The sequence below is a fragment of the Leguminivora glycinivorella genome, chromosome Z (assembly GCF_023078275.1).
Source record: "Leguminivora glycinivorella isolate SPB_JAAS2020 chromosome Z, LegGlyc_1.1, whole genome shotgun sequence".
NCBI classification, from domain to species: Eukaryota; Metazoa; Arthropoda; class Insecta; order Lepidoptera; family Tortricidae; genus Leguminivora; species Leguminivora glycinivorella.
The window spans coordinates 44,227,521-44,299,609 of NC_062998.1; the positions used below are offsets into that span (position 1 = coordinate 44,227,521).

At 36.6% G+C, this 72,089-nt stretch overlaps 1 protein-coding gene across 1 annotated transcript; it reads left to right on the forward strand.

Annotated features, from left to right (window-relative positions):
- The first annotated feature begins 5,237 nt into the window (after positions 1 to 5,237).
- On the forward strand, positions 5,238 to 29,891 carry LOC125241446 (glycerol kinase). Its single transcript, XM_048149941.1, has 8 exons — positions 5,238 to 5,751; positions 5,928 to 6,101; positions 8,607 to 8,754; positions 10,402 to 10,553; positions 16,666 to 16,914; positions 17,002 to 17,171; positions 18,967 to 19,102; positions 29,206 to 29,891. The coding sequence occupies exons 1-8, from the start codon at positions 5,509 to 5,511 to the stop codon at positions 29,476 to 29,478; spliced, it is 1,545 nt and encodes a 514-aa protein (XP_048005898.1). The 5' UTR covers positions 5,238 to 5,508; the 3' UTR covers positions 29,479 to 29,891.
- The last annotated feature ends 42,198 nt before the right edge of the window (positions 29,892 to 72,089 follow it).

A 72,089-nucleotide genomic window follows, 5' to 3' on the forward strand; every position in this document is an offset into this window, starting at 1 on the left:
TGTTAAGGCTATAATTGCTATAAATAATAAATTATTCAACAAAGTAGTCGCCTGGCCAGAGGATATTAATGAGGTAAGTTGCTACTAGTTTTTTGAGCATATTTAGAAATCTGCTAATATTAAACTGTTCAATTGATTTGAGAATTGAGGTGACAATAAGAACTATGTATGATTCAATATGTAAATTAAATTGTTTAATAAAGGGGACTTATAAAGCTTATAGTCATACTAACCCGCTGCATGTTGGGATGCAATAAATTAAATTAAACTTTTTAAATAAACAGACAAAGCTTCAAAGTCCCGACAGTAGAACGAGTTTTTATGACAGATGTTTTTTTTTTAAATAGTGATGTCCGCCACACCTGTAGATGTCACTTGTAATCGAGATTTACCGTGGTCCATTACAATTGTAAACTTTTGTGTGTATTTATAAAACACCTGTAATCGTGCACAGTGCATTACAGGTACCTGTAGCCTGTACACTTGTAACCTGTAACTTGTAACTTTATAAAATACGGCCCGTTCGTTGTTGTACATTGTGGTAACGATTTTGGAAACAAACTTATACTAACTGACTTCACTCGCTAGAATGGAATTGGGAGTCCCGACTCTTAAAACGTAGTGATTATATTCTGTTTGCCAAATAGCATTTATATATGTATACTATATTTATATGTATATGTTAGAGGGGTCACGGATGGGATCAGCCACATCTTGAAACGGGCTTCTATTAAAACTTATTTCAAGCCTATGAAGAAGATATCACAATTCCTGAGATCATAAAATGTCAAACTCCTCTACAAAATGCGGGAGTGTATAGGCTAGACTGTGAGTGCGGCCTGTCATATGTGGGGCAGGCGAAACGAAGTATTTCCACACGGGTGAAAGAACACATAGCGGATGTCAAGCACCGTCGGCAAAAGTCTGCAGTCTCTGAACATGTCATGGATAAAATCAATCATGCTATAAAGTTTGATAAGCCTCTGGTTCTTGCTAAGGAGAAGCGGTATATACCCAGAATGTAGCGCGAGGCCATTGAGATCAAGAAATATCCAAACTTTAATAGAGAAGATGGCTTTACTTTACCACCGGCTTGGGATCCAGTAGTACATCTGATAATAGAACAAGCACGACGAAGACTGTGAGGCATTTGTGTTGTATGGTGCCATGCCATTGAGATCAAGAAATATCCAAACTTTAATAGAGAAGATGGCTTTACTTTACCACCGGCTTGGGATCCAGTAGTACATCTGATAATGGAACAAGCACGACGAAGACTGTGAGGCTTTTGTGTTGTATGGTGTTGGACATTTGCAGTTTGTTTTTTGACAATTTTGTGTAGATTAATTGATTAATTTTTTTGTACAAAAGGATTTATTAGCAAAAAAATACAACATTTAAAAAAAAGGTAACTTAAAATAAATATTTACAAATAAACTAACTATTAAACCTCGCTCCTTATCGTTTCTGGTGCAAAAGTACCCATAATACTTATAGCGTTACCCCTTTTGGATGGTTATGGATAACTTTTGCACCAAAAACGATTCAGCGCGGGGGCCCTCTCCTTTTTGCCGTAATCTACGGCCTATGTCGCGCACAAACTCTTTTGCGTCGGCACCCCAGCAGCCCGCCGTCTCCACTGCAAACGGTACGAATATGTACCCGCCCAAAGGAGCATACTTCTGGCGCTTTAGCGCCGCTTGAGCCTCTGCTGCCGCTCCACCCGCACGTACCGTGCGACTGATATGGGAGGCCGCATAGGTACTTACGCACGTGGCGCCCCATATCAAGTAACGACCTCTCTTCCAGGGCACTAACGTTAATCCATCGGGTCGCTTGCCGTCCGTGCGACTTAGGCCTGGGGGCTCAAGCACGGACTGAACGCCCGCCGATCTAAGTGTCCTCTGGATCAGGTCATTGAGAGCATGGTGGAGTGGATGCCTCCCGACGCACCGACGGCAACTCAACGCGTGATGTCCGTCAGCACCCACCATGGAACCGCATATGCATATGTGATACACATCGCAGCCCAGGCGGAGAGCGACGGACACCCGCAGTGAATCGCCGTCGAGGAAAGTGCCGAGTTGGGGGGAGGGTAAGGCTTGCAGCCAGGCACCTGATTCTACCACAGCCAGAAGCCTTGCGCGGTCCACAGCCGAGGCGTTCTCGATCAGGCCGATTAAGGTGGCTTTACACCCAACTTCATCCCACGCGCTTTGGAGTTTGGGGTTAACCGGGACGGACTCACTCAGGTTCATTGCCAACCACTGCCTTATAGCGTCATCCACATAAGGTATAGTTACTCGGTCACCATTTAAAGATAAAATCTTAGCCACCAAGTCAACAACACCATGGGCCGATGCTAAGAAGGCCGGCAGGCATACATGCCAGACACGTCGCACCCCAATGCCCCCATGACGGATTGGTAAACCGGCTTGAGCCCACTGGATATCATTGAGGGACACATTGACCAGCGATTCAATCGTCGACCTAATACTTAAATCAAAGGTCTCAATGTCCCCAGGGAATAACCAGACAGGGGCTGTGCGCAGCATGTAAGTGATCTTCGGGACCGCGAAACATTTTTGCATTAAAACTAGCGCTACGTGTGGACTCAGGCCCTTAAGACGTTCACCGGCAAGGAGAAGAAGGTTCTTGCGAATTTTGAGAGCCTCAGGAACTGCGGAAGGAAAAATCGGAGCTCCAAGTAGACCAAAAGAGTCAGTGTTCAGTTCTTTGAGGCCAGGAAGTAAACCCGAGAAACGAGAAAAAAAAGAAGAAGATTGCGGTCCACAGGGGAAATCCATTGATTAATTGTTTTTTAACATAGTAATGGTAAATTTTTTGAATATTGTATAACTAGCTTTATAGTTGTCATGAAATTTCACGTATATATTTTTTTTAATTTTGTACCATGGGTTTACTACCTAATAAGATTACAGTTTTCGATAGTTCCCTAGCTAACAATATGATTTGAAATATTATTAAATTAAAACGGGATTTCATCATGTAAAACTTACGTCCCTTATTAAGTCCCGTTTTAATTTGATAATATCAGTGAAGATCGTGTTAGTTTAAATTGGTATAAATTAATATCTAATATTCGATGTATTTACCTACTTACAGCCTACTGCTCTAAAATAAGGTCAAAAGCATCGATCGAATACTCACCGGTCTTCACCAAATGGAAATTTTACTATCAATTCCCTTTATGATCATTTTCAGAGAGTCGTTCGTTTGCCACATAGGTAGTTTGGTAATTTGGGAAATGTTCTTCCGATTGCTGCATTGTGGCATGGTCACACTAGGATCACAGTTGACTTTTGAGTTCAGTTCAGACAAAAAAAAATAACGAAATATTTCACCAAAACACAGAGGACTCCATCACAAATAAACATAGACTATGCCTCCCCACAGACGAGTCTTAATTTTCATAATCTTAAAAAAAACTTGTATGCAATCTGACAGTTCAAACTGACACTGACAAGACACTGACAGATTTGAACTGTCAGATTGCATACAAGTTTTTTTTAAGATTATGAATTTTTAAGACTGTCTGTGGGGAGCCTTAGGCCGGCAACAGACAGTCTTAAAAATTCATAATCTTAAAAAAAATTGTATGCAAATTGACAGTTCAAACTGACACTGACAGATCTGTCAGTGTCAGTTTGCATACAATTTTTTTTTAAGATTATGAAAATTAAAGCTAGGAACATACTACGCGGACGTCCGTCGTAAAACGACCGCGACCGCGACCGATCAGTGTGCACGGAACAAAACATCCGGCAAGCCAGATTTCGATCGGACGTCGACGCGCTCAAGGCCACGTCCACGTCCGTCGACCGATAGTTTGCACGGCTACGTGTATTTCCATTGTCCAGATTCCCGTCCGCGGTCGATTTACGACGGACGTCCGCGTAGTGTGTTCCTAGCTTAAGACTCGTCTGTTGCCGGCTATAGACATAGAAAGGCTTTATTTAACATCACATTACAGTACATAATTAAAATCAAACTGACAATGACAGGTGACTCGAATTTTAACTTGACTGATACTGATAATAAATAGCAGTGACGTTTTCTTTTTTTTAATTATTGGCAATATTTTCCGCAACAAATTTCATAATCACAAAAACTTGACTATGGTGCTAAATGCTAACCATAGATATACATAGATAATGAAATGAAATGCATAGACAACAGACTTAAGCTAGGAACATACTACGCGGACGTCCGTCGTAAAACGACCGCGACCGCGACCTATCAGTGTGCACGGAACTAAACATCCAGAGAGCCAGATTTCGATCGGACGTCCGTTCAAGGCCACGTCCGCGTCCGTCGACCGATAGTTTGCACGGTTATGTGTATTTCCATTGTCCAGATTCGAGTCCGCTGTCGATTTACGACGGACGTCCGCGTAGTGTGTTCTAGCTTGACTGTCGACTGACAAGGTGACAACAGACCACGAACGGCACCAACAGCCAAGTCAAGCTAGGAACATACTACGCGGACGTCCGTCGTAAAACGACCGCGACCGCGACCGAACAGTGTGCACGGAACAAAACATCCAGCGAGCCAGATTTCGATCGGACGTCCGTGCGCTCAAGGCCACGACCGCGTCCGTCGACCGATAGTTTGCACGGTTAAGCTAGGAACATACTACGCGGACGTCCGTCGTAAAACGACCGCGACCGCGACCTATCAGTGTGCACGGAACAAAACATCCAGAGAGCCAGATTTCGATCGGACGTCCGTGCGCTCAAGGCCACGTCCGCGTCCGTTGACCGATAGTTTGCACGGTTATGTGTATTTCCATTGTCCAGATTCCCGTCCGCGGTCGATTTACGACGGACGTCCGCGTAGTGTGTTCCTAGCTTGACTGTCGACTGACAAGGTGACAACAGACCACGAACGGCACCAACAGCCAAGTCAAGCTAGGAACATACTACGCGGACGTCCGTCGTAAAACGACCGCGACCGCGACTGAACAGTGTGCACGGAACAAAACATCCAGCGAGCCAGATTTCGATCGGACGTCCGTGCGCTCAAGGCCACGACCGCGTCCGTCGACCGATAGTTTGCACGGTTATGTGTAATTTCCATTGTCCAGATCCCCGTCCGCGGTCGATTCACGACGGACGTCCGCGTAGTGTGTTCCTTGCTTTAGCCAACCAACAGACTGTGGCTGTGGCATTCGAACTATTCGAAGGTTGTTGTTGACATATTTTCTATTTTTTTAAATTTGTCTCCTTCAAGTTATTTTCTTGTGTAACATTTGAATGGATCAAGTGAGCAACAAAGAAGTGCTTTTTGTTATGAGGATAAATGCAGTTCGATAGAAATTATAGTCAGTCAGTGTCTTAACAAAAGGATTTCAATTATAATAATTGTGTTATCTGTTATAATATCTTGTTAGAATTAATTTTGTGATAATCCTCGCGTGCATTAGATAAGAATCATCCGGTATTACTGATCCTTTTGAAACTACTTTGATTGAAAACCGGGGTGAAGATGAGTGAATATGGAAAATTTGGGCCTCTCGTCGGCGCCATTGACGAGGGCACCTCTAGCGCAAGATTTATTATTTTCAAAGCTAATTCTTCGGAAGTCATTGCGTTGCATCAAAAGTCTTTGGATCAGCATTTCCCTCAGGAAGGATGGGTAGAACAAGACCCTATGGCCATTTTGGAAGTTGTGACAACATGCGTAGAAAAAGCTATTGAGAAACTAGAAGCTATGGGCGGAAGAGCTAAGGTATATTAGTACTTCTTTTACAAACGTTTAGTAGGATTATAGTAATCTGTCTTCACTATTTCTTGTAAAGCATAATGAGATGACATCTAAGAATATCTACGTACATTTTATTTTAATATAGTGTTTGTTTATAGATTTATTTATTACTGTATAATATAATTAAATAATTATTCTAGGATATATTAGCAGTGGGTGTGACAAATCAGCGAGAAACTACAATAGTATGGGATCGTAATACAGGAAAACCCCTCTACAATGCTATAGTGTGGCTCGACATGAGAACAACAGCCACTATAGACAAACTCCTGGATACTGTACCTAACAAGACAAGAAATCAAAACTATCTTAAGGTACTGTTATAAAATCTATATGTTTATGTACCCTTCTCTCCTGGCCCCGTAGCCGAAAACGAAACGCCGCGCCAGTAGGCGGGCTCTGTCGCGCCAATATGCAAGAGTGATAGAGATAGATATCTACTAGCGTTTCGTTTCGTGAGCGTTTGTGCCATTCGGCTACGCACCCTGTTTTGGTAAAACAGTCCCATTTCTTTTTTGTCAAGTTCTTAATATATATACCTACTAGCTCTTGCCTGTGGCTTCGCTCGCATAAGAAAGAGACAAAAAGTAGCTTATGTCGCTCTCCGTCTCTTCAAGTATCTCCACTTAAAAAATCTCGACAATTTGTCACTCTGTTTTGCCGTGAAAGACGGTCAAACAAACAGACACACACACTTTCCCATTTATAATACAATGGAAACTGGATAAGTGGAACCTGGGTAAGTGGAAAACCTCTTTAAGTGGACCCAAGTTCTCGGTCCCAGTCCCTCAGGACCAAATTACCTCTATGAGTGGAATTTTGGGACCTCTATAAGCGGAATCCATTTTTCCGTAAATTTCTTATTTTTACCTCTGCAACTGGAAGCAGTCGTCTCCGAGACCTCTATGAGTGGAAAAGCTTGGCGTTACAAATTTTGTTTTTTTAATAAAATGCCACAAGGAGGGTAGTTTATTTCGTTAACATTATGGTTTGTGTTTTAACTATATATTTTGTATCAGATTACATATCGTTCAGTTTAGTTTTAGCTGCGGTGCGGTACCGTGCTGTTAGATAAGCAATGCCTAAGCACACAATCAAGTATTTATCTCTTCGGGATAAATTAAAAAAAATTGGATTTTTTCATTAAAGTACAATCAGTATATTGATTTATTTAACCATACTGGTTTCTCTTGCATAAATAAATATTAGGAGTGATTTTGTATATAAGTTACTTCATAACAAAGGAATGATATTGTTTTTGTGTTACATTATTGTGGGTTATTTACAGTATTGCTTTTTGAAGTCAGGATCACAAACCTATTTTTTGTTAATTTATATCTACATGCATATTCTGGGCGAGCTCACTCCATCGTAGGCCACGTCTTTGCCTTTGGCTAGTCTGTGGTCAAGAGTAAGCCCATTTATAATAATAAAAAAAAAATGAAATAAAAGATACATATTTATTTGACCTCTATAAGCGACATAGTAGCACCGATAACCTGTATAAGCGAGAGCCTCTGTAAGTGAGAAAACGTTTTATTTGAACCTGGTTAAGAGGGCTTTCGTGTTAAAAATAGTGAAATCGCAACCGAGCGCTCGATCATACTGTGTGTGGTATCAAATTAAAGGGCTTTGCGAGTAGTTTATAAATATATATCACATTATAGGAGTTTTTCTACTTGGTCTAACAAAATATGAGAAAATGTCCAAAAGTGGTAATAATTGTACCGGTGAAGGCTCGTTTTCAAAAAACTGGCAAAAATCAATAATAGCAATTTATAATCACTAAGGTATAACAGCAATTTAAGTAAACGTTGCAGATTAATTTAGTGCAAAACTTACTTCGATGTGATGTAGATTTTCAATGAAATTGTCACTTAATTTTAGGTAATTTCTGAAAAAAATTGAATTCGCCTTAGGCTAGTTTACTCTTTTTCAAAAACTTAAAATAAAAATCTAGTCTGAAATGATTGTGGTACAGGATATACGAATTATAAATTTACCCGTTTTAATATTCAAAATTGTCCAAATTTTACAAATAAGATCGACTGATTCAGCTCTATACGTGCGTTTTTCTAAACGTGCATTAGAGAAAAATTCATAATTAATTTAGTGAGTTAGTTTTCAAAAATCCAGTCTTATAAAAATCAACTAAGAAAACAGAGAATAACCCTTAATCTCGCAATATCATGCTTCAGGAATGGCAATTTAAACTTCTAGGAAGCATTGTTAGGAAATGGCATAGCAGCAAAAGTAGAATTGTATGAATGTAAGAACTTGACTAAAAACTGATGGGATGGTCTAAGATCCAAGACAATTCCAAAATTGTATTAATATCTAGCTTTGTATTTGCAAATAGATTTGAAATGAACCTAAAGAGTCATGCAATACAAGTGAACAACTGAATTACTAGCATTTTCTATAGACATTTAAGTGATGTTGCACAGCATAGCTGTACATGTATATACTTTAGACTAAATAGTGCTAAGAATCAAAGGTCTTTAGATAAAAATAATGACTTGTGAAGCATATTGATGTAACTGTGTTCACTTCAAATAATATGACCAAAGTACAAAGTACATTACTTACATTATGCTTATCTTTTCTTAATGACAATTTAAGCAAAATAATACATTCAAATATATAACTTAGGAAATATAAAATAACCATAAAGTGGTAAAATCTTTGTTTTTAGGTAAAAAAACATAAAAAATATAATTTTTATTAGTAGTACATTTTTTCTAAAAATCTTATTATTTCTGCTATTAGGTGCCAATTTTCTTATCATATGTTTAACTAAAACTTATTCATTTTTCTAGCCGCTTTGTGGGTTACCGCTGTCCCCATATTTCAGTGCTGTGAAGCTAAGGTGGCTCATTGACAATGTGGACTCAGTGAAGCAGGCTATGAAGAATGGTACATGCTGCTTTGGTACTGTGGATACTTGGATTATTTGGAATTTGACAGGTAGGATTTTGGCTCATTCAAACAATAGTGGCAAGTGCTTGGCTTGAAAGAGTGAAGGACAAAACAGCGTCGGAAACCTTTTGTCTTTGCAGCATTGCACACTACAAGTCTATTTTCTGGGCAATAAATCAATATGAACAAAGTCATGCACAACAGCTAGTGTGTATTTTTCAAATTGTTTTGGTTTACTACCAACACTCACGAATTTCTAATTTGCCCTATGGTTGACTGGTAGAGAATGTCTTAAGGCATTAAGTATCCATAGAAGGAATTGAGGACTACATTTATATAAAAAAGCAGACATGTCTAAAAGTTTATACCTATTGGTATTTTAAAAATATAATTAATGTCTGTATACCTACTTCAGTGCAATTGCTTTAAGATTACCCATCACAGTTAAATAGTGTTATCAAAGCTGATATGTTATCAGTAATATGACAAGATTAGACATATTAACTGCCATAGTGAATATATTATTGACTTCTCTAATTTATTAACCACTGCTTTATCACATTATAAGCAAATTGAACCAATTTTAATGTTCATTTTGTATTACTCAATTGTGCAGCAATTTTAAACAGTTTTCTTGTAATTATCAATATCAAACCTTTGTTAATGGGATTAGTGACTACCAACCAAATCAGCTCCTTTTTTAGGACTGTCAAATCATAACGATTGGTTACTATGCAATTTATATCAAACATAATACTTACAATGACGTCGTCGAGTTACCTACTCATTGTAGGAAGGTCATGTATGATATATGTCTAAATTTTTCTATGAATCTTCTGGTGCTTGCTTTATTTTATGTTTGGTATGAAGCATAGAGGAATAAGTAAGGGAAGAGTTGTAACTCCATACATCAGTAAATGCGAGTTATTTGTATAGGCATATTTAAGTGACATCTAGCGACAATCACGCGTCAAATGGCGTGAATTATCAGTACCACTACTCGATACTAGGTGTCAACCAAAGACATATATAACTCCGTATAGACAGATAAAGTCTAAGAATAAAACGTACCTCAGTACCATACAGAAAAAGGTACGGCGGCCTAGATGGCATTACACCTATGGGGTACGCTCAGCTAAATGGCGCTAATATTAATATTTGACATTTTAACACATATCGAGCTAAGAATATGGGCCAAATTGTCAAAACTGAGGTTCAAAAGTTTTAAGCCTCTGTCAAGAGATGGCTGTCTATGCACTGTGATTACACATTTTACTCGACGGTAACTCTATAATACTCGATCCTCTTTGGTGGCAACAGTGTCTCTTGTGCCAAAAATTTAATATTAGAACAGTTTACAACTTATATTACAAGCAGAAGGAATTGAAAGCAGAATACTCATTAATACTATTGTAATATTAGCTAAAAATTGGTGAGCATTAGACTCTTTGTTCGTCGCGACATCTATTGACAAGTAGCAGTACTGATAATTTACGCTAGTTGATGCGTGGTTGTCGCTAGATGTCACTTAATTATGCCTATACAAATAACTCGCATTTACTGATGTATGGAGTTACAACTCTTCCCTTTATTCCTCTATGGTATGAAATGAATTATTGTAACTATTGTGATTGATTAATAGCATACCCGACCCGGTCTAAAAATGCAGCATTTACAAGTTTTATCACCTTTTAGGCGGACCCAATGGAGGAAAACATGTAACTGACGTGTCAAATGCCTCAAGAACAATGCTCATGAATATCGAGAACTTGAAGTGGGATCCGTTGCTATTGAAGTTTTTTGAAATTACAAGTCCTGTCTTGCCTGAGATTAAATCGAGTTCAGAGGTAGGTATATATTATATTTATATTTAGCCTTTCTTTCCACATTTTTGTCTTTCTTCTTTACTTTTATTTCATTTCTCTTTTAGTTATTTGTGGTCCCTGATAGGGTAAAGCCTCCTCCAAGCTTAGCCATTTTACTCTGTTCTGAGCGGTGTCCATCCAGTTCCTTCCTGCTACCTTTACAATGTCATCAACCCATCTTTTGCGTGGTTTCCCATCCTTCCTCTTTCCAGTGGGCCTGGCCATCTGGTTGCATGTAGACTGTAGAGTCCATCTCTTATCTTGGTATCTCGCCAAATGTTCAGCCCATTTCCATTTTTGCGATAGTGCATGTTGAAGAGCATCTGTCAGCTTAGTTTTCTTCCTTATTTCTTCATTTCTAGTTTTCTGGATCCTCCTTAACTTCAAGATGCTCCTTTCCATTGCATGTTGACATGCTAGAATTTTGCTCTTTACCCTCTTGGTGGACACCCATGTTTGGCTGGCATAAGTGAGGCTGGGTAGGATGCAGGAGTCCATTATAATTTTCTTCAGTTTCAAGCCATAGTTTCCCTTTAAAATCTCTTTTTGAGCCCAGTATTTAGTCCACGCTATGTTAACTCTTCTATTTCATTGTCGTTACTGTTTTTAGGGTTCCGTAGTCAACTAGGAAGCCTTATAGTTTCGCCATGTCTGTCTGTCCGTCCGTCCGTCTGCGGATAATCTCAGTAACCGTCAGCACTAGAAAGCTGAAATTTGGTACCAATATGTATATCAATCACGCCGACAAAGTGCAAAAATAAAAAATGGAAAAAAGTATTTTATTAGGGTACCCCCCTAGCACACTCAATGAAGCCTATCTCGCGGGAAATAATTCGTGTATAGGCGAATTTTGGCATAGTTGTAGGGAATGGTGTTCTAATCCACATACTCAAAGTACTGATGGGTAGGGGAGGAGCTAACGGGTGGAGGGGGGTGTAGAGGTCCCTTTTTTTAGTTTTTCGCGAATAACTCTTAAACTGTGGCACATAGCAAAAAATGTTCTAAAACACAAGTAATCTTCATAAAATTCTCTACAAAAAAGTCTTATACACTTTTTATCTGGGACCAATCGTTCATGAGATATGGAAGGGAAAAGATGGACAATAAAGGAATAAACTTATTTGTTTATGAACAATAAATACGTTTATTCTTATAGAGACGCGGTAGCGTGTCAAGCCAGGTTCAAGTAACAAAAGTAGCAAGCAGCACCGTGTGTAATATTACACGAACCGTTTGGAGCCACATTTGACCCCCTTCTAACTCAAAAACTATTTCACATAAACGTGTTATAATGCAACGTAAAAAGAAACCAACGCGCGTAGTAAAAGTATGAGCTATAAGCGCTCTTCAATAAGCCCGGTACTAGCAGCCCGCCTTAGTGCGTTTTCACATTATCCGATCCGATATCGGATGTCGGAAGGATTTCAAAGGCAAAAATCCAAGACGGCGCCTTAAATGTACGGGATATCGGTCCTACTTCCGATATCGGATCGGATAATGTGAAAACGCACTTAACCCGCGCGCGCGCGCAGCCCTTTATAAGCCACCACGCGGCCGGCGCTCGCTCATCCCAGTCGTCCTCAAAACGTCGACGTAAGACCGCCCCACAAGGATGGGGCGCGACCAGATACAGCCCTCACAGCGCCCAGCGCGGAAGGGGCTACTCACACCCCAGCAGGGGTGTTGAACGACATTACAGCAGCGCTCGCTCAGTTTGTCTCGCGCAGCGATCCGATCACATTATAGCTGACTTGACGAGCCAAGAATCACGACCGCCCGGTATTGCTTTGATGGGATAAATTCATAAATAAAATTTCTAACTATCTTCCGTCTCTACTTCGATGGGAGCTCCGTTAGTGCATGCTCCCGAGCATACACCACAGACACTGGAGCAGGCAATTCCTGCTTTTCGGCAGCCGCATCGCACCCTACACCCAGTCTTGCATCGGCAAAATATAGTTTTGAGAACGGAGTCAGGTGCCACTGGGTCGTTGGTTGTCACTGGCTTTAATATGCCATCGCCTCTTCTAGTTCATCCCTATTCAGTAGGTGGTAAATAAATTGTACGTTAAATACAAAAATATTTGTACGCCTTTTTTTTCGGATTCAATAAGTAAAATTTTCCTAAAATAGAGGTAAGTTTAGCACGTGCATTCAATATTCAAGCAGTTTAAGAGTTATTCGCGAAAAACTAAAAAAAGGGACCTCTACACCCCCCTCCACCCGTTAGCTCCTCCCCTACCCATCAGTACTTTTGAGTATGTGGATTAGAACACCATTCCCTACAACTATGCCAAAATTCGCCTATACACGAATTATTTCCGCCGACGGACAGTTAAATGTCTTCGTTAGGCGTGCTACTACATGTAAAGTGGGGGCTGATATTTTTTTTTCATTCCAACCCCAACGTGTGATATATTGTTGGATAGGTATTTAAAAATTAATAAGGGTTTACTAAGATCGTTTTTTGATAATATTAATATTTTCGGAAATAATCGCTCCTAAAGGAAAAAAAGTGCGTCCCCCCCCCCTCTAACTTTTGAACCATATGGTTAAAAAATATGAAAAAAATCACAAAAGTAGAACTTTATAAAGACTTTCTAGGAAAATTGATTTGAACTTGATAGGTTGAGTAGTTTTTGAGAAAATACGGAAAACTACGGAACCCTACACTGAGCGTGGCCCGACACGCTCTTGGCCGGTTTTTTTTTTGTTAAAGGATATCAGTTTTCCCAAGTATATATACTCTTGAACATAGTCTATTTTTCTTCCTTCTATATTTATTGGTTGCTCGTAGCTGTTAGTCATCACTTGTTTTTGTGGCATTCATTTGTAGTCCTATTTTCTGACTCTCTGTGTTTAGGGCTTGCAGCATGTTTCTTATTCCAGTAGCTGTTTCATTAAAAAGGACTATATCGTCTGCAAACCTCAAGTGTGTGAGTTGTCTATTTTTCAGCCATACACCCTCGTTTTTCTAATCTATATTTTGAAAAATATCTTCTAGAACGGCTATGAATAACTTGGGAGAGAGGGGGTCGCCTTGCCTCAAGCCGCGTCCTATTATAATTTCATCTCCTTCTCGTTCCAGTTTGACTTTGCTCACACTTTGAGCGTATATCTTCTTTATAACTGTTATGTATTTTTCATTTATATTATTGTTTCTTAATGCTCTCCAGATTGATGAGTGTATTATATTATACTGTCAAATGCTTTCGTGTAGTCTACGAACGCCACATACAGCGGTTTGTTAAATTCTTTGTATTTTTCTATTATTTGTTCTGTGGCCTGTATATGGTCGTTTGTAGAGTAGCCAGGCCTGAACCCTGCCTGTTCAGCACAGACCAATACAACAAGATGGCCCTTACAGGGCGACTCGCGGTCACCAAGCATACGACAAATCAGGTTTATAAAAGTTTGAACGCGTGCGACACCGATCAGTAGCGCCCAAGTATACGACCCGCTAACAGTGTTCGTGTCCGCTCGGGAAAAAATCTTAAATAATCAAATTTGGTTGCAAACAATGGTCTCTTGCAGCATAAAGTGGTGTGGCAAGTCTTCTAACACTTCTACATATAAAAAAGATGGAATAACATTCCACAGTTAAGTCAAATTAATTATTTTGTTGAATATTGTTTATTATCCGCGGAGTTCATTTATACTGGTCAATATGGTTGTACTGAGCGGCGCCGAGGCGCGTCCATCCCTTTTTGCCTAGTTAACAATGCGATATGCTATCCCTTTCACGTAAACGACTAGGGATGGGGCCATGTTAGTTTATGTCTGTTGCGGGAACTTCGTACTGCCGTTCGTACCATGTGCTACCATTTTATGAAATATAGAAGAAAACAGATTTGTAATTGTGAATAATTATCTAGAATCTGTAGTCTGTAGTGTTATTTAGTTGATTGATTAGTTTAGAATATTTAGTTGGTAATTTAACTTAGTAAACGTAAGTAAAAATGCACAGTTTAGTTATTAGTTACTAGAATGATTTTTATTGAGGTGCTATCACAATCATCATCCTCCTTGCGTTATCCCGGCATCGGCATTCGCCACGGCTCATGGGAGCCTGGGGTCCGCTTTGGAAACTAATCCCAAGATTTGGCGTAGGCACAGTATAAGGATAAATCAGTAGTTAATCTCCGGCAGCGGCGACGCGGTCGTTACTACTGCGCAAGGTCACGCAGGGTTGTACCCTGTGCTACTGTCCTACTCGTATAGTAACTGTGTATGGCGCTATGCTAGTACCAACGCTCTTTCTACCTTTTTATCTAATAAAGATTCAAGTACGCGTTTGTTTCTTAAATACTGACGAAATCGTATTTACATAAAATGTTTGAATAGATGTTTGCATAATATTTAAGTAGGTACCAAACTTTCAAGCTAGATAGATCGCAGCATCTACCTAAATGTCGTTACAGATTAAATCCTTATTGATTTTAATGTGTCATTCTAGCTTTAAATCTCACTTTTACGCCATTTACGTAAGCAATAATGTACCTAACACTGCAAAAATATAACAACCACTTACTTTTCTGGGTGTCTAGGAATTCTAAAGAACATTCTGACATTTCCGCATTTTGAGAACTGTTCTCCATACACCCATAAACACTACAGTAACGAAAATATGTCTTCGGTGCTGACGTCATTTTCTCCCGAACTCAACACGTCAACACAGCGCGCGAACGCGGCCCCGACTGTCCAGCCCAATACTTACCAGTTTCGCATGTATTCGGTGCATATGGAGAGTAGTTTTCGACACACCGCGCGGAGTGAAGTTTGTTAGAAGAGTTATTACTGCTTTATACTGTGGCGTAGGCACTAGTTTTATGAAAGCGACTGCCATCTGACCTTCCAACCCGAAGGGTAACTAGGCCTTATTATAATTTAATTAAATATTATAATTTGTTGCAAAACAAATTCACCACAGTACTGGTACCGGTACCATTGTCTATAATAGACATGTCCCATTCCCATCCCTACTGCTAATCGTAAAGGCGCGCCATTATTTGAAACGACCAATGGCAGCACCGTGCGCGCCCGCCTCACCCCGCAAGGATTGGTGATTTGCGTCTCGAACAATATCGCTTGCATTAGGCTTCTAGTGGGGTGTTCTGTGCTGTTCAGTAGGTTGGTTTTTATCTATTTATATCTGGTGCCATTCTGCTCAACAATATTGATGCAAACAGTTTGTATGTTGCTGATAGCAGGCTGATAGGTCTATAGTTCCCAATGTCCAGTGGGCTGCCTTTTTTGTAAAGCAGTATAATATGTGATTGACACCATTGGGTTGGAACTTGTTCTAATTCTAGTGCCATGTTAAAAAGTGAGGTAGGTATAAGATATACCTTATTGACACCACAGAGAGTTAATCCTAATTCCAATAGGAACCTGTATCAAAAAACAATGTGATTCACTGCGAAAAGTGGGAAACCTCCTCGTCTCGTATTATATGTTATTGGCATTACATATGTATAATAATGTTTAAAAGCTTTACGCCCTTATTCATAAACGTTCACTAAAGTTATCAAGTCGATAAAGTTTGTCCTTTTCCGACGTATTGGTGTGAATTGTGATAGAAAGGGACAAACGATCTTTATCGGCTTAATAACTTTAGGGCCACTTGCACCACCCGCTTAACTCAAGGTTAGTGGGCTGTCAACTGTCAAATTCCATATAAAATGGTGGGTTAACCTCGGGCAGGGTCACTACGCGCTAGGCCAGACTGGTCGTCACTGTGTTTTGATTGCACAGTAAACCTATAATAAGGTGATAATAATATCCTGTTCATCTGTACTTCGATAGGTACGTTAAAATATACCAATATAGTCTTCATATTTTAAGTGTCTCTCAGGTCGAACGCGATTAATTAACATTGTTGCCCCAGCCAATGGAGATATAAACAACATGTTGTTTACGTCTCCACTGACACTTTTCTCTTCCGTGAAACGTCAGAATAAAGGTAAAATAATGTGAATTGATACCTGTGATGTGAGTGACTTTAAATATACGTACAAAACGGGAGAACTTAGTGTTATAATGACAAGTTCTTTGTTGTTCAAGATATAATTGGAGATAAATGTTGTAATTTCAGGTATATGGATATATATCTGATGGACCACTCAAGGACATTCCAATATCGGGCTGCTTGGGCGATCAGCAAGCTGCTTTAGTAGGTCAAATGTGCTTACAGAGAGGTCAAGCGAAAGCTACATATGGCACTGGGTGCTTTGTGCTGTACAACACGGGTGACATTCGAGTCAACTCCAGTAGAGGTTTGCTAACTACTGTTGCTTTTCAGTTGGGTAGCAAAAACCCACCTGTTTATGCACTAGAAGGTTCGGTTAGTTTCACTTGTAATGAATACTTATTGATTTGTTTGAAATTAATACTTAATGTACTGTTATTTTAAATGACAATTGATTTTTAGGTCGCTATAGCCGGCGCTGCGTTGGGATGGTTGAAAGATAATATAGGGTTGTTGGAGAGTGCTAAGGACTCACAGGAACTTGCAGAGAACGCATCTGAAAACGGTAGTGTTGTATTTGTACCTGCGTTTAGCGGATTGTATGCGCCATATTGGAGACAGGATGCTAGAGGGTAAGTTGTTTACAAAAGAAATAATTAACTAGGAATTAATTAGTGTACGTGAGCAATTTTCTACCAGATTTCTATACATTTTCGGTAACAAAAATGGAAAGTTTCATACAATCAACCTAGGACATTTTGGGAAACCTAGTGGATCTTGCTCAGCATCATGGACTCTATCATCCTACCAATTTTTATCCAAATCGGAGACGTGATCCAAATGTACAAACTTAACGGGAATTGCTGATGTCCTTTAGCTCAGTGACATCAAGTACTAGAAAGCTGCAATTTCTTAGAAAATGTTTATATCATACTTAAGTCTGCAAGAAGATTATCACTAACTGCATAGACATTTTGACGACCGGTCTGGCTCAGTCGGTAGCGGTAGTGACCCTGCCTGCTAAGCCGCGGTCCTGGGTTCGAATCCTGGTAAGGGCATTTATTTGTGTGATGAGCACAGATATTTGTTCCTGAGTCATGGATGTTTTCTATGTAGGTATATAAGTATGTATTTATTTATTTATGTATGTATATCGTTGCTTAGCATAGTACAACCCATAGTACAAGGCGTATAAGCTTTGCTTAGGTTGGGGCTAAATGGATTTGTGTAAGGTGTCCAATATATTTATACTAGCTTTTGCCCGCGGCTTCGCTCGCGTTAGAAAGAGACAAAAAGTAGCCTATGTCACTCTCCATCCCTTCAACTATCTCCACCTAAAAAATCACGACAATTCGTCGCTCCGTAATGCCGTGAAGAACGGACAAACAAACAGACACTTTCCCATTTATAATATTAGTATGGATTTATATACATCTACTAGAGAGAGGCAGCCTCAAACGCCTCGGTTTCAGGCTACAGGCTGCTCAAACTGTCACTGGCTCGAGGTACGTAACGGTGCTTCATGGTCTATTCATATTGTCCCTTTCTAATGCATGGCACTATCCCTTTTAATTATTTAGGATTTTCAAAAATTAAGTAATTATTTTATGGTAGCGCACGCAAAGAGACGGGACGTCAAGTTGTGCCATCTCTAATGATTACTAGGTAGAAAATGAGCAATGCGAGACGAACGAAGCCGAGTTCGTCACAAGCCAGAAGGTTCCTGCCACTGGTCTTAGTATAGTCCGGCTTTGCCACGACACTGATCCTTATGGCCGCTGTACACATGGGGCCAACGGTTGAACCAACCCTTGGTGGAACCCCTTGGCCAAGATAAGAGTCGCTGTTTACACATTGGTGAACCAATCACTTGGCATTGGTCCTTCATAAAAGATGGACGTAGAATGGAAAAGGCTAGATAATTCTAGGTCATTCACGTTGTCAGCAAAATTTAATTAATAAATAATAACCTCGTGATAATATTAAATTATCTGAAATATTAACAATTTTTTGAACATTCTGATAAGCACATTTATCTTTTTTAGCCAATACATTAAACATTTGCAAGGGTATTGTATTTCCTAAAATCAACACTATTATTGGTATAGATTACACTATTATTTTCGTAAATCTTTCACTACTGTCCTCTCTGACGGCTGACGACAAACTGAATGATGCGCCAACGTGTGAACGCAGTTGGCCATTGGCGCCAAGATCCTTTGATGTGTGGACAAAAAACCGACACCAGTCGGTTGGCCGGCCAGCGCTAGCGCCAACTGCCAACATACGGCCATCTAGCCCTCTGAACGCTTGGCCAAGGGGTTCCACCAAGGGTTGGTCCAACCGTTGTCCCCATGTGTACAGCGGCCATTACATATTCAATAGCCTATGCGTCACATTCTGATGTGTTAAATTTATCAATTTCAGGGTGATCTGCGGGATTACGGAAGACACAAATTCATCACACATAATCAAAGCAGCTCTTGAAGCAGTCTGCTACCAAGTCAGGGACATTTTGGACGCCATGAACGAGGACTGTGGTATACCTCTACAATTGCTAAAGGTTATTTTTTATATTTTGACAATTATTTTACCTGAATATTTAATTCTCCATCATATAACATGTATACAAGAAAAAAATTGACAATGTTTCAAAATTTTCAATGTCCCTAAATCGAAAACCATTTCCAGATATAGGTACGTTTAAAAATATATATTTGATTTTTTTTTCCGTTTTTTTATTAAAAATTCTTAAAAAATAGTTTAAAGAGAAGTGACGTCACATAGCTGATTCAGAGCTGCCACTATAACCATAAAATCTTCCAGATGGGATGACACTTGAGTTTGACAGTGACACTTATCACTGATCGTAGCACAGATATTTTAAAAATTTCATGGCTTAGTCTATGGCTCGTAGTTATTCAATATTGGTTGACAGTGACACTTGACAATCAGAAATCGGACTGTTTAACCCTTAAATGCATGAATTTTTCTTTTAGCGAGATATTAATATCACATGTGATAGAGAATGATTTTCTGACTCTGGGAAAAAAAAAATATCGATTTTTATACTAAATCAGTGTTAGAAGTTAAATAGGCCAAATCTTATTTATATAAATATATCGTAATTAGTAAGTTTTATTTAAAAAATAATACTCAATTAAAAAGGCGTACACTATTTGTGAAACCTTTATGATAAAATGTTTAAACATAAACTAATTACTAACTCCGAAAAAATCAGCCTAAATCACATACTAAAAATCGCCATCGTCCTGTTTTTTCACACTTTTCCGCCATTTCATCTTAATCCTTAAATAATAAATAGTAAATCATTATATTATTTAATTTATTTAATTGTATATTAAATAATAATAAATAATAATAAATAATGAATAATAATCTTAAGTTTTAGCATTCGCCATGCTTTTCATATGATTTTGGATTTTAAGTTATACGTGAAGTTTGTTGAGAGTTTGAATTATAACTCCTCCATGTTTGGGCTCATTAGATTTGGGCTGATGAGCACCATTGATCTAGATGAGGTCCAAGGTGTCATGATGGAGTCAGGAGGTGGCCAACAGAACTGCTATTCTCCTCATCATAACCCCATCATGTTCGGGCTCATTAGATTTGGGCTGACGAGCACCATCGAACTAGATGAGGTCCAAGGTCTCATGATGGAGTCAGGAGGTGGTCAACAGAACTGCTATTCTCCTCATCATAACCCCATCATGTTTGGGCTCATTAGATTTGGGCTGACGAGCACCATCGAACTAGATGAGGTCCAGGGTCTCATGATGGAGTCAGGAGGTGGTCAACAGAACTGCTATTCTCCTCATCATAACCCCATCATGTTTGGGCTCATTAGATTTGGGCTGACGAGCACTATCGAACTAGATGAGGTTCAAGGTCTCATGACGGGGTCAGCAGGTGGCCAACAGAACTGCTATTCTCCTCATCATAACCCCATCATGTTCGGGCTCATTAGATTTGGGCTGACGAGCACCATCGAACTAGATGAGGTCCAAGGTCTCATGATGGAGTCAGGAGGTGGTCAACAGAACTGCTATTCTCCTCATCATAACCCCATCATGTTTGGGCTCATTAGATTTGGGCTGACGAGCACCATCGAACTAGATGAGGTCCAAGGTCTCATGATGGAGTCAGGAGGTGGTCAACAGAACTGCTATTCTCCTCATCATAACCCCATCATGTTTGGGCTCATTAGATTTGGGCTGACGAGCACCATCGAACTAGATGAGGTCCAGGGTCTCATGATGGAGTCAGGAGGTGGCCAACAGAACTGCTATTCTCCTCATCATAACCCCATCATGTTCGGGCTCATTCGATTTGGGCTAACGAGCATCATCGAACTAGACGAGGTCCAAGTTCTCATGATGGAGTCAGGAGGTGGTCAACAGAACTGCTATTCTCCTCATCATAACCCCATCATGTTTGGGCTCATTATAAATATGTGGAAGGTCGTTAATAATAATAAATGTTTTATTAGGGTACCCCTACATGTAAAGAGGGAGCAGATTTTTTTTTTTTTATCTACTACTTTTTTTTTATCTGTATTCATATACATTCAATGTTTTTTTTTAAATCGGTCCAGTAACAACGGAGATATCGAGAAACAAACATAAAAAAATGAAAAAAATAAATAAACATACAGACGAATTGAGAACCTCGCCTCAAATCTCTCAGATTTGAGGCGACGGTTAAAAAGTGACACATCATGAGCAGTTCCAATGCACCAAATGTCACTGTTCTGGACGTAAGTGCATGCTGTTCTTATAAAAATATGAAAGTCACTATAACTGTGATAATTTCCGAAAATATTAATATTATCAAAAAACGATCTTAGTAAACCCTTATTCATTTTTAAATACCTATCCAAAAATATATCACAGGTTGGGGTTGGAATGAAAAAAAAAATCAGCCCCCACTTTACATGTAGGGGGGGGGGGTACCCTAATAAAACATTTTTTTCCATTTTTTATTTTTGCACTTTGTTGACGTGATTGATATACATATTGTTACTAAATTTCAGATTTCTAGTGCTTACGGTTACTGAGATTATCCGCGGACGGACGGACGGACGGACGGACGGACGGACGGATGGACAGACAGACATGGCGAAACTATAAGAGTTCCTAGTTGACTACTGAACCCTAAAAAACAGAAATCACTATTAAACTATTCTCTAATTTCAAGTTCCTAACTAAAATTTTCCTAATAAAATTAAAACAAATTGATCCCGCTACAAACTTTCACCCCCTTTTTCCCTCTACTAGGGGTGTAAATTTTCATAATCGATTCTTATCTCTTCGAAATTTTGTTAATGCAATCTATACAAATTTCGACTTTCTAGCTTTCGTAGTTTCGGCTCAGCGGTGTTGGTTAAGCAATAAATGTGATTTTGGATAGCTACATTACATATCGAGCCACGGGCCATCAAATATATGATGCATATATACATCACCATGCATTTAAGGGTTAAGCTGACTGTTAAAACTTTGTTTAGGAATGATTTTGTCGGGTTCTTAGGTGTATGAAACAACACAATGTCATGTGACGTCATCTAGTTGATTCTTGACGTTTGTAACTTACGCTCTTTCTGCTCGAAGTAGTAATATAAAGTGATTTTCGCATTAAAATAGCAGTTTTTTGGAAAAATAAAGAAAAACCTGTATCTTTTAATATTGAGTTCTTTCGAACCAAGCAATAAAAAGTAGTAATCAAAAATATGAAATGTTGTCAATTGCATGTTAAGCATATTCTTTAATCGAAGATGACGGGGCAGTCGAACCTTCAGAAGAACTCTAAAAATTTTCGGCGATTGCCAGTTTCAAACCTCATTGACTTTGTCTGTTATCGCAAGGTGTGTATGGTGGATAACCAAATATCTTGGAAACAAAGGTCGATCTTTCAAAAGAATGATAGGATTTTAGAATGGAATCTTCACGTTAGAACGGAATGTCCTATATTGCACATTTAGCCACAAATGTAACATAATACTGTCCGTATAGTAAAGAAAGTAGACAACTCAAAAACTAAGTTTTGCCTTGAGGTCTTTTTTAAAAAACGTTTAGGTTTATGACGAATTAATAAACACGAAAATAATGACGAAAAATAATTTTCAGAAAGCTTGTCTATTTTGCTTGGAATCTTACTTTTATTTTATTGTTTCTCATTCAATACTGAACAACTTCATTTGAGACATTCTTAGATGCCCTTTTCCACTTTTATTTAAAGTCATCGAATGATGTTGCACAGTTAACATTTCTTTGCAGGTACCGCTTCATAATAGCCCAATACCGTTCATTTGGGCGAACTTCTGGGCAATTTGGTTTCATTTCCTTGGCTAGGCACACCTAACTTATTGGTTTTATACCACTCTTCTGTAGCTTTCGAGTAATGACAAGAAGCCAAGTCGGGCCAAAATAAAGTACTACCTCTGTGCTTCGTCATGAACGGCAGTAATCTTTTTTGTAAGCATTCGTCGCGGTATACTGTAGCTTTCAAATTCCACATTGTGAAATAGGGTTGCGATCGGATATCGCATTGACAAATCCCTGCCGCTCTAACACTTTCTTGCCAAATTTCTCTTCTCTATGTTGATAGCTTTATCTTATCGAGTAACCTTCTTGTCCGGGACTGTAATATATTGTGGTCCGGGTAATGTTTTTAAAGTCAAAAGGAACCGATTACACGCATAATGACATATCTCAGCAAATTGACATATACCTACGCGAAATGACACTTCGGTAAAATGACACGTACTCCATATTCCACGTACGCGAAATGCCACATAGGCAAAATTCTCTTACGCGATATGCCATATGGGCTAAATTCGCTTACGCATTATGCCACATCTCTTATACAGGTTGTAAGAAAAATGCTGTTGATCAATTTAAAGGGCAAATTAATGAATAGTGTCGTAGTCTGCTTATGAATTAGAACGTCCTGCCTCACACAATTTTTTCGATCTTATTGGTTCCTATTTTTGCATAATCAGACGACGATACTGATTACCCCCTTAAACGCATAACTTCAATTCATCAAAATTCAAGAAAAAAAGCAATAGAAATACAATTAAGATTATCTGTGCATGAAATAATAAAAAAATATGAAAAAAACCGGCCAAGAGCGTGTCGGGCCACGCTCAGTGTAGGGTTCCGTAGTTTTCCGTATTTTTCTCAAAAACTACTAAACCTATGAAGTTCAAAACAATTTTCCTAGAAAGTCTTTATAAAGTTCTACTTTTGTGATTTTTTTCATATTTTTTAAACATATGGTTCAAAAGTTAGAGGGGGGGGACGCACATTTTTTTCCTTTAGGAGCGATTATTTCCGAAAATATTAATATTATCAAAAAACAATCTTAGTAAACCCTTATTCATTTTTAAATACCTATCCAATGATATATCACACGTTGGGATTGGAATGAAAAAAAAATCAGCCCCCACTTTACATATAGGGGGGGTACCCTAATAAAATATTTTTTTCCATTTTTTATTTTTGCACTTTGTTGGCGTGATTGATATACATATTGGTACCAAATTTCAGCTTTTTAGTGCTAACGGTTACTGAGATTATCCGCGGACGGACGGACGGACAGACAGACATGGCGAAACTATAAGGGTTCCTAGTTGACTACGGAACCCTAAAAACTAAATCAAAATCGATTGATTCGTTCGGGAGCTATGATGCCAGACAGACATGTCAAGCGTCAAACCTATTATTATTATAACACTCCGTCGTTTTTGCGTTGGTGGTTAAAAACAAGAAACCTCCTTCAAAACTATAATAAAACACAACTTTCTATGAAAATCGGTAAAGTGCGAGACGGATTTCGACATTTCCATACAAAAAGGTCATGAGCGCCTGACGACATGTGATAGCAACGTACACTAGATTTGTAGTACTTTAAAGATTTTGCGTATATTTTGGAAACTATAAGAGATAGAGCAAATAGACTTCAGATTTTGGTTGTCGGTGGCACAATTTTTTTGTTTTCGTATATATACACCATTTTTTGGACCTATTAGGGCAATATTATGGTCAGTGCAGTTCTAAACAGTCTTAAGCGCCTCTTTTTTAGTAGGAACTTAAGTCATTTTGGCAAATGATTAAAATTTTTAACAATTTCTAAACAGAAATGAATTTCTTTCTACCTGTCCATGGCGCTCACAAAATTTCAAAACATTTAGTAAGTATTTTTTCTCTTAAGTTCGACTTACGCTTGACTGTAGATTTCTAATAGGTTTTCCTGTAATCTACAGGTAGAGGGCTATCTCGTGTATTTTTTTGAAAATTTTACACTAAGTAGTTTCGGAGATAAGGGGGGGGGGGAATGGTCATTTTTTGCTTATTTTCTTAAATTACTTCTAAATTACCAAAATAAAAACTATAAAAAAAATATATTTGAGATGCTTATAAAATGCTCTTTCATTTGATATGTAGCACAATATAGTTCTAATAACTTTGATTTTTAATTATCAATTTTACCCCCCAAAAGTGCCCCCTATGATTAAATTTCGTTTAATTTCATTTAATTATATTACATGTCCGTCTTTGGGCCACAGGTTTACATACGTGTGCCAAATTTCAAGTAAATCGGTCTAGTAGTTTCGGAGAAATCGGCTGTGACAGAGGGACAGACAGACACGCGAGTGATCCTATAAGGGTTCCGTTTTTCCTCTTTGAGGTACGGAACCCTAAAAATACATAAAATAAAAATATGTCGTTCTATTCTATGTGCTTAATGGTGAAAACATATGTATATTTTTAAGTAAAACGCAATACTTTATAATTATATACGTTATTTTATTCTGATGAGGACGATGACGATGAAGACGAAGATGATTCGGTCACATTCATTATTATTCTGTCGGCCTGTTGTCTAAATCTTTCATCTTCTTCTCTTCCTTAATGACATGTTCTTCGCATCTTCTCCAGTTTTCTGGTTTCACATTAGCAATGTGTGTTTGCTGACCCATTATAAACTTGTACTTACACTCGTCTTGTACATGTGTATTTGGTAAAATTAAGCGAAAGTATATGTTTTTGGAATGGAACGGACTATAGTAGTGAGTTCAATTATTTTTAAATACGAAAATTTTGCAGGTACCAAACGTTCCCTGATAAACAACCATTTGACGGTTTGTTCACAGTTTTTTAAATACCTAAAAATACAAGGAATCGCATTATTACTCTCACCTTACTTACCATTTATGCGTTTATAATCATTAAAATTGGCTCACCATAAATAAGTATCAAGTAAGTAGCCACCTACAATTTTGTTCTTCAATCTGGCATTAAAAGGTTCACTACCCCTGGATCTGTCAAATTTAACGGCTCCGGTTTTGTTTACACTTTTTTCAACAGCCAAAAGTACAAGGTATAGATGGCGCTAATAATGATATTTGACATTTTAACACATATCAAGTTAAGAATATGGACCAAATAGTCAAAACTGAGGTTAAAAAGTTTTAAGCCTGTGTCGAGAGATGGCAGTCTCTGCACTGTGACTACACATTTTTCTTTGGCAGTAACTCTAGAAACTCGATCCTCTTTGTATATAGTCACCAATCCAATCCCAACCAGTCAAAATTTCAAAAATTATACCACTCTGTCAAGATAGTTCTCGTTTTTAAAAAAAAATGTTCAATGAGTTGAAAACTAAATCTTTTATGGTGACGTTGTTTCTACAGTCGAGGACAAAACGAAACTATCTCTTGTCTCATCTACTGTAACATAAATATAGGGATTGCCCGATATCTTTTCGTCTAGAAGAAAATACATTTTTGGCAAATAGCGTAGTCTGTCTTAGGTTTGATTCGGTCGGTATGGTAACTGTTTTTGCAAATTTACCATGAATGCATTTATTTATGAAATTGCGGAAGTCTTCATTTTGTTGTTGCACCCTATGTTTGCTGCTAAAGTAACGGACCCAATCATGGACAGTTTAAGATAAAATTTGGCCTATTTTTGATATTTCATTGATACATGGAAAAATTCTACCGCTAAGCGTGTTAAAACTTGAATGTTCTATCTTTCTGTTACATTTCAAGCGTATTGCAGAATAGATACTGCTATTGGTTTCCTCATAGTTAACAAATTAAAACTAGGTGTTTTTTCCCCAGTCATGGACGTCAGTTCTCCAGATCACCCATTATGGACAAAGAAATAAAATTAAAAATTTAGTTTTGTAGCCAACTGATACTCAATAAGTCAATTTTATATACCCCAAATAAAATTAGTTTGTGTTATTTTAACATAATATTGTTTCTTGTAAATTTGCTTTCGTAAATTGTTCCTTGTCCATCATAGGAGGTACGCAGTTTTCCGGTTCCAGTTATGGACACTCGTAAAATAACACTATTTCTTTATATCTTTGAAGTAACAAACTAGTTTGTTTTATAGCTTTATCTAATGATTAATGCAGTAAGTAAAACTCATTCAAGCTTCCACCGAGTATTATTTTTTTATTATTTTATACATGAACTCAACTCTCTTAGCAACATTACTAAGAATTCGTCCTGATATTTTTTTCAGTACAGATGACTTTTATCTTGCCGCCAAATCCTTCAAAATTAACAGAATTAAGTGAAACATCCAAATTAAGCAGCTCTATGACTCTTGTTTATGGTACAATGCCGTCAGTTTTTAGAAACTATTTTTAGATACTCGTACTTATTTTTAAGGATTTGTGTTTTTTTGTCCATAATGGCATCACCGTCCATTATAGGGTATTTTAAATTATCATAAAATTTGTAAGGTTCATATTAAATTTACGTTGCCCTTTTTTCTACGTTTTCGACATGTTTGGTTGTCTCCAAATGTATTTTTATATTGCTTACCTTCGTTGGTATACTTGGTATATCTTGATTACTCTTAGCAACATTACTAAGAATTCGTCCTGATATTTTTTTCAGTAAACAGATGTCTTTTATCTTGCCGCCAAATCCTTCAAAATTAACAGAATTAAGTGAAACATCAAAATTAAGCAGCTCTATGACTCTTGTTTATGGTACAATGCCGTCAGTTTTTAGAAACTATTTTTAGATACTCGTACTTATTTTTAAGGATTTGTGTTTTTTTGTCCATAATGGCATCACCGTCCATTATAGGGTATTTTACATTATCATAAAATTTGTAAGGTTCATATTAAATTTACGTTGCCCTTTTTTCTACGTTTCCGACATGTTTGGTTGTCTCCAAATGTATTTTTATATTGCTTACCTTCGTTGGTATACTTGGTATATCTTGATTACAACAAGAGCAGTATACGTGTTTGTCACGTACCTTCCTTCAAAAACGAAAAATTGCCGTAATATGCCAGTAAAGATGACATTTTACAGCATTTTTTTACATTTTAGCTCAATATAATCGTGAAGATACAATAGCTAATCAATAACGAAGTCAATTTTATTGTTCATCTAATTGACAATGTCAGTCAAAAACGTTCTTAGTTCAAGTCGCGATATCATTTAATAAAGAGGTTGATAAATAATAAGTGATATTTTTTTATGAAAATCATCCTGTAAGGGGTTTCACGTCATCCACACTTTGTCCGATCCCTGGTTATTAGTTTTGAGTAAACTCATGTCATTATTGTGTTTCGTGTTAAACGTAGCTTTTAACATCAAGTAATTGGTCCACAATAGGCGTTGTATCTGCTTCGATAATTCTTCGAAATATACTAAAAGCACAGATTCCGAGATGCGATTAACGCCTTTAGACGATTTCCATTAGGCTACTAGACTCATATCGAATTTGGCACAATAAATGATTGTCTTCTGTAGTATTTGACATAAAAAAACAATATTTATAGATTTTGGGCATTAAAAGTGTATGATGACTACGTATTTTCGATTATAAATGTGTGTAATTTTTTATTTATTTTGGCCACTAAAAACGCTGTCAGCGATGTAGTGACGTCATCGAATTCGAACCTACTGCATATTAAAATAATCACTGACATATTGAACTTTATGCCTTCATACTTAAAAAGTCAGAAAATGTTATTTTCGAGTAGAATGACCTGATGCACAGAAAATCTATAGATTAACATGACTGTGTTGTTTTCGCCTGATTACATAAAAGTATAGTACTTTAAAAATATTTTTTGCTGTTTGTAAGTCATAATAAAATATGGTAATATTTTATTTTGGTTAATTGGATAGTACTTGGTCATATAAGACAGACTTTAAAAAAGGGCCAAGTAGCCTTTTCTAGAAGTTTTCATATGCCTTTATACAATATACTTGGGTCTTGATTTTTGAGGCAGCAAATTATCAGCAACTGCTGTGCCTTTAGAAATTCAGGCGTTAATTGCGAACTTCCGTCGTTACACGACATTCTTTCTTTCTTTTTTTTTCAAATTTCGCTAACAAAATTAGTAATAATGTAGGTAAAACGAATGACAGCGACCACGGACAACGTAAATATCAAATCTAAGTTATGATTGTGACAGTCCATTTTAAAGTACCTATTGAAACTTCAATTAATGTAAAAGTAGCACTCTTTTGCTTATTTCCTTACAGAGTTAGTTACACAAAACTGTGATAAATAATATGATTAATGGAGAAATAAACTGTGTATTTTTTTTTTTCATGAGAATTGTATTCTCTTCCTTATAAATTATTCTTCTTCGCAGGTCGACGGCGGTATGACGTCAAATTCACTGGTCATGCAAATGCAGGCTGATTTAATTGGCATCAACGTTATCCGAGCAGGCTTTACTGAGAGCACCGCATTGGGCGCAGCGCAAGTCGCCTATTGGGGAGTCGACGCTTCTAAAACAGTCACACCGATACCTATGACCGATGGTACCACCTATGTTCCACGTATTACAGACGACGAACGTGACATGAGGTATAAACAATGGAAAATGGCAGTTGAGAGGTCTTTAGGATGGGACCAAAATTAGTATTAGATTGAAATCCAAAAATGATATTTTTGTGATAAAATACTGTTCGTGTAATTTTTTACACATTGTTGAAAGTTATATTGATATATGAATTAGTTAGATATCGCCTTATTAAGTGACTGTAGGCATATTTTATAAACCAGTTTATATTTTATAAACCAGATATAAATATATAAAGTTAAAGTAAATCAGTTGACCGTGACGTCACTCAATTCGATTAGGCGATAGGCATACATTTGCAATAAAATAACGTAGGTAAAATATTGGGCAAGTAAGCAGAGTTCAAATGTAATTGAAATAAAGTAAAATCCATAATCCTACGGACCAAATTGACAAGTAAGTGTGAACGAATGTTGCCACAGTTTGGCCAGTGTCGTTCTTATCGATATTAAAATTATTATTACATCGTAGATTTAAGGTGCACCCAGACGGGTCAATGAAATTGGCAATTTGATCGGCTAATCAATATACCAACTTTTTCTGTGATTTCGACAGATCAAAAGGTCCGTAGACCGCTAATTAGAGATATTTTTTTTATTTCGAAGCAGCAATAATATTATTCGAAAATTATATAGATATTTATGACATACTTGCCATAGCGTGACAGATAATTGATTATCGTCGGACATGGTATTTTATTTTTTACCTACAGGCTCGGAAACCTTTTTATGTTTTAAAACTAGTGGGTAAAAATGCATGGCATCCATCCACTACCTCGAAGATACATAGAACAAACCAAAATGTGTACCTCTTATTTGAAACTAATATACTTATTCTTGATTTAAACTTGTCTGTTGTATGTACTTTACAACTTGTCGATATATTGTTATCGACATATACCCTTCCCTATTTTAATTTTGCTGTTCCTGGTATCATTTTACCTGTCAGTCATTTGTCAATTTAGTCCGTAGGATTATGAATTTTACGTTAGGGTCAAATATAGATTGTATATTCTTTTAAGTAATATATGTATATTTAAGTATCATGCTGTGTGGGTAATATTAATATGTCTTAGGCGTCAAGTGCTTCTCTATGTTAATAATACCTAAGGTAGGTACGATTGAGGGAGCAAAACTCCCAATACATTTAATTGTAGGCAAGGATCGCAAAACCGGTTTTATTAAATACCTCTACATCTATGATTGTCAGATTACTACCGCTAATAATGTAATGCCCATATTCAGAAAACATTTGTTGTCTTTACGCTTTTGTATTTTTAACTGACGTGCACAGCTGGGTATTAACTCGTTAATCCGTTAATCGTTAATTAACGAAGTTAACATTTTTGTTAACGGATTAACTTTTAAGTTAACTTTAAAAAATGTTAACGGATTCGTTAACTTCCGTTAAATTTCTTTGAGTCCGTTAATCGTTAATCCAATTCCGCATGCGCCGAGTAAAATTTGCTCTGACAGCTACTGTAAAAGCTGGAGTACGGCGAAACCTAGAATTTTCCCGTAAATTCAGTCTACAGACCAATTGGTGCCTTTAAATCACTTGTACGAGACCTGCTAAAGTTTATTAGTCCTACTGCACCCATCACAAATCGCGCAACCGACGCATCAAGTCAGAGTTCGGCGGGCCGCGCTATCTACCAAGTTACCGTGGATCACAACTTCGATTAGAGGGTGTCTCAATTCGAGGAACCTACGCACCATGACTCCGACCGCATGAATGACCCATTATCTACAGGTCACCTTTTATCACGATTAACGGATTATCGACTAACTTTAACTTCCGTTAAATTTGTTGAAATGTATCGCTTTAACGATTAACGAAGTTAACTTTTATAGTAACGGATTAGCGATTATCGAAGTTAACTATTTGATTAACGGTGCCCACCTATGCTAACGTGACACTATTTACAATATTCAATACCTGTTATCGAAACCGGTATTCGTTGCACTTGATGAGTAAGATGTCAGGAAGACGTCATTGACTACCGAATCGCTAAAATAATAAAAATGCTAAAACTTGCATTTCACACAAAAACTTTACATGTAATGGTTTTTAGGGGTACCTAATGGGCAATTCCACGTAACTGTAATGTAAGTAAGTGACCACTTCATTGCATGTTTTTTTATTTATGATGCAAATTGAAGTCTTAATTTATCTCTAGATAAGCCTACTTTTAATCCTTAGATATATTGATATTTAAATTAGCACCATGAATAAAAAAACATGCAAATAATTGGTCACTTACATTACTCTGCTACATGGAATTACCCTAATACCTAATGTATTCAGCGGCTTTAGCGGTTTACCGCTTACTACTCTTGAATACCGGTATTGATTATACCACAGGTCAAAATTATACTAATATAAATAGCAAAATACTATATAACCGGTTATACCTTATTTAAAACCGGTATTTAGAATACCGGTTACGATCCCTAAATTGTAGGTACTATATCAAATCAACGAAGTAGTTATTATTTTTTCCGTTGCCAATATTGATAAGTTAGGTAAGTACTTATAAGTTTAAACAACTTGTGATTCGCTGTCACTCTCATCTCATCTCTAGAGACACTCGGTATCAGAGATAAATTGAGCGAAATAATTTTATTTATAAACTCCATTTTCATGTCGTCTAATTTTGAGGAATGACATTGTCAAAGACTTCCAGAATAATGCTTGACATCAACAATTTTGAAACTAGTGTTATTTCTTAGCACACTCAATGAAGTAATCTCGCGGGAAATAATTCGTGTATAGGCGAATTTTGGCATAGTTGTAGGGAATGGTGTTCTAATCCACATACTCAAAGTACTGATGGGTAGGGGAGGAGCTAACGGGTGGAGGGGGGTGTAGAGGTCCCTTTTTTTAGTTTTTCGCGAATAACTCTTAAACTGTGGCACATAGCAAAAAATGTTCTAAAACACAAGTAATCTTCATAAAATTCTCTACAAAAAAGTCTTATACACTTTTTATCTGGGACCAATCGTTCATGAGATATGGAAGGGAAAAGATGGACAATAAAGGAATAAACTTATTTGTTTATGAACAATACGTTTATTCTTATAGAGACGCGGTAGCGTGTCAAGCCAGGTTCAAGTAACAAAAGTAGCAAGCAGCACCGTGTGTAATATTACACGAACCGTTTGGAGCCACATTTGACCCCCTTCTAACTCAAAAACTATTTCACATAAACGTGTTATAATGCAACGTAAAAAGAAACCAACGCGCGTAGTAAAAGTATGAGCTATAAGCGCTCTTCAATAAGCCCGGTACTAGCAGCCCGCCTTAGTGCGTTTTCACATTATCCGATCCGATATCGGATGTCGGAAGGATTTCAAAGGCAAAAATCCAAGACGGCGCCTTAAATGTACGGGATATCGGTCCTACTTCCGATATCGGATCGGATAATGTGAAAACGCACTTACCCCGCGCGCGCGCGCGCAGCCCTTTATAAGCCACCACGCGGCCGGCGCTCGCTCATCCCAGTCGTCCTCAAAACGTCGACGTAAGACCGCCCCACAAGGATGGGGCGCGACCAGATACAGCCCTCACAGCGCCCAGCGCGGAAGGGGCTACTCACACCCCAGCAGGGGTGTTGAACGACATTACAGCAGCGCTCGATCAGTTTGTCTCGCGCAGCGATCCGATCACATTGTAGCTGACTTGACGAGCCAAGAATCACGACCGCCCGGTATTGCTTTGATGGGATAAATTCATAAATAAAATTTCTAACTATCTTCCGTCTCTACTTCGATGGGAGCTCCGTTAGTGCATGTCCCGAGCATACACCACAGACACTGGAGCAGGCAATTCCTGCTTTTCGGCAGCCGCATCGCACCCCACACCCAGTCTAGCATCGGCAAAATATAGTTTTGAGAATGGAGTCAGGTGCCACTGGGTCGTTGGTTGTCACTGGCTTTAATATGCCATCGCCTCTTCTAGTTCATCCCCATTCAGTAGGTAGTAAATAAATTGTACGTTAAATACAAAATATTTGTACACCTGCTTGAATATTGAATGCACGTGCTAAACTTACCTCTATTTTAGGAAAATTTTACTTATTGAATCCGAAAAAAAAGGCGTACAAATATTTTTGTATTTAACGTACAATTGGCGCATAGATGGCGCCACAAAAAATGCCTTGCTGCCAGGCGGTCGCATTTTAATGTACGGGATGGTATGACCTTCTTATATTTAATCTATGCCTATATCCGAAATGACATGAACGGATATTATTTTACATTAAACATGTTTAATGCCGCTTACTACGAGCAAAGAGGATCGAGTATTATAGAGAGTTACTGTCAAAGTAAAATGTGTAATCACAGTGCATAGACTGTCATCTTACGACACTAAGGCGGGCTGCTAGTACCGGGTTTATTGAGGAGCGCTTATAGCTCATACTTTTACTACGCGCGTTGGTTTCTTTTTACGTTGCATTATAACACGTTTATGTGTAATAGTTTTTGAGTTAGAAGGGGGTCAAATGTGGCTCCAAACGGTTCGTGTAAATATACACACGGTGCTGCTTGCTACTTTTGTTACTTGAACCTGGCTTGACACGCTACCGCGTCTCTATAAGAATAAACGTATTGTTCATAAACAAATGAGTTTATTCCTTTATTGTCCATCTTTTCCCTTCCATATCTTATGAACGATTGGTCCCAGATAAAAAGTGTATAAGACTTTTTTGTAGAGAATTTTATCACAGAATATATAATAGTACAAGTACAGAAGGCCCACTGCTTTGATGTTCACGACATGCCGCCTTTTTAAATGCCTACAAAATTCTAACAAAGAAACGAGCCGCACGTGCGCGACGCCCGGCGATAGGGTTCCCTACGGATTAAAACGATTTAATACTCAGATAAAATGTTATACTATTATATTCAAGTCGTGGGTACTTTCTAGGTATAAATATATAGTATTTATAAATTTTTGTTTAAGTTCCAATATCACAAGCCTTATTGAATCTTTTCGGGGCCTTAATCAATAGTAGATCTGTGTAAACATGTCCCATGGTATTTATTTTATTCATGATATCTATTTAACTAAGCATTATTAGCCATTCCACACGCGGACATCGCATATGAACCTTAAAAAAAACTCGCGACGTAAAGTAACATTAGAAAGTGCGAACGTGCGTTCCGTGAGAACGTGCGCCACCCCTGATTAGGCCGCGAACTCGCGGCCGCCGGCATGTACTTGTAGCGCGGCGATAGAATCGCGGAGTGAGCCGCCCTTGATTTTATGAAGATTACTTGTGTTTTAGAACATTTTTTGCTATGTGTCACAGTTTAAGAGTTATTCGCAAAAAAACTAAAAAAAGGGACCTCTACACCCCCCTCCACCCGTTAGCTCCTTCCCTACCCATCAGTACTTTGAGTATGTGGATTAGAACACCATTCCCTACAACTATGCCAAAATTCGCCTATACACGAATTATTTCCGCCGACGGACAGTTAAATGTCTTCGTTAGGCGTCTTGAGTGAACAATTTTAATCGGTTTCGGTTAGGTGTGTCGTTTCGCTGCCACTCTCAATTCTTTACATTGGTTATAAGTGACATACATTACAATATTTTTCAGTTTCAGTTTTTTTACATTTAAACATTTTAAACATTCCTGACATGTTTTGTAGAGGCTTAAATTAAATTAACGTTCAAATTCGTTGAATATTTGACATGCTATGAGTTGAAAGGCCACGAAACGTCAAGACGTCGAATTCATCACATCATAGTTACAAAATCTCAGAACTATCTTAATCTGTTTACAATTAGAAAAACGTTTGCTATTGTGAAATCAGGATGTAACAGCGTATATGTATTTTGGACGTCGTTAGGTTCGTTATCAGGAACCACCCTGTATATAACTTTTAGTTAAATGCGCCAAAAAGTTTTTTTCATCGTTTTCATACATAATAAATGAATTAATTAGTGTGAGAGACCCTTAAGAATAATATTCAAGTTAGTGTCAAGTGATTGACGGCACATTTCAAAACAAATAACATTAGGAATTGGTAAAGGCTGTCACACACGTGTTCAGTATTTTTTTTTAATAACTCAATAACCGCAAGAGTTAAGTTAAGACGCTAGTTTCTTAGAGAAATTAATTGCATTGATGATCTAAAGAACCATCCTTTAAAGTTAACGGAATTCAATAAAAACAGGGTGTATAATTGAATACATATTAACAAATATTTTTAATTAACAGGAAAATTTTGTAAAGACTGCCAGAAGACACATGTCTTAAAACATTAGTAACATGAGATATATACTGCTTAAATTCATAGACCAACTAACGTATGTCCATATCTTTAATATGTAGTTTGATATCCACAAATTATTTATAAAAAGTCCTACTTAAAAATTCACTTTCAATTAAAAGATTGACCCAATAGGGAATATGCACGTAACTCCAAAATGGCCGAAATATTTGTATTTGTACTTAATCTTTATTGCTAAGAACATACGATTAATTTTTTTTTTTGAGATTTATCGTAATTTAATACTGAAATTTCATTTTAAAAAAAAATTCTTTTTTTTAAATTCCTGCCCGAATTGTCAAAACGCAATGTGACGCCATGTTACGCTTGACGTCTGTAAATGGGAGCGAGAAAGAGTTATTCTTTTCTTGCTCTACTTGTGTACGGCCAGACGTGTGACGTCAGATTTCACTTGATCGAGCGCGCCAAAATGGCCTCGTTTAAATTGCCCGTAAAATGTAGTGGGAGTATTTTTAATGTGTTACATTTATTGTTAGTAACTTAATAAAATAACTAGTAGAATCGTGTAAAAGAATAATACATATTCCCTATTATGTATGGCCGCATTTCAACGTGTACCGTCACTACCGTCTTTATCATAGATAAAGCAGTGCTAAAATTCGTAAAGTAGTTTTGAGCTGAATATGATAGAACATTACGCTATGTTGTCAGGTTCGTTGTGGTACTTGTCGCGTTACTTAGTTGTGGCAGTGCGGTAAAAGCCGGCAAATCATAATTATGTCGTAATAGGAGACTTAAGTAATAAATAATAATTTATTCACATTGGTGAGAGCGGCAGCATCGTATGAAAATGTTTTTTCAGTACAGATGGTGTTTTTTTTACGCACTAGTGCGAGAAGTGGTTCATTATATGCCAGGTCGAAACTTCGGAGGCTCATCTGTACTGAAAAACGTCGTACGATACACGTGCGAAAAGGAAATTCGTAACTCGTGTCGATTTAAAACACTCCCTTCGGTCGTGTTTTAATTTATCGCCACTCGTTTCGAACTTCCTTTTTTACGCACTTGTATCGTAATGTACTATTTCATCATGATTGATAGTCGAGATACGAACCCTCTCGATGTTTGAAACCTGCCCATTGTTCCTTTTGGTACCACTAAAGGAATAAATAGCACAGTAGGTACCTACTGTGCTTGGTGTGCCATCTTATCATCTACTTAGCTATTTAATTAACAGCTGCAAATTGTTTTAGTATAAGTATTGTAGTACTTTTTTTGTCTACAAGTACGTTATTTATAGCTTGTTACTGTTAATAAGATTGTTATTTATGGGTCAAATTTATTTTATTAGACGCATATTGTCTTAACTATTTTGGGTCATTCGTTATTTTTATTATTAAAAAGACATTTTTGCCTAAATTTACGATTTTTATTTACTTTTTTTCTTTTCAGCCATTTAACCAGTAAGAGTCTAATTACTAGTTAACCTATAAGCAAATTTAAAAAAGCCAAATAAACCCTTATCAGGCTAAGCTTAACAAGTTGGGCAAGGGATTTGATTTTAATTTGATATGCAGTATCTAGAGGCAGGACCTAAGAACACTATTGCGCATATCAGCCTTCGATCTTCTTTCTTCTTTTGTTTCAGATTTATTCACGAAAATGTCAAAAATCGAGGTAATTAATTTTGTGTGTGTGTGGATTGAGTGAGCACCTTCCGAAAATAAAAAAAATATGCTGATCATTTAGTAAAAGTTCTAAAACAATTGTAAAACGAATCTCTGAATTTGTAAAATCAAAAGATACAGCCATTAACATGTGCTCACTCAGTTCTCACAAACTACCAACGAAAACAGTGAATATATTCATTTAACATATAATATTTATATACTAACATTTAGTAAAAAATAGGCCAACCTACCTCTATAAATATTAGATCACCTAGTGACGTATTTAATTTTTTACAAATAGTTTCTTATGCTCACTCAATCCTCACACTTTTGAAAAGCCGAATTTTGATGAAAAACATAAGATTTAGACCGCTATTATATGTGTATAGTTTAGTAAAAGTGAAATGGGAATTTGTAAAATACAAAACGAACCACTAACGTGTCAGGTTTTTTTATAATAAATTTTTGTAAGTGCTCACTCAGTCCACACGTTTTGAGAAAGTTAAAAATGTAAATATCTTACGATTTGTAGCACCTAAGACACTCGAAAGTACTTCAACATTTAGTAAAAATTTTTACTAAATATCCACCATCTAATATTTTATATTCGTTGTTTGGTTTTAAAGATATTCAGACATAACTTTTCTCATACAAATGTATCAAGTAGGGTGACCACACTATGTCGGCTCCTGATTTTCCCCACCTTCCCATTGTCATATTGAGATTGGGGAGTTTCGTTCAATTTTGATAATAGTTTATATTAAACTAATACCATATTAATTCTCCATCTGCAAACTGTTTTTAGGTTATGTTCTTGGCCTAGTGATGATGTGTATTGTGTAATTTTTGTCGACGTCAGGATAATAACCATATCGACATTCATGCATTAAAAAGGACATGAATGATAATTGGTAAGAAACAAAGAATATAATAATACTTCACTAGTAAGAAACCAGAACCTGGTAATCTAATCGTGCTAACAGATGAGCGTACCGGATTTGTAAGTGGGAGCGAGAAAATAATAACTATTTCTCGCTCCCATTTACAAGCTAGCAAGCATCCATATGGATGACTTTGGTGCGGTACGGTGTTCGTACGGTCATGTGTTAGCAGCTTTACAGCGTGCGTAGCCGAATGGCATTACTCCGACGCCAAACGAAAACGAAACGCCGTGCCAGTTAATCTGGCTCTGTCGCGCCAATACGCACGAGCGATATAGATAGATATCTACTAGCGTTTCGTTTCGTGAGCGTTTCGTAATTAGTGCCATTCGGCTACGCACCCTGATCTGTCGGGTCAAACTCAGAAATAGTTATTATTTTCTCGCTCCCACTTACAAATCCGGTACGCTTAGGGTGTGCAAACCGGTTAACCGGTTAACCGAAAAACCGGTTAACCGAGACTTTTTGGCCTCTGTTAAAAACCGGTTTTTATAGTCACTAACCGGTTAATAACCGAAACTGTATTTATTTCTCAAAATTTGGAAAATTAGGCATTAAAAGGTTCAAAAATACGTAATTATTTAATGTTTTGTAATAATAAAGATTTATTCATTACTTTTCATTGACAACATTATTATCTGTAATGATTTTATTTTAAAAATTAGTCCCGAGTCTACTCAATTACACATTTTATACAATACAGTAGAGTCCGGCTAGTATATTACGACTCCGCATAGACCTAACGTCCAACCTCTTACAACGACATAAGCACAGGTATTTATTTGGTTTTCGTATGTGATAGTATGAAAGTACATCCGTTTATTACGACTCCGATTTTAACGACCAGCCGCTTTTTACGACACATTTTACACAGAATCCGTCCGTCAAGTCCGGTTGCAACGACGAGCGACAACGTTTTTAGTTTTACTAGTAAATTGAGGAAACAAAGCTACTTCCACCCAAGCACGGCCCCCTGTCTTGCCTACAACAAGTAGCAAGATTACATTGTGGCCACGTAACTTTTTGGAGTATTGCTTTTAAAATTTGTTCGCCTCGGGTCTAATCTTATAAGCTAAATAGAACCCTATTTGTATTTTTCGATTGCGTAGCTTTACTTACAAATGATGAGCAAGCACGCATACTAAAAAGGACTTTTCTAACTAAACAAGTCACAGCTAGGGAACAAATCAAATTATTTTATTGAATATTTTTCGATTTGTTATTTTTTTCAAGTAGTCACACTACTATATATAAATTATAAATTTAAATAGATATCACACACGAAAGAAAAAACGAATATTTTTCGATTTGTTCTTTTTTTCAAGTAGTCACACTACTACGGCTTAGCCGCGTAAGCTGAAGACCCGGGTTCGATTCCCGGCTCGGCCACCAGTGGGCCCTGTCGTTTTTTCTTTCGTGTATGATATCCAGTGATCGGGGATTTGGATGCCACACGGGGTGAATGACCTCAAACATTATGCTAGTATGGATATGCCGCGGGATTCCTGGCTTTATATGGTTATAAAAAGGACAGTTTTTTTTTCTTTTAATTATCAATTTATTTCTATTACGGGTCAGCGTTTTAAATACCACATCAAATCATCATTGTTATGACCTACTGCTCGTATGACATAAATAAATTATCACGGGCCGGACGGCATATCCATAACACTGTTTCTACTTGACATCCCGCAGTGTGGCATCCAAATCCCCGATCACTGATGATATCTATTTAAATTTATAAACAAATCACAATAAAATAAGGTATTAATATGATGATAATAATACCCTGTAAATATACCCATTGATTGAAATGTTTTAGTAATAGAGATGTAGATATTACTTTTAATTAAAAGAAATTAAATTCGTTTTGTATGACATCCGGTTAGTACGACGTAATATCAGCGGTCCCTTGAGCGTCGTTGTAACCGGAGTCTACCGTATATTTCAAACTATATTTTTTAAAAGAAAGGTAAAATGGAGATCTTGGTTTTCTTACATCAATTGCTTGTATTACTAGGGGCTCTGGGAGCTGTAGACCTTCGCGACATGCCTAGAAAACGCAAAACTGATGAATCACATTCAAACCACACTAGCCTTTTTTAGCAATTTCCGCATTTACCAAATTTCCAAAAACTGGATAAAAATGATCTTCATCGTGCAAGTAATACCTGCTACGATATCATCAACATCAGAATTCTTAAAGGTAATGGTAATTATTGCGTAGTACGGCCATTTACTAAAAATCCTCAAAACCGGTTAATAACCGGTTAACCGGTTTTGAAGGAAAAGTCTCGGTTATTAACCGGTTTTTTAAGTTAACCGGTTTTTGTATACCCTAGGTACGCTCATCTGTTAGCACGATTAGATTACCAGGTTCTGGTTTCTTACTAGTGAAGTATTATATTCTTTGTTTCTTACCAATTATCATTCATGTCCTTTTTAATTCATGAATGTCGATATGGTTATTATCCTGACGTCGACAAAAATTACACAATACACATCATCACTAGGCCAAGAACATAACCTAAAAACAGTTTGCAGATGGAGAATTAATATGGTATTAGTTTAATATAAACTATTATCAAAATTGAACGAAACTCCCCAATCTCAATATGACAATGGGAAGGTGGGGAAAATCAGGAGCCGACATAGTGTGGTCACCTTACTTGATACATTTGTATGAGAAAAGTTATGTCTGAATATCTTTAAAACCAGACAACGAATATAAAATATTAGACGGTGGATATTTAGTAAAAATTTTTATTAAATGTTGAAGTACTTTCGAGTGTCTTAGGTGCTACAAATCGTAAGATATTTACATTTTTAACTTTCTCAAAACGTGTGGACTGAGTGAGCACTTACAAAAATTTATTATAAAAAAACCTGACACATTAGTGGTTCGTTTTGTATTTTACAAATTCCCATTTCACTTTTACTAAACTATACACATATAATAGCGGTCTAAATCTTATGTTTTTCATCAAAATTCGGCTTTTCAAAAGTGTGAGGATTGAGTGAGCATAAGAAACTATTTGTAAAAAATTAAATACGTCACTAGGTGATCTAATATTTATAGAGGTAGGTTGGCCTATTTTTTACTAAATGTTAGTATATAAATATTATGTGTTAAATGAATATATTCACTGTTTTCGTTGGTAGTTTGTGAGAACTGAGTGAGCACATGTTAATGGCTGTATCTTTTGATTTATCTTTTTACAAATTCAGAGATTCGTTTTACAATTGTTTTAGAACTTTTACTAAATGATCAGCATATTTTTTTTTATTTTCGGAAGGTGCTCACTCAATCCACACACACACATTAATTTTTAAACTTGTTTTAGCTAAACCTAGCAAGCGAATTTATACTTTTCAATTGAGTAGGTAGTTTTTTGAAGATAGGCAAATAATGTATTTTTCTGATAGAATGCTTTATAACGATCACGGAAAGGAGTCTCTTTTATTTTGTATTATTTATTAATTATCTTTTTTTAAGTGACCGAAATGACGTTTGTGAAATTTCGCGATGAGGTGACAATGCAAAGGCATTGTCGACTACAAAGAGATGATCATCTTTGATAATACGAAATAAAAATAAAAGAATCACCAGTTCTACGTGATCGTTATAACGAATTCTATCAGAAAAATATATTATGTAAGTGCACAATTATACACACCAAACGTCTGTCTTAAGTTTACAATAGGACATTATTTCACTTTTTATGACTTTACGTGGATTGCCAGCGTCATGTGATATAATAATTTACAAGTATTTTAGAAAGAAGATTGCAGTATGCGACTAAGGTTTCCAAAACGGTCCTGTCTTTCAATTCGGGGATGTGAGTGGTGTAAGGAACATTTTGATTTATGAGCTCCGCAAAAAAGTCGTCACGATTGTATAGGGGGCACGAGAAGAAAATGTGATTTAGGTCCCCTTCATCTAGACCGCACTCACAGAGAGGAATCCAGGATATGAATCTTCTTTAAGTGTGAAGGAATGCAGCAATGGCCCTGCCTCATTCTAATGACCATGGAGCAGAATTCCTTGGGGACAATTAATTTAGAAAACCAAGGTTTTCTCGTGACAGCAGGTTGTATTATGAAATAATGTTTAGCTATGAGTATGAGAGTATACTGCTGACAAGTGGTATCGTTGTGATCGGTATACTTTACTGAGTACGAAATAATGACTTGTCGCATTCTCAGACTGTGGGGGGGTTAACTATGACGTCACAAAGATCGCGGTCCCGGGTTTCAATTTTTTGCCAATTTGTCTAGAACCCCTTATCCAATTTTGAAAAATGAGGTGTCGATTGAAAGCGTATAACATGCTGATTAAGATTTATTATATGTGAAAAGTGTAGTTAAGTTAATTATTTTTTAATTAACAATAAAGCAAAAAATACTTTTTTTTACTCTCTTTTTTGATTTTTGTGACTCAAAAAGGCAATGAAAACGGCCACTTAGCTAAAAAATATGTTATTTAAATCATTTAACTACATTATTAAGCTGTCTGTTGCTTTTTAAATTTCCACGATCGGATAATAAATAAGCAAACTACAAGCAGATATCTGTAGGCGGGGAGTACCGCTTGACACGCGTTCCCATACATTCGACGTCTACCAAATTACACCTCGCGCAAAATTCGTTTCAAGCAGATGTACCTCTAATCTTTTCATCGTAACCTATCAATATTGGTATCATTTGAAAGAACAATTAAAGTACTTTAAGAAACAATGTCAACCATTTTCTTAAAATCAATAATCGCCAGTCTGCAGTGGTTACAAAGGAAAAAAGTGGGTATGCAATTTGACTGGTTTCCTAGGTTTGATACCCTAGACGAGTTTAAAAGGGGAGGTAAAGGTGACATATGGGTTGTTCTCTGGCCTGAAAGCTACACAGAGGGCCAGGGGAGGAAAAACTAGGGTTTAAGTTATTTTTTCTTTTATTTGTTGATTTTATTGTGTTTAATTTTTTTGTAATTTTATCAAGAATACACGCTGGTTTCTTTTTGTGAAAATTCCCTTTTTTATGAGAAATGTGATAAATTTCATGGCATTTTCCTATAGAGACTAAAATTAACTTTCAAATAAGGCCACATAATCATACTTTTACTTATATAATATTAAGGGTATAGTAGTATATATTAAAGACTCCATGGTCATTTGATCGATACTGGCCAGTTATACACCATTGTAAAGGTAGGTTATTTGCTTATAAATTTAAAAATGGAACACTTGGAAATTCTTAGGATTCTTTTTTTAATTATTTTTTTTCTAAATAATTTTGGCGGGAATTTTCCGCAACAATGGAGCTTACTGGACGTGATTTTCGTGTTATGATATATTATGACTTTAAAAAAGGTTTAACACCTCAAGAGTGTTTTGAACTTTTAGTCTCGACTTTTGGAGAGTCTGCGTGTTCACGTGCAACTGTTTTTAATTGGTTTGCTGAATTTAAAAGAGGACGGGAGAGCTTTAAAGATGAGGCGAAGACCGGACGGCCGCCAACCGCAGTCACTGAAGAAAATGTACAGGCTGTGGAAAAAAATATTCGTGCGAACCGACGAATTACATATGTAGAGCTCGAACGTGAACTGGGCTTTGGATCAGCAGCATTGCAAACTATAATTCATAGTAAACTGTCTCTTCATAAGCGTTTTTCAAGATGGGTGCCGCACAAGCTCACCGATTTATAGAAACCCCGTCGCATGGATTGGTGCAAATTTATGATAGATAAATTCGACGCAGGCGAGAAAAAAAACGTATATGATATACTTACAGGTGACGAAACATGGCTATATAACTACGATCCCGAAACAAAGCGACAGTCCACAGTATGGTGTTTTGTAGATGAACCGACGCCAACAAAATGTCGCCGAACCCGAAGTACACAAAAACAAATGGTTGCCTCATTTTTCTGCAAGACGGGACATATTGCTACAATAGTGCTAGAAGATCAAAAGACAGTTAATTCAGAATGGTATGTGACAGTTTGTGCCCCAAGAGTACTGTCAGCTTGGTGTGACAAGCGGCCGAAGTCAGGAACCCGGCACCTGCTCTGGCACCACGACAACGCTGCCCCGCACACTTCCGCTAGAACACTTGACTATTTCAGCTCAAAAAACGTGACTATTCTGTCCCACCCCCCATATTCCCCTGACCTAGCCCCCTGTGATTTTTACCTTTTTCCTAAAATTAAAGAAAAATTAAAAGGAAAGAGATTTGAGAACAAAGAAGACGCCCTGGCTGCGTATAATTATGAAATTTCTGAGGTGTCTACAGAAGAGTGGTCATCGGTATTTTCTAAGTTGTTTAGACGGATGGAAAAGTGTATACGTGTTCACGGTGAATACTTCGAAAAAATAGATAGCTGTAATAAAGAATAAAGTATGTAAATTTTGAGTATCTAATTTCTTTTGGCATGACCCTCGTACTCGTAGAGGTGCGGTTTTTTGACCCAGTAGGTATTAAAAAGTAATCTTAAAATCAAAACGATTGGACTTCGGTCGTTATACACATTAAATCACTAAAATTAAGTTACCTATAATGTTTTAGTAATTATAATCATCACTTTTAGCCACTTTTCTCAAAACATAATTATTCAACAGAAGTCAAGATAAGATTAAGAACATAATTATTTATTATTAATAATGCGTTATAAATATGAAATAGTTGTTGGGGTAGGTACACTTGTTAAGTACATGCAGCTCCTGCAAATACACTCAGTGTCAAAAAAATCACACATCTCAATCGTTTGCGTTGAAGCAGTATTGACCCACATATTAGAAAGCAGGGCACGCAGGCCGCCTCGCCTCGTAAGACTATGTGTGGCACTGAGGAACCAGTGAGTGAAGTCAGGTCTATGGATTGCTACACTGCTGTCCCGCTTGCACTACTCCGCCGGGGCTATTACCCTTAATATTATATAAGTGGCCTTATTTGAAAGTTAATTTTAGTTTCTATCGGAAAATGCCATGAAATTCATCGCATTTCTCATAAAAAAGGGCATTTTCACAAAAAGAAACCAGCGTGTATTCTTGATAAAATTACAAAAAAATTAAACACAATAAAATCAACAAATAAAAGAAAAAATTACTTAAACCCTAGTTTTTCCTCCCCTGGCCCTCTGTGTAGCTTTCAGGCCAGAGAACAACCTATATGTCACCTTTACCTCCCCTTTAAAACTCGTATAGGGTATCAAACCTAGGAAACCAGTCAAATTGCATCCCCGCTTTTTTTCTTTGTAACCACCGTAGACTGGCGATTATTGATTTTAAGAAAATTGTTGACATTGTTTCTTAAAGGACTTTAATTGTACTTTCAAATGATACCAATATTGATAGGTTACGATGAATAAGATTAGAGGTATATCTGCTTGAAACGAATTCTGCGCGAGGTGTAATTTGGTAGACGTCGAATGTATGGGAACGCGTGTCAAGCGGTACTCCCCGCCTACAGGTATCTGCTTGTAGTTTGCTTATTTATTATCCGATCGTAAAAATTTAAAAAGCAACAGATAGCTTAATAATGTAGTTAAATGATTTATATAACATATTTTTTAGCTAAGTGGCCGTTTTCATTGCCTTTTTGAGTCACAAAAATCAAAAAAGAGAGTAAAAAAAAAGTATTTTTTGCTTTATTGTTAATTAAAAATAACTAACTTAACTTTACTTTTCACATATAATAAATCTTAATCAGCATGTCATACGCTTTCAATCGACACCTCATTTTTCAAAATTGGATAAGGGGTTCTAGACAAATTGGCAAAAAATTGAAACCCGGGACCGCGATCTTTGTGACGTCATAGTTAACCCCCCCACAGTCTGAGAATGCGACAAGTCATTATTTCGTACTCAGTAAAGTCTACCGATCACAACGATACCACTTGTCAGCAGTATACTCTCCAGTCACATCAACTTCAAAACTAGACGACTTTTTTCAATTCCGCCGCCTTACTATAAAGGAATCTATTCCTCTTTTAATTAAATGATTGCGTGGAATTTTGTTATACTTCTTCTATACGTACACACTTTAAGGCAAGAAAAACAAAAGACAACAAAAAGGAAAAAGATTGCTTCAGATAATAAATAGCACATCAGTCAGTATTTCACATAAACAACACAACAAAATTGCTTATCCTTAATAAAGTGTCCACAAATACTTAGTTGGTTTTGTATTTTCTTGTATTATGAAAACTTTTTTGTCGTAAATAAATCAAATAAGGTAGTTACAAATATTACAAATACGTATCAAGCATCAACAAAACAGGGAAATTTATCAAGTGGAGGAAGGATTTGGTAGGGCTGCGCCATTATTTAAGCCAAAGAAGTTTTTGAACGTGTTAAATTTGTAGATATCGTTGGTTTTTCTTCTTACTCGTACTTAGTCATCATCATATTAACTATTTTGATTAATCACGACCACCCTCTCATCTGTAGAACAGATTTTCGATAATAATTCAGAAGATCGTGGCATTATAAATAAATAAATAAATATTGGGGGACACCTTACACAGATCAACCTAGCCCCCAAACTAAGCAGAGCTTGTACTACGATTGCTAGTAGGCGACGATATCTTACATATATAGATAAATATATACATAGAAAACATCCATTCAGGTGGTTTTCCATGGTATGGAATCCAAAGCTACATCAAAAAAATGTACGAAAATTGTTCTAAATTGTACGCTTATTAAAAAAAAAAAGTACTACACGTACAAGAAAACAATGATCAATATGTCACCGCTAGAGAGCATTCTTTCTGGCGGGCGAATGGCCAGAGCGCGGGCCTGCGCGAGCCTGCGCGTGCCTGCGTGTGCCTGCGCGTGCCTGCCGTAGATTGTAGGTTTCATACGATACTCTATGCCGAAAGCAATACGGTACATTTTTACAGTAACAAATATCTCAATTCCAGTCTCGCACATCCTCTTCAATCCGCGCCTCGCGATGTCTCGTCGCGCCCTGCCGGTAGAATACCACCTTCGAGTTAATTTATACTTCTCAACAAGTAGGAAGCAATACGGTTCAGAGCGTTTTGCGCGAGCCTGCGCAGGAAAACTTTACCTGCCCACGTAGATTGTAGGTTTCAACGATATTTCAATACGGTCACAGTAACAAATATCTCAATTTCCGTCACTTACAGGTGTAAAGGCGGCCATCCTCTTCAATCCGCATCGCATGTCTCGTCGCGCCCTCAATACCACCTTCCTCTAAGTAGGAAGCAATACGTTCATTGTTTTTTTTACACTAACAAATATTTCAAAGCCATCCACGTCAATCCACTCCTCTCCACGCTAAGCCACTTTTCGTCTCGCCCTGCCGGTGGATAACTACCATCAGAGTTAATTTATACTTTAAATCGGAAGCAAATGAAGCAATACAGTTCATTTTTAAACGAATAAATATCTCAATTAAAGTCCCGCACATACCAGTCAATCTATACTATTTCCACCGAAGATGCGCTAGGCGAGAATTGAAAATTTGCCATACAAATTTCAATTCCCTCCCTACTCTGCCCATTCACGCCCTGCCGGTGGAAAACCACCTTGACTCAGGAACAAGAAACCTGGTATGACTAAATAAGAGACAATCGCAACGTACGAGCAACGTCCAACTGACCTGTGCAGCTGTGCCCATTTGGACTGTCACAGGAATGTCTTCGTATGCCTTCAACTTCTTTACTATTCGATGTGTAGTCGATAGTCGATGTAAATTCGATACGTTTTAGCATTCCTATGGCAACACAATGACATCGCATTTAATTATGTTTGGTGTATTTTTTATGTATTGAATGCGTGCGCTATTTTCACCATCCAGCAATGCATGCAATTCTGGCATGTATGACACAGCTTGAGATAGTTGATATGTGCCAGTAAATAAATAATAATTTAAATGATCTACAGCCAAACGTGGAAAATCTATAACTTCTGAAGCCAATAACTTTTTCAAAGTTCATGAAATAAAACTATGGAAACGGATTAAATCGCGTATAATGAATTTAAAATACATCCCGATTTTTTTTTTTTTTTTTTATCAGAGTAATGGTAAAATTTTTTGAATATTGTATAACTAGCTTTATTAATAGTGTGTGAACCTGCCTTAGAAATCTATATTATTTGTGGTCACGGTTCGTTAATATTTCTTGTAAGTGGGTAGTTTTTGCACATTTTAATTTTTCCTCAGTCACCCGTTGACCACGAACGCTGTAAAGAGTTCGAAACGTCGGTATGTATTTTAAATTCATTATACGCGATTTAATCCGTTTCCATAGTTTTATTTCATGAGTAACTATCGCGGTAACCGAAGACAATATTTTTCAAAGTTGTTTTGCGTCGACCGACTCCATCTCTTGGTTTCCACTTGAATATTTTAAATGTATTTGGCTCGTGCGTGCTTTTTTCTATACCTACGGTCAATTATTTCCTTGTCAACAACATTTTTTCCCACACCAACACGAGGAAAATGCTAAATGTCTTAGCATTTTCCGCGATACCCGGTCACCCGTGGATTTCCTGGTCACCCGTGTGTTCTGGGACCACTTATGGCACTCAAGTTAATAGTGGAACATATTTCGATTAAAATCGCTGTCAATAGAAATTGTCAACAATGTAAACAAACAATTATTTAAAATATCAATATTTTAGCACAATTTCATTATTTTAAAGGTTGAGGATCATAATGTGATATGAATTGATTAAATGACACATGGATTTAGCCAGTATCTGATGAGTTATAATGGATGTTAAAGACATTTTGACTACAAGGTTTGTTTACATTGTTCACAAGTTCTATTGACGGCGATTTTAGTTGAAATTACCCATAATTTTTAGGGTTCCGTACCAAAAAGGTACAAAAGGATTATGGCGACGCTCTGTCCGTCTGTCTGTCTGTCTGTCACATTAATTCTAAATATCTCGAGAACTATTTATGTCATCGATTTGAAATTTGGAATAGTTATGAACATTGTTAACCTCTACAAGCTGAAGGTACATTGTTTTTATTTATTAATATCAATTATAGAAAATTTAAAAAAGGGGGCAAACTGTAAATGTCAAGTTACTAGGTCACGTGGGGTATCGTTAGAAAGAGCTCAAATTGTACATATCATAACTATTTTTTATAATTTTTTCATTGTGGAAAAAAAAGAATTTTGAAGGAAAATGTAAAAAATATGAAAATTTTACGAAACATTGGTTTTATCCTATATATTACAGGAAAAATAAAATCATGTCTGTATTTTGGAAACTTTTTTTTAATTAACAAAAAACTTTTCAGATTTTTTTTCAATTTACCCACCCTTGGATGTATATCGTTCTTGAAATGAATACGAGATTTTGCGCAAAATATCTTTCAAATAAAATAAAAACTGCCGAAATCGGACATTATAAAGAATTATCCCCGAAAACCTTACAACCCCAACATACTATACAGGTCGCGCAAATTAGTTAGCGAATTCACCGAGAGATGGCGCTGTACACAATATTGCTCATCATTATAGTACATACTTTATACGCGTATACAGTCTTTAGAGATCTGAGAATTGAGAAACGAGATTATTTTAACTATTGAAAGTTTGTGGGTGAAAAAAACTCGGTGGGCGAGTCCGACTCGCACTTGGCCGGTTTTTTTAACTTAGATACCTACCTACTATCTACTATACAGGAAGTAAAAAAAAGTTTTTTGTGTGGCAACTAAATCGACTTAAGGCTGCTTTCAAAAAAAACGTCAAAAGAATGTAAAATTGATAGTTTTAGTCGGTGAAATACTACACTTTCCGTTATCCAATAGATTTATTTAAATCAAGTTCCAGTTAGAGCATCTTATTATCTTGATTTTTATAAGACTGGATTTTTGAAAACTAACTCACTAAATTAATTATGAATTTTTCTCTAATGCACGTTTAGAAAAACGCACGTATAGAGCTGAATCAGTCGATCTTATTTGTAAAATTTGGACAATTTTGAATATTAAAACGGGTAAATTTATAATTCGTATATCCTGTACCACAATCATTTCAGACTAGATTTTTATTTTTAACCGACTTCAAAAAAGGAGGAGGTTCTCAATTCGACTGAATTTTTTTTTTTTTTTTTTTTTTTTTTTGTATGTATGTTACTCGATATCTCCGAGAATCGTTGACCGATTTTCAAAATTTTTTTTTTGATCGAACGGGTATAACCCCGAGATGGTCCCATTGGCACCAAGTCAGGGTCTGATGATGGGATCTTGGAGAAATCGAGGGAACTCTTCAAATGTTATAGGCACATGTAATGTTTTTAGTGTATTTTTCAAAGGTACACCAGTATTTACGCCTGACGGTAATAATTTTATGTGGCTGAGCTGATGATGGAAGGTCAACTCCTCAATGGTTAGGAGTTAAAGGATAATTCTTTCACTACTATACATATATTCGGACTGATACATATAATATCACTAGGAACCACTAAAAATCAACAAATAAATTAACTTTTTAACAAAAAATAAAACCGCCTTCAAAAATAAGCGCGTTACAAAACACGGAGAAACTAAAAAGCAAAAAATAATAAACCTTTGAATTCAGATTTCTTATCGTATTGCAATAATCTAAACATCCAAATTATAAACAAATCAATTATTTTTGGAGTCGGTACCAGCCTGTGTATGGTTGGGTGGGGCAAACATGCAATAGCAAGGCGACGAACAGGTCTGGTACCGACCACAAAAATAATTGATTTGTTTATAATTTGGATGTTTAGATTATTGCAATACGATAAGAAATCTGAATTCAAAGGTTTATTATTTTTTGCTTTTTAGTTTCTCCGTGTTTTGTAACGCGCTTATTTTTGAAGGCGGTTTTATTTTTTGTTAAAAAGTTATAAGTTTTTGAAAAAGAGTAAACTAGCCTAAGGCGAATTCAATTTTTTTCAGAAATTACCTAAAATTAAGTGACAATTTCTTTGAAAATCTACATCACATCGAAGTAAGTTTTGTACTAAATTAATCTGCAACGTTTACTGAAATTGCTGTTATGCCTTAGTGATTATAAATTTCTATTATTGATTTTTGCCAATTTTTTGAAAACGAGCCTTCACCGGTACAATTATTACCACTTTTGGACATTTTCTCATATTTTGTTAGACAAGTAGAAAAAGTCCTATAATGTGATATATATTTATAAACTACTCGCAAAGCCCTTTAATTTGATACCACACACAGTATGATCGAGCGTTCGGTTGCGATTTCACTATTTTTAACACGAAAGCCCTCTTAATTATACCTACGGATTTTCATTTTATGTAAAAAACGTTTCCTAAAGGACAAATGCTTAAATTTGGTGGTTAAGTAACTGATTGTAGTTGCTAGGTACTCTTGGTCCATTAAAACTGCCTCGTATCTATCACGATGTCTCTCATAATTGGGTGTCTGTTGCGGGATGACCGACCACTCGTCTCGGCCCCTTCATAACTATTAACAAGTAGCAACTTAGCCCCTCATCGCCATAGACACATGTAGGGTTGGCGTGAAGCTAAGTGCAGAGCCGTGTAGTGGCGCTCGCACGACAGCCTGACGGATGGCGGAGTGGGGAAACGCCGCATCTTGCGGGCCCATGTGAGCTCTTGTCATTGACTTGTGAATATTGCACTACTACAGCGACTTCAAGTAACTCGATGTTTGTAATTTCAAGATTTAAAACTTCAAACTATTACGCATGTTTTTGCTGACATGTTCTTTATGTCTGCAATAACGTAATAAAAGGTAGGAGGGCACAGCTTGTATTCTTGGACGTTTTTCCGAACATCCATACTAAATAATATTATAAATGGGAAAGTGTGTGTGTCTGTTTGTTTGTCCGTCTTTCACGGCAAAACGGAGCGACGAATTGACGTGATTTTTTAAGTGGAGATATTTGAAGTGATGGAGAGTGACATAGGCTACTTTTTTGTCTCTTTCTAACGCGAGCGAATCCGCGGCGCGGGCAAGAGCTAGTATCTATATAAAATAGTGTTAAGTACCTACGTTAATTTATTTTATTTTTATTTTATTTATTAAGGTTTACCAACGATTGTTGACAACGATACATTGACTCTGTACAAGCTAAAACTGTAAAGGCATGGTGTCACAACCACTTAAAGGTAAACACGGCGTGCGTAACAAAAAAGGAATAAACAACTATAAAACTAGCTTAAACTTAACTATACTTATGTGTTCCACAAGGGGGGCAAAGCTGTTGTTCAACCGTACGCGCCAATATTGATATATGATATGAGCATTTATTACAGTATAATAGCAACTGGCCTCAAGTAAAAGTTTCCTTTTTGTACACAGCACACAACTTTATCCTTAACACTTTCGCTACCAAGAACCCGACTGTCGGGTACACCGCTCGTAGAAGCGTAGCCGATTACATGGGTTTCCCCGTATGTAGCGAAAATGTCGTAGCGCCGCGTAGAGCCCGGTTTCGAAAGTGTTAAACGTGTGGTTATGGTTACTCTAGATCTTATAGAATTCATTACACGTTTGAGGGAAATAAGTTGTATATGTGAAAATTTCTCAGATAATTTTATCAATTTCGTTACATTTCGATACGTAACGAAACTGAGAATTAGCTTTTTTCTATACTGATAGACGCTTTAATTTTATCAGTTTCGTTACGAAATCCAAAAGGTTCAAAATATTTATGTAAAATTTATCGTAATTACTACTCGTAGTAATGTAAGATTTCTTTGTTTGTAAACAATGTTTTGCTACACGCTTTCCAGGGTCCATTATGTATATGCCCATGTAACATATTGGAATGCAAATAAAGATCTATTCTATTCAAATTTTCTGCAATTTACCCATATAGATAAGGACTCGTTTATCGACTTTCGAATTCCGATATACATATTTTGTGGATACATTATACTTAGAGCGCAACACAACATAGTACGTATAGGTAGAAGATGATTAAAAGTAAAAGGTAAACAACAGATGGTCTAACCCGTTAAGAGCGATCCCTTTTGAGTAACTTTTGAGTGGCTGAAAATGTTAAATAGAGATTTGCAATGAAAACAAGGAAATGTTAATAATTTTACAATTTTAAGAGAAGTAATTCATCATTTCATTAGCTTCTCTATACAAAATTATGCTGGTCATATTTTTTTTCATATTATCTGGTTTGAAACTATGTACTTTGTTTACAGTAGGTACAGTCATAAATTTGTATATGGAAAAAGAACGCTCTACGTCGGAGGAGGCTAGAGGTGCATATTACTACCTAGTAAGTACTTAGTTTATTAGATTTTCATCATCCATTTGCCGTTTATACATATTTTTTTCAACGTCTCTGAATATTCACGTATCGTGGACATCGTGGTATTATCAGGGTGTCTAAAATAATTTTTTACATTTTATTTCTAGTTGCCCCTAAATGTTGTGACCTGAATGAGTTGCATCCAATAAAATTCTTACATGATATTATAGATTCCTTTGCAACTGATTACACCGCAACTGCAAGTTCTCTAATGATAATGGTTATCATCGCAGTAAGCGGAATTGTCAGCGTCTGTGAAAAATCAGATAGCAATTTTTTGAGTGTGTATGTAATTGCGGAAGAATCTGATAAGGGGGCCGATTTTTGAGTCTCACGCGTTCGAATTCAGAAAATTGTCACTGAAAATAATAAGCAAGTCACCGTTTTCAACCGGTATTTTAGTGACAAAATCCCGTATGCGAGATTCAAAAATCGCCCTCCAGGTCTTATTTTAACTTTCTTAATTCTTCGACAGGCACTTCGTATGTTAAGTTACTGCCACTTTTACTTGAATTGAATATCTTATTTCCATTAAATTTTTTTTGTCTAAAGATTTGACTTTTCATACAATTAAGTACTTCGTGTCGTGCTGTTTGGTACTAAGTGTTTGTAGTTCGTGTCTACTTGTGTTTGAGTATAAATAAAAAAACTTAATCTTCTATGATATGCAAAAAAGTTGTTATTGGAACATAATCTAAGCGAGCTTGAAGCTTCAAAGTAGCTACCTAGTATTAAGATTCCTTTTTAGGGTTCCGTAGCCAAAATGGCAAAAACGGAACCCTTATAGTTTCGTCATGTCCGTCTGTCCGTCTGTCCGTCTGTCCGTCTGTCCGTCTGTCACAGCCGATTTACTCGGAAACTATAAGTACTACAGTGATGAAATTTGATGGGAATATGTGTTGTATGAACCGCTACAAAATTATGACACTAAATAGTAAAAAAAAAAAGAATTGGGGGTGGGGCCCCCATACATGTAACTGAGGGATGAAAATTTTTTTTTCGATGTACATACCCGTGTGGGGTATCAATGGAAAGGTCTTTTAAAATGATATAAAGTTTTCTAAAAAACATTTTTCTTAAAAAAAAATAGAGGTGATGCATGCTAATTAACTCTTTCAACGATTTTTGGTTTGATCAAAGTATCTCTTATAGTTTTTGAGATAGGTTGATTTAACTGTAATTTTGGTTTGCTGCTACGGAACCCTTTGTGCGCGAGCCCGACTCGCACTTGGCCGGTTTTTTGTACTTATCAGTAGTCCGTTGACCGGACTAATGATACCTTGTCGTCTCACTATCCACTATCCGGTGGTACTGCACAAAATCGGCCTACTGAGACTTTTAGTCCGTTTGTAAGAGACAGGAAAAATCCATGATGTTTTAATATAACAACATTAAGTTTACTGTATCGGGCGCGAACCCTACTGCTATCTCTGTCCAACTCTTTTCACTACACTGTCACTTACAAAGCCTTCAGTGGTAACAAATTTATGGTAAATAGATAGCAATAATTCTAAAAAGGAAACGTTTAATTATGAACATACTTATTCATTTGGCAGATGTGCCGATTTTATACAAAAAATCGGCACATCTATATGACCACAAATTAATTTGTGTTTTAAGTACTTAAATACATTTTTCAGTACAGATGGTGTTTTTTTTTACGCACTAGTGCGAGAAGTGGTTCATTATATGCCAGGTCGAAACTTCGGAGGCTCATCTGTACTGAAAAACGTCGTACGATACACGTGCGAAAAGTAAATTCGTAACTCGTGTCGATTTAAAACTTTACAAGTGCGTAAAAAAGGAAGTTCGAAACGAGTGGCGATAAATTAAAACACGACCGAAGGGAGTGTTTTAAATCGACACGAGTTACGAATTTCCTTTTCGCACGTGTATCGTACGACGTTTTTCAGTACAGATGAGCCTCCGAAGTTTCGACCTGGCATATAATGAACCACTTCTCGAACTAGTGCGTAAAAAAACGACCATCTGTACTGAAAAATATATAGGATATTGTCATCAATGAGATGTCTTAATTTTCAATTGTTTTGTAGATTTGAATATACTTCAAGTCTTTAACAGTCTAATAGTGGAAAGACAAAACGGTCGACTCGGCAAACGACAAAACGGCTCGTTTCATTGCTCACTGGCGTGTTCAGGGACTTTCAACATTTTTTTTTTTTCATTAGACTGACTCAGGAATATGATTTTTTTCATTAGACTGACTCAGGAATATGATTAAGTAAAAGTCAGATAAGAGCAAGACCTAAATTGTGATTCTTGAAAATCAACTGTATGGCTTTGTTTACCAAGCAAGTACTTGTCTCTGTGACTGACTGTGTTAATCGATAATATCTGGTGCAATAATGCCAATAACATGGCATCATTGATACTCAAGAGAACACAGTTCAGAAGAGAACTCTTGCAAACAAGACGATGAAGGCGGTGGAGTTATTTGATTATTATTCGAAATTCGCTTGTCGAAAATGAGTCGCCGTGTCTTGCGTGGGCCACGGTCGCGCGACCGTCGCGCGACCGTCGCCGTCGCGTCTCATACTTCCATATCGATAAGGTTTGATTTCGTATGCGTCGCATCGCCGTCGCGCGACCATCGCGCGACTGTCGCCCACGCAAGCCACGGCGTTACCATGTGCATACTGACAGGTGGATTTTCTTAACGACAGAAGAGCTAGAAAATCGATCATGCTTCATGCAAAATGATATATACGTTAATTTATTAATAACTAACAAACTGATATAATTGACAAACTTTCAAGCGAATTCAAGTTTATGAACGATTAGCCTTAATTTGATTGTAATCTTCAAATGTAAGAGCTGTGCTCTTGCCGGTGGAGCAATCTCCAACTCTCCTCTGCCAACTCCTTCACCTTCTTGTACGACACGCCCTGAACCTTCTCTTATATTACCACTATAGGTACGGATTGCATTTGCATTTGGTACTTATATTACACCCATCAATGATAAATTGTTTTTTAGTTATAGTATAGATCCCTTTTACTAAGTTACCTACTTACCGAATAAATTAGGAACTCCAATCAAAGACTCTGATTTGCAGAATAAGCCATTAAAACAGCTATTTCTCAGCATGGCTACTACTTAAAAGACTGCTTCTTCGTGTTACATTATCGCGTTACGCAAAATTTAAAATGCGTTTTAAAGCGCGCATGATTGTAGGACACGGTGCATGACGAATGGCGCGGCGATGTTGGCGACACATTTCACTTAGGGGAACTTTTAATATTTTGTAGTAGGTATGTCACTAATTGCCTTGAAAACGCATTTACGAAATTTAGAGTTCAAATTTCTTTAATAACAATAGAGAAAGGGTGAACTGAAAGGGCGTTAGAGTGCAAAATTTATGCAGAGGCACATTTGTCTCAGCATTAACACGCTGCTCCGTTCGATTCAATAAAGCTTCCGAGTTCATAAACATAACTACAATGGTGTTAAGATATTTTTTACATTTGAAAACTATTAGGTTTATCCAAATTACAAATTAGGCTTGCAACAACGGAAACATCCCGCTAGAGAGCTACACAAATGTTTGAACGGGCGACACTGCTGGCCGCTAATGGAAAAAGATAATGCGCCGATAGAGCATATTGAAAGGCAGTGTCGGTGTGTACATTTGCCTTTAATGTCGTATGATTAAACATGAACCGAGGAGTTTATCAAATTTTGGCACGCGTTTGCTCGGGTGTGGGGCGCTAGGTGTTTGCAGACCGCGCATGCAGCCACTGCTCTCAGATAGAGCCGTCAACATGTCGAGCTTGCGACAACACTGACTGATTGCTTGATAAACAGCAAGCAACGCAGCAAGAGCAACAGTTTTATTAAAATATATTCATTACACAGTTAATCATTATTATACTAAGTATGTCAGCACTCGCGGCCAGCATTTATTTTTGAAAATTAACACCTTAACCAATGCAATTGAATTGCTTGTGTAAATTAATAGGTATTTCGTAGAAGCATATCAAAACAGAAATTGGACCAAATGAGATGTTAAATCACGGAACCGGCGAGCGACCTCCACCGTAAGCCACGTCTTCGCCTCGGCTAGTTTGTAGCCATTAGTTAACACATTTATATAAAAAATGCGGAAGGGTTTTATTTACCTACATCTGACTTTTACTTAATCATATTCCTGAGTCAGTCTAATGAAAAAAAAAAAAAATGTTGAAAGTCCCTGAACACGCCAGTGAGCAATGAAACGAGCCGTTTTGTCGTTTGCCGAGTCGACCGTTTTGTCTTTCCACTATTAGACTGTTAAAGACTTGAAGTATATTCAAATCTACAAAACAATTGAAAATTAAGACATCTCATTGATGACAATATCCTATATATTTTTTCAGTACAGATGGTCGTTTTTTTACGCACTAGTTCGAGAAGTGGTTCATTATATGCCAGGTCGAAACTTCGGAGGCTCATCTGTACTGAAAAACGTCGTACGATACACGTGCGAAAAGGAAATTCGTAACTCGTGTCGATTTAAAACACTCCCTTCGGTCGTGTTTTAATTTATCGCCACTCGTTTCGAACTTCCTTTTTTACGCACTTGTAAAGTTTTAAATCGACACGAGTTACGAATTTACTTTTCGCACGTGTATCGTACGACGTTTTTCAGTACAGATGAGCCTCCGAAGTTTCGACCTGGCATATAATGAACCACTTCTCGAACTAGTGCGTAAAAAAACACCATCTGTACTGAAAAAATACCTATTAATTTACACAAGCAATTCAATTGCATTGGTTAAGGTGTTAATTTTCAAAAATAAATGCTGGCCGCGAGTGCTGACATACTTAGTATAATAATGATTAACTGTGTAATGAATATATTTTAATAAAACTGTTGCTCTTGCTGCGTTGCTTGCTGTTTATCAAGCAATCAGTCAGTGTTGTCGCAAGCTCGACATGTTGACGGCTCTATCTGAGAGCAGTGGCTGCATGCGCGGTCTGCAAACACCTAGCGCCCCACACCCGAGCAAACGCGTGCCAAAATTTGATAAACTCCTCGGTTCATGTTTAATCATACGACATTAAAGGCAAATGTACACACCGACACTGCCTTTCAATATGCTCTATCGGCGCATTATCTTTTTCCATTAGCGGCCAGCAGTGTCGCCCGTTCAAACATTTGTGTAGCTCTCTAGCGGGATGTTTCCGTTGTTGCAAGCCTAATTTGCTCATATTGGATAAACCTAATAGTTTTCAAATGTAAAAAATATCTTAACACCATTGTAGTTATGTTTATGAACTCGGAAGCTTTATTGAATCGAACGGAGCAGCGTGTTAATGCTGAGACAAATGTGCCTCTGCATAAATTTTGCACTCTAACGCCCTTTCAGTTCACCCTTTCTCTATTGTTATTAAAGAAATTTGAACTCTAAATTTCGTAAATGCGTTTTCAAGGCAATTAGTGACATACCTACTACAAAATATTAAAAGTTCCCCTAAGTGAAATGTGTCGCCAACATCGCCGCGCCATTCGTCATGCACCGTGTCCTACAATCATGCGCGCTTTAAAACGCATTTTAAATTTTGCGTAACGCGATAATGTAACACGAAGAAGCAGTCTTTTAAGTAGTAGCCATGCTGAGAAATAGCTGTTTTAATGGCTTATTCTGCAAATCAGAGTTTTTGATTGGAGTTCCTAATTTATTCGGTAAGTAGGTAACTTAGTAAAAGGGATCTATACTATAACTAAAAGACAATTTATCATTGATGGGTGTAATATAAGTACCAAATGCAAATGCAATCCGTACCTATAGTGGTAATATAAGAGAAGGTTCAGGGCGTGTCGTACAAGAAGTTGAAGGAGTTGGCAGAGGAGAGTTGGAGATTGCTCCACCGGCAAGAGCACAGCTCTTACATTTGAAGATTACAATCAAATTAAGGCTAATCGTTCATAAACTTGAATTCGCTTGAAAGTTTGTCAATTATATCAGTTAGTTAGTTATTAATAAATTAACGTATATATCATTTTGCATGAAGCATGATCGATTTTCTAGCTCTTCTGTCGTTAAGAAAATCCACCTGTCAGTATGCACGTGGTAACGCCGTGGCTTGCGTGGGCGACAGTCGCGCGATGGTCGCGCGACGGCGATGCGACGCATACGAAATCAAACCTTATCGATATGGAAGTATGAGACGCGACGGCGACGGTCGCGCGACCGTCGCCCACGCAAGACACGGCGACTCATTTTCGACAAGCGAATTTCGAATAATTATCAAATAACTCCACCGCCTTCATCGTCTTGTTTGCAAGAGTTCTCTTCTGAACTGGCCCCGTAGCCGAATGGCATTTCTCCGACGCCAAACGAAAGCGATACGCCACTGGCTCTGTCGCGCCAATACGCAAGCGCGATAGAGATAGATATCTACTAGCGCTTCGTTTCGTGAGCGATTGTGCCATTCGGCTAGCCACCCTGTGTTCTCTTGAGTATCAATGATGCCATGTTATTGGCATTATTGCACCAGATATTATCGATTAACACAGTCAGTCACAGAGACAAGTACTTGCTTGGTAAACAAAGCCATACAGTTGATTTTCAAGAATCACAATTTAGGTCTTGCTCTCAGTGTTGCCAGTTCGGAGATTTTCCTCCGAAATTCGGAGATTTTGAGCCTCTGGCGGAGATTTGGCGGAGATTAGACCCAGTCGGAGAATTTCGGAGATTTTGAGGATATTCCCAATTTTCTAAACTTAAACTAATCGGAATATCAATGAATTAAATGTGCGGAGCCTTCCATACGAGACGGCCAAGCCACTCCTGTCACTAAAGAAAGGCTACAAATTTGAAAAATCTAGAGGCGAATGTATATCGTTCATATAAAAAAAATATGTTTTTAGTGACAAGATTTTCGAGTAGGTACATAAGGTTTTAACTTTTATAGAATTAAAAGTAAGTTCTAAATTCGAAAGCACAAAAATTGATCTGTGTTCCACGAGGATATTTCTAATAAAGAGCCAGAAAGATTTTTTTTCTCGCTCGCTGACGCTGAATGACGGCTATATTGGCTATAGAGAGAGTTATTTATAGACCGTCAATTGCATCTTACCACTACCAATGTAGCGGGCGACGGTTTGTCGTCGTATACAAAATTTGATTTTCCCCTTTATTTCATTTCAGCGACTAGATTTGCTTCCAAGCAGCCGCAGCCGTCTATATTAAATGCGATGATATAATTTCTATCACTTTTTGTTTTCAGTGAAGTAAAATAAAATTATATATATACAGAGTGGGGCCTGTAACAAAAGCAAAAAATTAAACTGTAGGCTATTCTCCTTATACTGATCAATATTTGTTCAGCGACTTTTAAAAATAACTTGTATTTTGATTTTTATCACCCTTGAAAGTTTTTTCTAAGAGGTAATGTATTGCGAATTCTGTTAAGTCTAAAGTGTGACAGACAACGTCAATGACAACAATAATGGCGTCCATTGAAGCTAATATTTATTTTGTATGAAAAGTTAGAAAATTAGAGACTTCATGATTTTGTAAAGTCGCTAAACAAATGTTGGTCAGTTTAAGGAGTACAGCCTACAGTTTAATTTTTTGCTTTTGTTACAGGCCCCACCCTGTATATAGCGGGTCAAACAAGATTGTGATAGAAAAAGCCGCGAAATTGAAATTTCTATTAAGCGGTCTCCACACTCGCGCGCGTATCGCCGCGCGAGTGTCGAGGGCGCTTTTGACGATAAACATTCGCGTCTCCAGATTTTAACTTTGCCGCTTTTTTCAAGTAACGAAAGGGCTTGACAGATTTCAAATAGGCCGGCAACAGCCCTAAAATCTGAAAAAAAAGAGTTGTATAGAATCTGTCATATCAATCTGAAAATTAATAATCTTAAGCCTCCCCACAGACGAGTCTTAATTTTCATAATCTTAAAAAAAATTTGTATGCAAACTGACACTGACAGATCTGTCAGTGTCAGTTTGAACTGTCAATTTGCATACAAGTTTTTTTTAAGATTATGAAAATTAAGACTCGTCTGTGGGGAGGCTGCTAGGAACATACTACGCGGACGTCCGTCGTAAAACGACCGCGACCGCGACCTATCAGTGTGCACGGAACAAAACATCCAGAGAGCCAGATTTCGATCGGACGTCCGTGCGCTCAAGGCCACGTCCGCGTCCGTCGACCGATAGTTTGCACGGTTATGTGTAATAGGCTTGCCAGAGACAGTCTTAAAAATTCATAATCTTAAAAAAAAATTGTATGCAAATTGACAGTTCAAACTGACACTGACAGATCTGTCAGTGTCAGTTTGCATATGACAATTAAGACTGTCTGTTGCCGGCCTAAAAATTAAGAGTAAATGTGGACAGTTGCGAAATTGTATATATAACTCCGTGCACTTGAAATGATTTTAATAAGATTATGATTTTTCAGATTATGAATTTTAAAGCCCCCCATTCGGTGTACAATTCATCGTTCAATCGATCGGACAGATATTGTGGCGATAGGTCGCATCGAAAGTGCCAGTCATACACGAAGCGATCTAATCAAAGATCTAATCTACTCTAAGGCCGGCAACAGACAGTCTTAAAAATTCATAATCTTAAAAAAAAATTGTATGCAAATTGACAGTTCAAACTGACACTGACAGATCTGTCAGTGTCAGTTTGCATACAATTTTTTTTTAAGATTATGAAAATTAAGACTCGTCTGTTGCCGGCCTAAGAGGGCGCGCACACACACGGGCGACTTACGACGCATGTGACGCAACTTTTCATAAAAACGTACAGGCGACAAAAAAGTCGCCCGTGTGTGCACCCTCTAACGAAACGGAATAATAAAGTCAGTAGGCCCATACAACCATTTCAGTCGCAAAATCTTCAAATCAGTAACTAACTGTCAAATGTGACATAACGCGTGGTAACGTCGTGCAAACAATGCGACCGTATTGATACAATAACAAAATGTGGTCGTCGTGTGCACTCGTTACGGTAACAAAATGTGTACGAATTTGTGGCTGTCAATGTCACTGTCAGAATGACTTTTAACGACACTTTATTAGTCGACGTTTGCACACATAACGGTAACAACATGTGGACGAATTTGTGGCTGTCATTGTCACTGTCAGAACGGTTTCTGACAGTGACATTGACAGAATTTGTACACACATGTGTAGGTCTGATTACCGAACTGCTCCTAAACCACTGTATCCGCAAATGACAATCTGAAATACGAAGGTTTCTCAAACTGTCTTGTGAAGTTGTGGACTGGTTGCTTTGAATCATTTAAATATGAGCGAATTAAATAATAATAAACGACGACGACCATTTAAGCACTCTCGACATTTTATAGAAATGTGGGAAAGTTAAGAAAAGTGCAGAATGATAATACAAATAGATAAGCACTTTATAGTTACTTAATGTATTAAATATATAATTTTTAATTCTTATTGATAAAAATGAAGTGTAGTGTTGCTTTACATAATAAAAGTAGGAATCAAATGAAATAGAGTACCTATTTACTGTGATATTAATAGAATTTCTGTTGCGCAATGATAGTTTTTTTCAGTACAGATGCTGCTTTTTTTAACGCAGTAGTGCGAGCAAATCAAACAATGATTCATTTCTTGTCTGGTCGAAACTCTTAGCTTAGATTTAGGTACTGAAAATCGTCGTACGATACACGTGCGAAAAGGACATTCACAACTCGTGTCGATTTAAAACACTCCCTTCGATCGTGTATTAATTTATCGCTACTCGTATCGATTTTCCTCTTTTCCGCACTCGTATCTACAAGTATTTTGTTTGGGTTACAAAAAAAACACATTATTTACTCTACTACGTTTTATTTATGTCTCTTTAACATTACAAATTTGTAGATGTATAGATAAGTGCTATACAAAAATCTTGACAAAAGAAGTACAGATCGCTGAAATGAATGTTAATAGTAATATTAATGAAGACTACTTCAACAAGTGTCAATTGTGAAATGCCGCAAAATACTAGTTGCTCTATAGAAGACCATAATAATGTGATCCCCGATCCTTTACAACCCAGCAGCTCGGTACGCACGTTACAATTTTTTTTAATCTTCTTTAGTGAGGACAACTGAGTACGACGGCATATTTAATTGTTTATAAAGTTTGAGGATACCTGGAAAAAATGAATATATTAGCCATTTTGAAAATCCAATAAATATTCACTGCTTTCGGTCACGCGTGTACGCTGCGACCATTTTGCGACCGTTTGTCGACCGTTTGGTGACCGTTTGGCGACTGTTTTTTACATGGAATATTACCGTCTTAATCCATATTTTAACAACTTTATTGGTTTTCTAGGCATTATTTTTATTATTTCAGTATAGTATATGCACCGGAGCACTAAAACTTCACCAATCAATATACATAACACGCAAACACCGAGTAGTCAATAATATTATTACTGGTTAAACTGAGGTAAATTGATGGCGCGTTGATAAATTTAGACTTATTTTATGAAATCACTCGAGCAATTTAATTGGCCATGTACTGGGGACGCTATTGCTATGTCTTGTATGGGAACCCTGCATTTTATGATTAAGCACTGAGACTTGGCACAGTTGTTCATTGGGTGGCCCTGAGTAGATAAAGATCGGGAGGCATCGAGAGCCCCCCTTAATTTAGGAGGGAGGAGGGGGGGAAGGCTGGCGCCTCCGCGCTTCCATTGAAACCATATTTCTCAAAAACTATACAAAATAGGGCATGCGACATATCATTTTCGGATAAATAAAGGACGAGGAATTCATTTTTGGAACAAAAAAAATGTATTTTAGAACAAAAATACAAAATAAAATGGGAAAATCTGAAAATGAGATTTTTTTTTATACATATTATTGCACATTTTATGAAAACTGTAATTGTTTTTTCTAAATAAAAAATATTATTTAATAGCTATATTTATCTAGTTTTAGAAAATGTATAATTTGTTATAGAAATATATTATACGACGAGTGATAAAAAATAATTTACATCGCCCGATAGGGTGATACGAATGCTCACTTCAATAAGTTTTGTCAATGATTTCGGGTATAATCACTATTTTTAACACACGAAAGCCGTAATCATTGTATTTTATGGCTATTTTAGTGATTAATGTACTTAAAATAAAAAAAAATACAAAAATAAAAAAAAAATTAAATGTGGTAACTTTTTTATAACATTATCCTATTTTGTTCTTTCTATACAATATATACCTAAAAGCAATAAATATGAATGAAAAGCCACATTTATGTAGTTTATAAAAATATATAGTTTGTTATATAAATACATTACGAAACGTGAGATAAAAAATAATAAAAGTGACGTGGCACGGCGATCTTGATGTACGGTACGGGTCAGCTTGTATGATTCGATGAGGTGAGGTAAAGGTACTCAAAGCTCTCAAAAAGTGTAGTTATTTAGAGTACTTCAAATTAAACAACATACTCCTATATAGTCTGAATTTAACTATTTATATTACATGAAATGAGCGATTGATATGATAGATCAGATATATACATCTGATCCTAATACATCTTGTGAAATAGTAGTTAGATTTAGATTTAGATTTAGATTTCTTTATTTCATGATAAAAATTACACTATAAATTTGCTACATGTCAAAATTATGATATATGATTAATTATTATATATGAATTGCATAATTTATGGATAATTCTTACTTGACATATTTATTATTCCAGGGGGCCGATTTTTGAGTCTCACGGCGTTCGAATTCAGAAAATTGTCACTGAAAATAATAGGCAATTCACCGTTTTCAACCGGTATTTTAGTGACAGTGAGACTCAAAAATCGGCCCCCAGATCTGCGTCCTGTACTTTGGTTAACGAGTGCCGAAAATAGTTATTAACCAAAAAAGACCGCCAAATTAACAGCATTTCACCGACAAAAGCTGCCTTGCACCATTTTTGTAAGGGTTATAGGTATATCAAGGTGTCCATTTATGGGGTCAACTAAGTAAACCCAATTCAAAATTTGCCATTATTTGCTACTTGTGGCTGGACGAAAGTCTGTAACAATTGGGATTTGGGAGCCTACTTGCCCGCAACGTTGCCTGTTGCTGCAGAAACATGCCTCGAAATTGTCGGATGCAGCTGTAAAAAACAGTGCCGCGTAAGGTGCAATCGTAAAAAAAGACTTTTAAATTAAATGTGCGGAACTGATGTGCTTATGCAGTGGATGTTGTGATATATACATAATTAAATTCAGACTATTCATGTTGTTTTATTGAATAACTCAAAATAGCTACACTTTTTGAGAGCCTTGAGTACTAGTCCCGATACACATGTTTTCGTCTAGTCAGTCCATTTTTTGAGGTTCTCCTTTGTACAAAAGCAATGTCTTAGTTCAAAAATCATTAATGTTTAATGCTAATACGAATCTAGTTTATTTTTTATGGCACTATTGCGCAATAACTAACTATCATTGATACTGAAAGGAAGAATATGACGATTTTTATTTTATCTTTTATGGATGGGTAAAACCGATTTAAGGGGGCCCAAAGGACGTAACTAAATTCTGCTAGTAAACTAAAAAATCTTCAAGCCTATACATGCAGAACTGCTTTAGGAGTGGAGAAAGTGATTAAGACATTTTTTTTGCAATATAAGTCACATGCAATTTTATTTTACAATCAAAATAATCTATATTATAGGACTTTTACAATTTTCCGTACTGGGTCGTGATATACCTACATGTGTAAACGTTATTAGAATAAGTATATTTCTGTATTACTAGACGAACTCCACTGCATAGCGGGTAGTACCTTTACCTCACCTCATCGAATAATGCAAGCTGACCCGTACATAAAAATTTTCATTTTCATTATTTTTTATCTCGCGTTTCGTAATATATTTATATAACAAAATATATATTTTTATAAACTGCATAAATGTGGCTTTTTATTGATATTTATTTCTTTTAGATATATATTGTGTAGAAAGAACAAAATAGGATAATGTTTAAAAAATTATCACATTTTTAATATTTTTAAAATTTTTGTATTTTTTTTTATTTTAAGTACATTAATCACTAAAATAGCCATAAACTACAATGATTACGGCTTTCGTGTGTTAAAAATAGTGATTATACCTGAAATCATTGACAAAACTTATTGAAATGAGCATTCAAATCACCCTATCGGGCGATGTAAATTATTTTTTATCACTCGTCCTATAATATATTTTTATAACAAATTATACATTTTATAAAACTAGATAAATATAGCTATTAAATAATATTTTTTATTTAGAAAAAACCATTACAGTTTTCATAAAATGTGCAATAATATGTATAAAAAAAAATCTCGTTTTCAGATTTTCCCATTTTATTTTGTATTTTTGTTCTAAAATACATTTTTTTGTTCCAAAAATGAATTCCTCATCCTTCATTTATCCGAAAATGATATATCGCATGCCCTATTTTGTATAGTTTTAGAGAAATATGGTTTCAAAGGAAGCGCGACGGCGCCAGCCTTCCCCCCCTCTTCCCTCCTAAATTAAGGGGGGCTCTCAATGCCTCCCGATCTTTATCTACTCAGGGCCACCCAAGGAACAACCTGTGCCAAGTCTCAGTGCTTAATCATAAAATGCAGGGTGTTGTGCAATAGCGTCCCCAGTAATGGTAATTAGCCCACATTATATTACAAATGCAAACAATATTTATCTTTAACAAATTCTTACGCCATTACATTTTAATGTCAAATGATTTTATTTATTTTTTACTTTGACGTCTCTGACAGTCGCCATTTGAAAAGAATGAAATGAACGAATGATTTTGGGAAAGTAGTCGCCAAACGGTAACAATGTGTGCACGCGTAGTGCACACTTCTGTCACTTTTGTGACCATTTGTGCCTGTTACCAATCGTCCCCATTTGGGTCGCCGCGACTAAACGTCGACCGTACTGCGACTAAGCATTGAGACCCGAAGACCTGTGTGTACACAAAATAGGAGGATTTGCGTAGGAACGGCGACCGATTATGGTTATATGGGAGGTTTTATTTGCGAGTAGAAAAACAATTTATTAACTATTAATTTACCGATTCATAATGTTCATAACTTCATATACATTGACTGGAGTGATAGTGCAAGTTTACGGTTTAAGTAATCTAGTGTTGAAATTGCCGCCATTTTCAAATATCGCAATAAGAAATTTACCTGTACTTAAAACAAAATATTATACCATTCACACAATTAAATATCAGATCTTAATTATAAAAACATGGACGGATATATAAAGTTAATAAAGAGTTGTCGGTACAAATTAATTCCATATTTAGAAAATCGTTCGAGTTCGTTTGACAGTTTTTCAAAAAGAAGCTGATTTGATTAGATGGAAAGTAGCCTATCCCTATCACGTTTCGTGTCGTTGGGCCGTTTTGTTTCTGTCTGTGCCGCTGGCCGCAGCTACGCTGCAGTGAAAAAGTTGTTCTTTATTTTTTCCTGATCGATTGTAATTATAGTAAAATCATTGTAATAACACTAATAAGCAAACTTCTTCTTCAGTCTGAATAAGCAAACAGTTGCATTGCATTTACTAACCTACGTAGTAAGTTGTTTTGAAAATTATCAATATTATCATAAACAAAGTACAGTTGTGAGTGTTTTTTGACATAAAAATAATTGGCGAAGAGAAAAGGTAAAGTTACATTTTTATCTACTTCTAATAATTTTAATCGTAAATGTAAATATGAAAATAACTAATTAAGTTTATAATTGAGTTTTTATGTGTGATACTATACAGCACGACCACGGATGATTTTATTAATTCTGATGCGGTACAAATTCACGAAAAAAAATGTACTTTTTTGTACTGACGTTTAAAAAAAATGTACCCTTATGATTTTGGAGTTTCGACATAGGGCCCGGGGTCGTGCTAGGTAGGTACTCCCTGGCACGACCACACTATATTTAATGAGATTTTAAATTTCTGTTGCAGTACAAATTCACGAAAAAAAATGTACTTTTTTGTACTTACCTTTTAAAAAAAATACCCTCATGGTTTCGGAGTTTTGACATGGGGTGTGGTCGTGCTAGATAGGTGGTACTTCCTGGCACGACCACACTATATTTAATGATTTTTTTAATTTCTGTAGTGGTACAAATTCACGAAAAAAAAAATGTACTTTTCTGTACTTACCTTTTTATAAAAAGTACCCTCATGGTTTCGGAGTTTCGACATGGGTTGTGGTCCTGCTAGATAGGTACTCCCTGGCACGACCGCACTAAGTTTTTGAAGTAATTTACATAGTACAATTTCAAAACACTTGTTTAGTATTCATTTCACCATAAAATTAAACATAAATATAGTGTGGTCGTGCCAGGAAGTACCACCTATCTAGCACGACCACACCCCATGTCAAAACTCCGAAACCATGAGGGTATTTTTTTTTTAAAAGGTAAGTACAAAAAAGTACATTTTTTTTCGTGAATTTGTACTGCAACAGAAATTTAAAATCTCATTAAATATAGTGTGGTCGTGCCAGGGAGTACCTACCTAGCACGACCCCGGGCCCTATGTCGAAACTCCAAAATCATAAGGGTACATTTTTTTTAAATGTTAGTACAAAAAAGTACATTTTTTTTCGTGAATTTGTACCGCATCAGAATTAATAAAATCATCCGTGGTCGTGCTGTATAGTATCACACCCTTTCTATGTATGTTTTCAAAACAAACATGGACGGATAAACTAAGTAACATTTATTTTGTTATGCATGCATGCATATGTTTTGACATTAAATTATATATTCGAAACCGAAACAACTCCAATTAAATTTAAATCTTGGTGTGATGATTAATCCTTCCGACATCCGATATCGGATTGGATATTGTGAAAACGGTCTAAGGTGAAACTAGCGCCATTTTCGATATTTAGATATCTTCAAAATTACATCTTTTTTCATAAATATATATACATCAGTCGCTAATATAACATCTTTTTTTCTACTCCAGCACTTAAATCTGTCAATTAGATTATTGTCAGCGGTATCCAAATTAAGTTCATTTGAGTAACGATGAGAAAGTCTATTTGTCTATAGGTTCATAGGATTACTGCTAGCAGTAATCATATGAATATAGGAGTTCTGTTATTTTTTTTTAAAAGCTCAACTTCCATTTATCAGGTATGTTTTCATTTACAGTAATAAGTAACTTTTAATAAATAATATAATATTTAGGTTCATAATTTAAATCAAGATGAAAAATAAACTTAAATGCGTTTTACATATTAGATATTGCAAAACAAAGGTAAAAATCATAAGTTTATCCAATAATTTTACATTCGACATTTAAATATTCTTGAACGCAACCACATTTTTCGTAATTGAAAACCGGCTTATTTTCTATTTCTCTTGTCTATGGTATGTTTGACATTTGTAAACTTATCACGAAACTATTTGAACTATTTCGGTGGTGTGTAGTTTGTTTTAATTCGACGTTATTGTGCAAAAACATAAGTAATTATGAGTGATTCTGGTGAAAAATGCACTTCCGAAGAAATCAAGGCTATGGGCGCTCAAAGTGACTGACAATTTGTTACATGAAAAGTCAGATAAAGCGTACCAAAAATGTTATGATTGTTTTGACATGGAAATTGCAAAAAAATGTTTCAACTTTCTCTGAAACGGCGTTGTTGGCATATTTTGAAGAATTGTGCAACAAGTTCTCGCCATCAACATTGTGGACAGAATACTCAATGCTACGACGATCCACACAAATATTCCCATTCATTACATGAAGTAAGTAACTAACCCATTTTATTATTCTCGAATAGGTATGTATGTGGCTGTCGTAGAAAAAGTATAGTATACAATCGTAACATTATGAAGGCTATAAAAGTCTCGTACCTTACTTAGGCCACTCGGCAAGCCTTCGTGGCCTAACCGCGGTACTCAACTTTTATAGCCTTCATAACGTTACCGTTATATAATATACTATAGTATCTTATAAAACACTATTTATATACTTTTCAGTTTTGTAGTTATCCAAAAACTTGTACGAAATAAAAGTGGCCACTTTTACCTATCAAGTTTTTGGGAATAATTATACAAATAAAAACTGTATAATAAACAGTGTTTTATAATTAGCGACTGAAGTAGAAATATTACTGAAAAAATATCTAATTTTGAAGATATAAAAAATATCGAAAGTGGCGCTAGTGTCGCCTTAGTGCGTTTTCACATTGTCCGATCCAATATCGGAAGGATTTCATATTAGGCAACAATCAAATACGGCAGCTTAATTAAATCTATGGAATATCGATCCTACATCCGATATCAGATCGAATAATGTGAAAACGCACTTAACACTACGCCTTCGTAGACAGATGTTCTATTAAACGACTCAAGCTAGGAACACACTACGCGGACGTCCGTCGTGAATCGACCGCGGACGGGAATCTGGACAATGACATTACACATAACCGTGCAAACTATCGGTCGACGGACGCGGACGTGGCCTTGAGCGCACGGACGTCCGATCGAAATCTGGCTCTCTGGATTAGGGCTTGCAATATCGGACGATTTTCAATTCCGGAATTCCGGAACTAGTTCCGGAATTGAACAATTTTTTTTTGTTTTGTTTTCTGGTGGATTTCTGATGAAATAATACAATTATAAATTGAAATTTATTATTAATCGACGTTTAAGACAATAACTCCGTACCTGAAAGGCATATAACACTGCAATTTTCATTTTAGTAATTTTACAGGAAAGTGTATTTTGTGTCAAAATAGGTCTTGCGAAGTATTTCGAACAACAGCAAACGATACAAACGAGGTTTTAGTACCAGTTTTGTGATAGTAGTTAACATTAAAGTAAATATATTTAGTATTATTATTTAATAGTATTTGACACGTCATTCAGTAATAAAAACTACATATTTTAGACAAAAACTAAATAAAACTACCCCAAATACAGTGTTTTCCTTCTGAACTTATTTCATATTTGAGGTTTTACATCAATATGGACGAGGACAACATTATTGTTTTATCAATTAATCTAATAAAAACAAGGGTTTTAAATGCATCTGCATCGATTATCAACCGAAATAATGTAAAAGTAATAATTTACAACAATGGCACAACGTCTTATTCACATAAATGTAATAAAATAAATATTGAATTACCTGTATCAGACTCGAGGCCCAAAAAGTCAGATTTCCTGATTTATACCTAGGTACATGTACACCTTGAATTTTTGTAAAAACTAAAGCATAAGTACTTTTCAAATCCACCATTTTCCATACATTGCAATAAAGTCCACCAGTTTAGTAAACTATGCACACGTCTTTGTGAATGAATGTAATACCGAATACTACGATTTGCATCTGAATCTGAATTTAAGTTCGCAAAACCAGAAACTGACAATGGTTAATATTAGCGGGTTAAAATTTAGAGTTATACTATCTAGCTCTAACTAGCCCCTTTGGCCATAAAATAGGGTACTACCTGAGTCCGAGCAGTGTCTAACTTATGAATTTACATATTTCTTATACATTCTGTGGTAATTTTGTAAAATAACCAGGCTG

Bases quoted from the DNA above. Each gene is read 5' to 3' on its own strand.
- LOC125241446 (XM_048149941.1), top strand. From the start codon at position 5,509: ATGAGTGAATATGGAAAATTTGGGCCTCTCGTCGGCGCCATTGACGAG. The intron at 8,755-10,401 runs GTAGGATTTTGG...ATCACCTTTTAG, and splicing joins GATTATTTGGAATTTGACAG to GCGGACCCAATGGAGGAAAA. The intron at 16,915-17,001 runs GTTAGTTTCACT...ATTGATTTTTAG, and splicing joins TTTATGCACTAGAAGGTTCG to GTCGCTATAGCCGGCGCTGC.